Raw genomic sequence first — 72,089 nt, forward strand, 5'->3', positions numbered from 1 at the left:
ATCCAGGAGGTCTGCAATGCATCAGGATAGGCCACCCCTCACACTTTTATTAGATTTTACAGCCTGGACATTCCATCGACTCCTGGCACCCTTGTGCTCTCGTCCTAAGTGTGCCTGTGCACAGCTTCACACTAGGACAGGCAAGGCTCGTTGTGGCATAGTGGGTACTCGTTCCCCCAAAGTGTCGTTCGACGCAGTTCGATGTTCCCTCGAAGGGGAACGTCTCGGGTTACGACTGTAACCCTTGTTCCCCGAGAAGGGGAACGAGAACTGCGTCTCGTCGCCACACCTCCCCCTGCCTGGGAGCGCTTCCTTCATCACATAAGCTATCTCTGTTGTGTGCCGGTGTCCTTTTTATAGCTTCCATTACGTCATGACGCAACACCAATCAAGATTGGCTCAGTTTCATTCATACTTCAGAGGCGCTACGCTGAGGGGCTTCCCCCAAAGTGTCGTTCGACGCATTTCTCGTTCCCCTTCTCGGGGAACAAGGGTTACAGTCGTAACCCGAGACGTTATTGGCATACACTTGTAATTTGTATTGTATAAATATATTTGGAAAAATAATTAAATTTAATTAGTGGCATTGGCAAATGTCCTTTTCTTAAAATCAATGTTAATTCCTGTATCGTTTGATTTTGAAATTGTTGGTGTTGGATTGTGTCACTGGGAGTAAAAATCATATGTTTTTAATGAACTGACTTGTAAAATATCTTTGGCTTGCATGTGATAATTGATACTAGATATTTGGCACAAACAGCATACATGGCCTCAGACATCCAATATTTGTGTTTACTGCCCAGGGCCCGGTTCCCCAAAACGTTCTTATCGCTAAGAGGTCTTAACCTATTCCTTAACCTCTCTCCAACCGTTATGGCACGATTCCCAACACATTTGTTCCAGATTCCTGTTGACCTTCCCGAGTCAAGTCAGGTGCCCGTTGACATTCCAGAGTTGAGTCAGTTTCCGGTTGACCCTCCAGAGTCGAGTCAGATGGTCATGGACCTTCCTGAGTCAGGGTTAGTTCCAGTTGACCCTCCAGAGTCGAGTCAGGTTCCAGTTGACCCTCCAGAGTCGAGTCAGGTTCCAGTGGACCCTCCAGAGTCGAGTCAGGTTCCAGTGGACCCTCCAGAGTCAGGGCTAGTCACCGATGACCCTCCAGAGTCAGGGCCAGTCACCGATGACCTTTCAGAGTCAGGGCCAGTCACTGCTGACCCTCCAGAGCCAGGGCCAGTCACTGCTGACCCTCCAGAGCCAGGGCCAGTCACAGCTGACCTTCCAGAGTCAGGGCTAGTCACCGGGGGCCTTCCAGAGACAAGGCGGGTCACCGTTGAACTTTCCGAGTCAAGTCAAGTCACTGGGTGGCCTTCTACTCCACCCTGTTGGACTCCGGCATCGACCACAGGGGCGTGGTGGTCATTTGCTCCGCCCTGGGGGACTCCGACGTCGACCACGAGGACGTGGTGGTCATCTGCTCCGCCCTGGGGGACTCTGGCGTCGACCACGAGGACGTGGTGGTCCTCTGCTCCGCCCTGGGGGGCTTCCGCTCTGACCACACGGACATGGTGGTCTTCTGCTCCGCCCTGGGGGGGCTTCATATTACTTTTTGTTTTGTGTCTTCACTCCTGTTCCTTTTCCCCTCTGTTAGTCTGGCCCTCCGTCTCTCCCACTGAGCATCCACCTGTCCACCTCCCTCCTGGTCTCTGTTTTGTCTATCGTGGAGCATCTGGAAGTCGCTCCATAGAGGGGGGGTTCTGTCACAGTGTCTGGGTTGTGTTCCCTGGGTGTCCACTAGGTGTCCTCCGTTCCCACGGTGTCTGTCATATTATCACTTCCTGTTCCCTTATTTGGTCACCTTCCTCCTTGTTTTAGTTAATTGATTGTTCCCCATCTGTCTCCAGTTTCCCCATTATCCTTCTGTGTATTTATACCCGGTCTGTCTGAGTCTTTGTCACGGAGTCCTTGTCGTATGTATGATACCTCCCAGAGTCTGCTCTTCCCGTGTGTTTTTGTTTTGTTTTATGTTTTTGGATGTTCTGGTTTTGACCCTGCCTGGACTGTTTATGCTTTTTGGATTGCCCTCAATAAACCTTTTTACCTGCATTTGGATCTCTTCCGTGTTCCTTGTATCACCGTACGTGACAATATCTCGCTTGGCATTGAACTTTGAGCTTTAGAATTTTACAGATATTATTTATACTCTAACAACAACATTACACACTAACTAAAGTTTAAAACATGGGATCACGAAGAACGGGACCTTTAACCAACAAGTCTCCACTACTTCCAAAGAGCCTCAAACTTTTAAATTTTTAGTACTTTAATTTGACTCTGCCAACTGCCTCTCCAACAGTGAGATGTTTACAAGGCAATCTGAGGAAAACTGCATATGCATCAAATCAATGTCTTCCCTATGGGAGAAAGAAATAATAATAATAATAATAATATAACAAAAAAATTAAGATATCTTTAGAGGCTTAAGTGCTCGTCTTGATTACTGTGCAGATATTTTTTTGGATGAGCTTCCAGGCTCCAGCAATATGAGCTGGAGTGTGAAGCGACATGGTAGCACTCTGCTCTCACTGAATAAAAGCAAGACACTCTCTCTAAGGCAACAGCACTTTGGCAGGAGTCTCATTTTCTCGTCTCTGATAATATTTGTTTTAAGTTTAGTCTCTCCCTCTCTTCATAATGACAACATTTGTGACAATACAAACTCAGCACTTGAGCCAAGCTGTTTTTGTGTGCAATGGGGAAGAGCCAGCTTTATTTCAGCAACAGCATGGATAGAATTTTAATGCACTGACTGAATTAAGAACCTTTCCTCTTCTGAACCAATATAGCTAGGTCTAAAAATGAGAGTGTTCTCTTAGACAGGTTAATATGCGCCTACTCAAAACTGCCTGTAGGAAGAGACTGCAATAAAAGGTGATTTACCCCCCCCCCCCCCCCCATTCAGATAAGTAAAAAAAAAACTCCCTGCTTACAGTTTCCCTTTCAAAGGTTTATTTTATTTTATTCTCTACAGAGACACAATCAGAGTGATACGCCACAAATGCTCTTCCATTTACCTGTATCAAGACTTGAGTAAATTAATAATCTGTTTTGTTAATGGAAGGGGAAAGATAAATAAAAAAAGAGAAAGTCTTTAAAGAAGGTCTTTACAGGAGAGCCGCAATTTTTCAAATTACGGTATTAAAGCCATAGTTCATCAAAAAAGAAAATTTGCTGAAAATGTACTCATACATGCAGGCTATTCAATATGTAGATCTGTTTTTTTTTTTTAATAAATAAATAAATAAATATTTCAAATTGCTTCTGGATAAAATCATCTTTCCATATTGCTTTCTCCAGTGAAAAAAAGTAGTCTAATCTGAATCAGGATATATTCACAGATCAAGTACCATTTACAAATCAGTTAAAAAACATTCTAAAAATGTGTTGATTTTGATGTAAGAGAACAGCTAGGGATGGATTTTTTTTTCATTGTAGGAAGTGTTATCATGCATTATGGAGTCTATTTTGTCTATTTTTAACCTATTTTGTCCAGAAGCGAAAGTTTGGAGTTAAAAATGCCTCTCATTTTCTCATTCTCATTCTGACAGCACCCATTCAGTGCAGAGGATGATGAGCATGTGATGTAATGCTACATTTCTCCAAATCTGATCCAATAAGGAAACAAAATCATCTACATCTTGCATGGCCTAAGGGTGTTTAAATTTTCGGCAAAATTTCATATTTGGGTGATCTGTTCCTTTACTAATTTTAAACAATTGCAGTGGTATAGTTCATAATTTATTCATTTTTGCAAGAAATCTAACCCAGGATTGTTTTAGAGGGAGACTGGGGCTAGTTGTCACAGTTTTAACGTTGAACTTTTAACTTTTTCTGTATAGACACACATCTTAAATACATTAATATTACTGCCCAGAAAGAAAGATATAGTTCTGTAGTAGTCTTTGAAAGCACATACAGTATAAGCTAGTATTATACAAATCTTAATATGCTTTCATTGATAATGAGATTACAGAGATGGCAGTTTTTTTCTTCAAGAAAGGGATTTAATCTTAAATATGAATGTGTAATATTAACACAGTATATTAGCCATCCTGTAATGTCATTAACGATTAAGAGACATTGATTAAGGCAGAGAATGATTGCCGTATTTAGAGCGTTCAATTATCCTTTCAGGAACCTATCTTTAACCCACCCACACTAATCAAAAGCTCTGAGCTGGCATCAGCAAACAAGAACCAAAAATGTTTGGCAACTGTTTTGTTTGACGTCCGCCTTGTCTTTGAAGTTTATGAAGTATGAAACAAAATTCATGGTCTGTGGGTGTTGTGGTGTGCGTGTCTGCACAGTGGAAATGAGCGTGTGTCAGTGTGTCATTAATACTCTGGCCTCAGTCGACAAACTCAATCAGGTTTACAGCACCTAAGTGGGCAAGGAGCTAATAGAGGTTAGCTGCTACATATGGAACAGGGAAGAACACGTTCATAACCACAGTACATGACGCAAAAGAACATGCACCTCCAAGACACCGCCACTTCTACTCAAACACACACACATGCTCCCAATTCTAAAATAATTAATGTTAAATGGGTGAAATATCTCATTTATGTGACAGATATAAAAAATTATCCACACCCTGTATTGCTACCTACTTTTGTAAACACCTTAGCATTGAAACATGAAAGCAACTGGCTTTCTGATGAAAATTATTTTGATTATCAGTGAGTGGGATGCACAATTTCATAATAATTGCACACACACAATTTGATGTTTGGCATAATGCTTAATTTTTCTGTTTTAAAATGGCAACATTGGTATTGCATTGTTTAACTGATTAATTTAGATTTGTTTTTTTTGTTTTTTTTTATTATTAGTTTATGTTGTGTTTTGAGATGCTACGTCAAATTAATCTTTTATGAGGATTAGCAACAGTAAAAACTCTTGCTTAATTTGTTAAATAATATAATAAAATTATTTTCAAATAAAGAACTATAATTCTAATCATAAGGTAAGAACATAAGTTGAACTGTCCATTGTCAGGCTTTATTCTGCAATACTAAACATGGTAGTTTTTATGAAATGTTCAGTGAAGGCCTATTTAAATTAATTACCACACCTCAGTTTGTCCCCATTTTACATATAGTGTGTGAGGTAAGCCAGTTTATTATTGTTAAACCAATATTGTATATTGTTTAGCAAAGCAATGCAAGTAAGCATGCCAGTCAAGCCTGAAAAGCAATCTCAATATATTGTAAAACTTTGTTGACCGTGGATATATTACATATAACGAACAACACTCTGTATCAGTTCAAATGCATGAATGCTCACTATAAATTTAAACACATGCTGTTTTCAAGATGAATATTAAAATATAACACACACACACACACACACCAACACTGGGCTGTAGAATGTGGGGGGTAAAGATTGCTCATACATTGTACATACCACTAATGTCATGTATTTATCTTGAGGCCCAAAGAGAAAACTAATGATGCCAATTAGAACAATTGAACATTGTTAGAAATTCCATCCCCACTACTTTTATTAAGAAATGCAAGTTACATGTGCTGTTATGGAGACCTCTCCTCTCAGATAAGTGTTTTGGGATCAGGGAAATAGATAGCTGCGTTAGATCCCATGTTCTAAAATGTAGACAGACCAAAAGTTATACAGACCTACACAAATGCATACATTTATCATACTTAATGAGATTTGATAATTAAATTTAGCCACACAAAGCTTACAAATTATTTTTATTAGTCCATCTGGAATTTCCATTTTCTTTTAGTTTTAATTTTCCTTTAATTTTAAGTTTGTACATAAGTAAAACAAGCTGGTGATTTTTGACTACTGATACCAGCCATATTCTAGTAAATTATATTTACACTTGTAATGGGAGAAATGGGTGTATTCGTTGTCTTCCAGGAGCTTCCTGCCTTCAGCTCCCCCATTCCCCTGAGTGCTTCAGCACCACTGAAAGAGCTTCTAAAAGAGTTTGTGTTGTGTTTGTGTCTTTTTAAAGATGTCATTCCGCCCATGTGTTTATGGGTGCGGTCGATATATGAGTCCTAGTGATGGTCACGATCGCTGTGTCACTTGTCTGGGCTGGACGACTGGTTCCTGGGGGCTGCTCGTGCCAGCACCCGCCACTGGTTCCTTTCTTCCCGGAGGTGTACCAGGAAGTGACCTGTTCATGGAAGGCACCTTTAACTGCCCGAAACTGGTGCTTCCTCTGCCTTCACTGCCATCGATGGCAGAGCGACCGAGGGGTATGCTGGGATTCCCCCAGTGAAGCGTTCTGTTGCGATGCAATTGTGTCCTCAGAGCACCTCCACATGGCATGGTGGTCCCAAGCTTCCCTCTAAGGCCTGTATGTTCTCATCCAGGTTTGTGGCCAAGGCTTACAGAACTGCGGGTCAGGATGCTTCTGCCCTGCATGCCATGGCCACCCTTCAGGTCTACCAGGGCAAGGTGCTCAAAGAGCTGCACAGGGGCAGTGCTGACCCAGAGGATTTTCAGGAGGCGCGCACTGCTACCGAACTCGCTCTCCATGCGACAAATGTTACTGTGCGCTCCTTGGACTAGGTGATGTCTACTTTGGTGGTCCAGGAGTGCCACATATGGCTAAACCTGGCAGACATGAGGGAGTCTGATCGGACTGAGCTCCTCAACTCCCCAGTCTCCTAAGCTGGCCTCTTCGGCGACGCAGTGGAGAATTTTTCCCAGCAGTTTTCTGCCACCCAGAAGCAGTCTGAGGCCATCAAGCATACTTTGCCCACCTCAGCCTGCTCATCGCCGAGGGCGCTCCAATGTAGTCTCCTCTATTTCTGCTCGGCCACAGCAGCAGCCTTCACCCCACCCGCAACAAGGAGAATCTCTGCCCCCAAACCTGCCAAGAGCGGCAAGGAGAATCTCTGCCCCCAAACCTGCCAAGAGCGGACCAAGCAGCGTTCCTGAGACGGGCAACCCAGAGTTGGGAATGTTAGCTTGTCAGGAGATGGTAGCAGGACCACTCCTTTCCCCAGAGGCAGGCTAGGGTAGAAACATTTCTTCTTTTGATAAAATAGCTGTTTCCTTTACCTCCATGTCCCATATTTATATAGCGCTTTAAACAAAATACATTGCGTCAAAGCAACTGAACAACATTCATTAGGAAAACAGTGTGTCAATAATGCAAAATGATTTCAGTGATGTCATCTCTGTTCAGTTAAATAGTGTCTGTGCATTTATTTGCAATCAAGTCAATGATATCGCTGTAGATGAAGTGTCACAGATGACAGATGGCAATATGCTTCCTCGCCGCTCTCGTTCCCCTCTTCCCTTGCCAGTTTCCATGCAGAGCTGGCTCTAGAATGCGTTGCCTTCTCATGCCCTGTTTGCCTCCCAGAATCAGACGAGTGCTTGCACTCCGCCCCCGCTAAGGGTTGCTATGCCTCCCATGGCAGGGCTGTCTGTTCCGCCTCGCTGCCCCTCTGTGGGTAAGCCTGTAGTTCCCTTGCCGGATCAGGTTCTGGGAGCCTGGCTAACAGTCACTGCTGAATTGCCTGACTCAATTCAAGGGCAAGAGAGTGGTTCCACTGAAACTATTGTAGAGGCTCCTGGGGCATATGGCATCCTCAGCGGCAGTCATACCACTCGGGTTGCTTCATATGAGACCGCTTCAATACTGGTTTCATGACCGAGTCCCGAGATGGGCATGGCAACAAGGCATGCTCTGAGTGACCGTCACTCCGGCCTGCCTCCGAACCCTGAGTGATGTACACACGCGAGAGATCACTTCCAGCGCTTTCCGGCACTTGTGCAGAATAAGCCAGAACGCAGCACACGTCACACACCAGGAAGCACGCACATCCTCAGATCACTTGGACGTGTTTGTGTATAAGAGGTAAAAACTATATAAATACTGTTCGTTTTTTCACACAAACTGCTCGTTTTGTGTCTTAGACCATCAGTGTGTACTTACGATGGGGAATTGTTTAATTTGGACTTCTCTGTGCATGCTCTTTGAGGTGGTGACCATAGACCTCCATTATATAAGTGACAGACAAGAACGGTTTGACCTAAAAATATCAAAATTTAAACTACTGCGGAAACAAAGACACCTACATCTTGGATGTCCTTGAGGTAAGCTAAAACATACCAAAATTTTGTTTCAAAGTGAACTATCCCTTTAAGCGACTGACTCTGAGGCGATCGCTAATTTGTGTACAGTTTATAAAGCTAAATTTTATAGCCCTGCTAAAAAAGCCTAGCGACACCCGTGCTTCTTGTGTACATTTCGGAGAACCAGGAAAAATATTTAAATCGATTGCTCAGGCATTTAAGAGGCACCCAAATTTGCTTTCTTATTCGTTTCGATGCATACCGGTTCCATAGGTCCATATTGGCACCAGGTTTTGGTACCCAATCCTAGTTAGGTATAGGCCCTCACTCGTGCTGGCCTCACACAGGTCTCTGGAAGACAGCCATGTGTTGTTTTGTAAGGGACCCCATTCGTCAGTCTCTTTCTGACGTAACATTGAACGTGACCGACTGAAAGGGAACGTCAAGGTTCCCTTTGCCACATCACTATTACGCTGAACGGCCGGGTCACTGGGCTCGGCTCCTCAGTGAAGCCTTGAATGCGAGTTGCTTGCACTGCTTCTTGTATACCCACACAGTGGGCCGGAGGTGGCGATGCAAATCCCGCAGACCAAGGTACACTGTGTACCATTGGCTCGTTTTGTTACCACTCGAAGGTGATTGGGCTCTTTCTGACATAATGTCTCTGTTCCCTCCTTCAGGGAACAAGGGTTACATATGTAACCTAGACATTTTTTATAATATTTAAAAAAACTTGTCCTGTTTTAGTTTGTCAAGTTTTAGTTGACTTAATGTCTGAGAATTTATAGTCTAGTTTTAGTCAGTGAAAATGCACATTTTCATCATATTTTTGTATTACTGTGTAATTGTTAAAATTATATATATATATATATATATGAAAGGGAGGAGAACAGAAGGCCTGCAGCACTACAGGTTGTGGTGTGATAGAGGGAACCTTAGGAACATATCCCGCTCGAGGGTATATGAACACTTGGTCATGCCAGGTGCAAAATCAAGATTGGTAGGGGCCACTGAGAGGGCCTGTAAATCTTCTACTCTCCTCAGAGAGGTAATGGCCAACAGAAAGGCGGTATTAAGAGTCAGATGTCTGTCTGAGATATCTTGAATCGGTTTGAATTGAGATTTGCAAAGAGCCTCTAACACCACAACCAAGTCCCACGGGGGAATACGGGACCATACTGGAGGTCTCAACCTCAGCGCACCGCGGAGGAAACATGTAACTAAGGGGTGTCTTCCCAAAGACTGGCCATCGAGAAGGGCATGGTAGGCCGCAATGGCCGCCACGTAAACCTTCAGCGTGGAGTGGGTCAACTCTGCAGAGAGCCTGGCCTGTAGAAACTCCAGAACTGTACCAACTGGGCAGTTTGCTGGGTCTAGCTGGCGGTCTCTGCACCATGAGGTGAAGAGTTTCCACCTCAGGGCATACAGTTTCCTCGTTGAGGGAGCTCTGGATTGGAGGAGGGTCTCAATAACCTCGGTTGAGAGACCAGCTGCTAATAGTTGTACCCCCTCAGGGGCCACACCCACAGCTTCCACAACTCCGGGCGAGGGTGAATTATCGTGCCCTGCGCCTGTGAGAGTAGGTCTGTACTTATCGGTATCTCCCATGGAGAACCGTCGAGGAGCGAAACCAGGTCTGCGAACCATACTTGGCCCGGCCAGAACGGGGCTAATAATAACAGACGGACCCTGTCCCGGCGTACTCTCGCCAGAACTCCCGGGAGCAGAGCAATAAAGGTGTACAGACGAAGCCTCAGCCAGGTGTGTACCATAGTGTCCAGTCCCAGAGGAGCTGGATGAACTAGAGAGAACCAAAGGGGACATTGTGATCTCTCTTGAGTCGCAAAAAGGTCTACTTGAGCCCTGCCAAAAACTCTCCATATCTGCTTCACCACCTCGGGGTACTTGAGCCACCACTGTAGGGGTCTCATGTACAGCAGGCCAAGAGGTATCACATTGGACGCAGCTGCCATCAGACCCAACAGTCTTTGAAATTGTTTGACATTGAGTGACTGGCCTTCTCTGACTCTCTCGACTGAGATGAGGATCGACTCGATACGAGCAGGGGACAATCGTGCCTGCATCGCGGTCGAATCCCATACTACGCCTAGATAGGTGGTTCTCTGAACCGGAGAAAGTACACTCTTCTTGGCGTTCAGTCTCAAACCCAGCTCCCCCATATGTGCGAGAACGACATCTCGATGGCGAGCCGCAACCTGCTCTGACTGAGCTAAGATCAACCAATCGTCGATATAGTTCAGAATGCGGATGCCCTGCATGCGCAGGGGAACCAGAGCCGCATCTACAAATTTTGTGAACGAAGGGAAATACTCGATATTGGTAGGCTTCGCCCCCGAAAGCGAACCTCAGAAACTTCCTGTGTTGTGGAAGGATGGATATGTGGAAGTATGCATCTTTGAGATCTATTGTGACAAACCAGTCCTCGGAGCTGATCTGAACTACAACATGCTTGATCGTGAGCATTTTGAACTTCAATCTCATAACTGAACGATTTAAGACCCTCAAGTCTATCATCGGACGCAACCCCCCATCCTTCTTTGGAACTATGAAATACCGACTGAATACGGTAGCCTTTTTCTACTGTATGCAGGACCCATTGAGATACATTTGGCAGTAGTTTCCACGCTGCTAAATAATCTACTAAGGGAATCAGTCTCTCGAGACTGACCTCTAGTGTAAGAGGCCCCCGAAGGGGTGGCGAGCATCTCAGCTCCGCTACGCACGCCGAAAATACTGAGGACATTGCTCGCTGGAGGCCGCTGCGCCCTGGAACTCTGGCAGGGTTGGCAGACCGGCCCCCAGAGGGCACTGAGGCGAGACGGGCACCGTGTAATGCGGTGTACGCCGCTCTACCCCAGTAGGGGCTGCCGTCTGCAGTCGTGACCGAAACGTGTCAGGACTTCTTAACGCAGGGCCTCCCAGCCTGAAGTACGGCCCTCAGATCCGCCTTAGGCTGGGAAAACCCTGGTTCAGAGCGTTGCTTCAGCCTCCGGTCCTGACGCGGGGGAGTGCGGGCGGCAACGCTCTGACGATAGACTGAGAGGGCTGCTCCCGCCCAGTAGCCCCTCCAGTATATATACAACCCCAAATCAGAAAAAGTTGGGACAGTATGGAAAACGCAAATAAAAAAAGAAAGTAGTGATTTCTAAATTGACTTTGAATTGTATTTCATTGCAGACAATATGAACACAAAATATTTCATGTTTTGTCCGGTCAACTTCATGTCATTTGTAAATATGCATCCTTTCCTGTCATTCAGACCTGCAACAAATTTCAAAAAAAGTTGGGACAGGAGCAATTTAGGGCTAGTAATGAGGTAAAATGGTTAAATAATGATGTGATTTGAAACAGGTGATGTCAACAGGTGATTGTAATTATGATTTGGTACAAAAGCAGCATCCAAGTAAGGTCTAATCCTTTTGGAGCAAAGATGGTCCGAGGATCGCCAGTTTGCCAACAAATACGTGATAACATTATTGAAATGTTTAAAAACAATGTTCCTCAAAGAAAGATAGGAAGAGATTTGGATATGTCACATTCAACAGTGCATAACATAATTAAAAGATTCAAGGAATCTGGAGGAATTTCAGTGCGTAAAAGACAAGGGCACAAGCCTAAGCTGAACAACCGTGATCTCCGATCCCTCAGGCGGCACTGCATCAAGAATTGTCACTCATCTATAAGCAATATCACCACATGGGCTCAGGACTACTTTGGCAAACCTTTGTCACGTACCACAATACGTAGTTACATCCACAAATGCCAGTTAAAACTGTACTGTACCAAAAGGAAGCCCTATGTTAACAGTGTCCAGAAGCGCCGTCGACTTCTCTAGGCTCGGAGGCATCTGGGAGTGACCATCACACAGTGGAAACGTGTACTGTGGTCAGATGAATCAGTATTTCAGGTATTTTTTGGGAGGAATGGACGCCGTGTGCTCCGGACCAAAGAAGAAAAGGATCATCCAGACTGTTACCAGCAACTAGTCCAAAAGCCAGGGTCTGTCATGGTATGGGGTTGTGTCAGTGCCCTTGGCAAAGGTAACTTGCACTTCTGTCAGCACCTAGAAAGGACCTCTACATCCCTGAAAGACAGCGGAGACCAGGACAACTAGAGCCCCAGATACAGATCCCCTGTAAATACATTGTCTCAGAGGAGCACCAGGACAAGCCCACAGGAAACAGATGATTCTTCTGCACAATCTGACTTTGCTGCAACCTGGAATTGAACTACTGGTTTCGTCTGGTCAGAGGAGAACTGGCCCCCCAACTGAGCCTGGTTTCTCCCAAGGTTTTTTCTCCATTCTGTCACCGATGGAGTTTCGGTTCCTTGCCGTTGTCGCCTCTGGCTTGCTTAGTTGGGGTCACTTCATCTACAGCGATATTGTTGACTTGATTGCAAATAAATGCACAGACACCATTTAACTGAACAGAGATGACATCACTGAATTCAATGATGAACTGCCTTTAACTATCATTTTTGCATTATTGACACTGTTTTCCTAATGAATGTTGTTCAGTTGCTTTGACGCAATGTATTTTGTTTAAAGTGCTATATAAATAAAGGTGACTTTGACTTCTGTGAAGGCACCATTAATGCTGAAAAGCAGAGGTGGAAAGTAACGAATTACATTTACTCGCGTTACTGTAATTGAGTAGCTTTTTTGTGTACTTCTACTTTTTTAAGTATTTTTTTTAATCTGTAATTTTACTTTTACTTAAGTATATTTTGTTTGAAGTATTGTACTTCGCTACATTTTAAAACACATTAATTACTGAGTAAAAAAAAAATCGCTCCCTGGAAGCTATGTCAGTAAATAATGGGCAGGAGGGCAAACTGACGCTAAAATCACAAGAAAGATGCAGACGGACAAAACAGGCGTTAGTGGTGCAGACACCGCTGAAAACGAAACCCCGTCATATTCTGAAGTTGAACTCGAAGGAAATGAAGTGAACCCCTGCCCATATTTATACTCTATTATGCTGTGTATGCTGTGCTTGCCTAGGGAGACCAAACTAGCAGCTTATAAAATCTCGACAAGACATCAACCCCACGTAAGCATATAGAGGTGAGCTAAATAATTGCGTCATTGCATTGGTGGTTAAAATGATGCTTTGACATTTTAGCAAGAGGTTTTGCACAAATTAGCCAAAAAGACTGGTGCGGAGTGTGCAATATATATCGTCTGCGATAATATCATAATTGTTGTTTTAATGATGTACGCGCGCATTTAGAGTGTTCTTTCACTGTGTGATTCAGTCTGTTGAAATGCATTTAGAATGAAATCAATCAAAATCATTTAGAATCAAAATCACACAAAGAATGCTGCCTTTTCCTCTAAAAATCATAATCACACACACACACACACACACACACACACACACACACACACACACACACACACACACACACACACACATATGGTGGTGTTAGCGCAGTGGATAAGACGCATGCCTGTGGTGTGGGAGACCCGGGTTCGAATCCACTGTGAAACGCCAGTGTGTCCCTGAGCAAGACACTTAACCCCTAGTTGCTCCAGAGGCGTGCGACCTCTGACATATATAGCAATTGTAAGTCGCTTTGGATAAAAGCGTCAGCTAAATGAATAAATGTAAATGTAAATGTAAATATAGATCAGTGGGGATTTCTTTAAGACTGCAATGGAAGCTCAGCTTCCCCTCTAATGTACAAAAAAAAAAAACCAACGGTCAAATATGTACTATTATGTATTGTGTTAATCAGCTACATGTCGGCTGATTCGATTTTCTTCTCATACATTCCCGTAGCGTCACAGTGCATTTCCCTGTTGAAGCCGAGCGTCCTTTGACTTCAATGGGGCTGCTTTGAACAGTTTTTTTCAGTGCTCCGAATCTAGACGGTCATTGGATAAATGCTGCGATTATGTCCCGCCCACGGACGCTCAGCGTCTCTGGAGGTGAATGAAGACTGGGCTTCCGCGTGATGATTGGAGGATCTGTCGATCTCCTTTTGACTGACAGCGGTCTGCACCATAAGAAGTCGGAGAAGCTGTTTCACGCTCAGTCCCATGATCGCGGATTTCTCAAGTGTATTTGAAAGACAAACTGCGGCAATATTTCTTGATATTTGTAAAATGCAGAACCACCACAAAATTGAAATGGTAACTAAGACAGATTGAAAATGTGCGCGCGCGCGCACACACACACACACACACACACACACACACACACACACACACACACACTATAGCCATCTAGTGGTTAAAGTGATTTATTACAATTTTTAAACTGAATTTCCCCAAAAATGGGCAAAAATCTTACATTAAACCTTATAAAATTATCCATGGTATCCCCATGTATGAAAGTTAGAAATCTGGGTCTTTTATGAAGTGAATTTTACCTGAAATGCTTTTTTCTTTTTTTGTAAAAAAAAAAGCCTATTTAAATAAATATTTATTTATTTATAGAAATGTAAAAGATTTAAATCCTCCAAAAACTGTACAAAGTTTAGTAAAAACATAAATGAACAGAGTAAAATTATATTTGTAAAAAATTTAAATATTTTACTATTACAAAATGAAATGTTATTGTCTGGGGTCAAAAAGACCCCGAGTGTCACTACAAATGAAGACCATCAGAGGGTTATAATGTAGGCCGAAAATGAGCTTCCCCTCTTTGAAAGACCAGCAGCCGCCACTGATATATATATATATATATATATATATATATATATATATATATATATATATATATATATATATATATATATATATATATATATATTTATATTTATATATATATATATATATATATATATTTTTTTTTTTTTACAACAGGACAGTAAACTAAGAGACTTGCGTTTTAGACACCATATTGCCGGTTTTTGCTCTATTTCTACAACAAAAATTTATTCCAAACACAGCCACCAAAGCAAAATTTTGCATCTCTGAGCAACATGACAGTGTTTCGTTTCTGAATGAATCAACCGTTTAAATGATTTGGTTCAATCGCAATGACTCACTTATTAATAGTGACTTGCTGACACATACTGGCCATTTTAATTTCACATTTAAAGTATCTTTAGATTTTTTTTTTTTTTATAATTAAGTTTTTATAATTTCAAATGAGTATTCAACATTTTATGTCTGGAATATCAAAACATTATTCATGCATTTGTAACTGCAGGTTAAAGGCATTCTTGTCCTGCACTAAACAGTGTGTAAATACATCTAAATGCCACGTCCGATGAAGCTTTTGCATTTCCTCTGTATTGAAAAGATGAGTTTGTTGATACTGATTTGCCAGATAACAGCCCAAATGTTTTATTATTCTAAATAACTGATTCCTTTAATTAAAAACAACTAGTTTGAGATTAATAGACCTATCCCAGGGGTGTCAAACTCAGTTCCTGGAGGGCCGTAGCCCTGCAGAGTTTAGTTCTAACCCTGCTCCAGCACACATATCATGTAGTTTTCAAATAAACCTAAATGATTAGATTAGCTGGATCAGGTGTGTTTAATTAGGGTTATATCTAAACTGTGCAGGACTGTGGCCCTCCGGGAACTGAGTTTGACACCCTTGGCCTGTCCCATTTTTGACTCCCTCCCACTGTTAAAATGTAACTAAGTAATTTTTACTCTGAGTAAATTTTAAATGAGCTACTTTTTACTTTTACTTGAGTTGATTTTTTAGACTGGTACTTTTACTTGTACTTAAGTAAAATTTCATTAATGTAATGGTACTTTTACTTGAGTAGAATATTTTTGTACTCTTTCCACCTCTGCTGAAAAGTATAATATGCTGCCTTCAAGAAGACATCTTTTCCAGGGACGTCCATGCATATTTCAACAAGACAATGCAAAACCACATTCTGCACACATTACAAAGTCCTGGCTGCGGAGGAAGAGGGTACGGGTACTTGACTGGCCTGCCTGCGGTCACAACCTGTCTCCAATAGAGAATGTGTGGCGCATTTTGAAGTGCAAAATGCGACAACGAAGACCCCGTACTGTTGCCCACCTTAAGACTTGTTTGCAGGAAGAATGGGACAAAATTACACCTGAAACACTTCATCACTTGGTGTCTTCAGTCCCTAAACGTCTTTTAAGTGTTGTGAAAAGGAATGGCAACATTACAAAGTGGTAAATGCTTTACTGTCCCAACTTTTTTTGAAATGTGTTGCAGGTCTGAATGACAGGAAAGGATGCATATTTACAAATGACATGAAGTTGACCAGACAAAACATGAAAATTTTGTGTTCATATTGTCTGCAATGAAATACAAGTCAAAGTAAATTTAGAAATCACTTCTTTTTTTTTATTTGAGTTTTCCATACTGTCCCAAATTTTTCTGACTTGGGGTTGTAATTTCTCAGAGTGAGATAAATGTCATTATATTCTTCAGAATTTAATGCAAACAAACAATCAGATGAGTAAACACGGTCTGACTTGTTGGTGTAATTCATATCTAACTTTTCATAGTCAGATAGATACTGAATTTAATTACTCAGAATTAATGCAGTTAACCAATCAGACCAGTAAATCAGACGGTTTTGGTAAGATTCAAATCAAAACTGAAAATGATGTAATACACGCGTTGCCTCGGCAACACGCGAGCCGCTTAGTCACACAAACAATATTAATCTCCTCGGAGATAAGTAGCTGCAGCTGCGAGTTCACAGAGGGCGAAGGAACCGCCGTGCATGCTTCCAAACCTCGAGAATGAACTCTAAATCTAGGGAATACAGGTGGAGATAGGCAGAGCCGTCTTCGCCCCGTCCTTAGATATGCGAGAAGCACAGTCAGCCCCCTTATTTTTTCCCGAGAGCTGACTGCGTTAGCTGCGCTCCTTATTAATGCTGCTCATTATACAGTTAGGCATAATATGCTTGTGAAACTGGCTTCAAACCCGGAGATCGGGCAGATCTGGCAGGTGAGGTAGGAGATAGGGACACGTCCGTCTCCATACCCTCCAGCAGATCTTATATGCGAACCCAGAGAGTGCAGGCGCCGCTCCGCCTCGGCGAAAGCGGGACCGACACCGCGAGGAACGCTGGCGAAGACTCCCCTTCGAGAGAGTCCTCCGGGATCGAAGCGTCCACACTGGCTTGTACCAGTGCAGGCAGTCGGCTCCCTCAAGAGCCGAAACAGCGTGCCTCGATCCCAGGCAGACCGCGCACAGACCGTGTATTCCCACCCGTGATGAACACACAATCTGAAACGCGATCTGGATTCACCTTTCAGATGTCTCGTCTTAGCTTTGCTCTTTGACTATTGCTTACTCTTTGAGGAGCTAATAGTGACAAACACTTTATAGCTTTCTGGTCGCATACAGTCACCCCGCATGTTTCTTTTACTCACAAACTGACAGTTTAACCATTTCATTTCTGTTTGTGTGTGTCTGTGAGCATACTCTCAATAATGATCATGTATGTGTTTTAGTATCAGCCATACATTTCGGGTTGGACTAAGCCCTAAACATAGAAAGTTGAAGGCATTAAAGCCCTTGAACCCCTGTAAGTGCTGCTAATACTAATAATTTAGGCATACTATTATTTCCCCATATATATATATATATAGAACACTTATATCTTCTTTATCCTGTTGTGTCCCCTTCATTGAACTCTCAGAGGTTACTCTGTTACTCTTCTGCCATACTTCGAAGTGCAGTCTTTGTCTGCCACATAGAGTCTCTCTATTCCTGTCTTTATTCCTTTAGTTTAACCCAAATAGAGCAGCATCAAAGTGAAGGAGGACACATCCATCTGATGTTTATGGTCTGACATAAATGAGTTCAACTTTAACAGGATTACCCTGCAAAAAGTGCCATGAGAAAGGAAAATGGTGTGCTTTAATGGTGAGATTCTAACCTTATTAACCTGACTACAGACAAAGTCCTCATCTTTGACTAGAGTGGGATGTCAGGGACTACAAAGTTTCTGAGTCTGAGTTAAGAAAGATGCTGTATGTATGAACTTCCTCTTGTTTGCAAAGAAGAAACCATGGGCCATTGTGTCGTTCGAAAGTGAGAAGACAGAATGTTGAGTATCAGCCTAGGGTTTGAGGCACAGGCTGTGCTGCCACACTAATGAAAGACAAGCAACCGCTGTGACTCTTTGAAGGTGTGTGAGGCCAAAGTGTGTAAATAAATAAAAACACACCCGTGGGTTTAGTATTCACTGGCAGTTTGAGGGCACGCGAGTCTATGTAATACATTATCTATCGACACATTTTTAATCCCATTTGTAAATTGGCAGCATTTGAAGTGCTATTGTTGAGAAGATTAAAAGGTATCACGTTGACAAAACCTACGGCAAGAAACCAGACTTGCCAGACATTAATAATACATGGCAAGGCTTTTGTTTTTGTGTGTTTGAAGAGCATGTAAATGTAATTTTGGACCAGTAAACACACTAATCTTTTATCCTGAGCTGATGAAAACAAGCTATCACTTTTCACTAAAGTGTCTAAAGTGTCTGTTGACAGTCTAATTCAGTGCTTCTCAATTTTTCAGGCCGACTACCACCTTTGATCAAATCCAGTGTGATCTCATTAGTATTCAAAGGTATTTGTGGAGAAGAGTGGTTTGCATTGCACCTGCTGCCTTATTATACTCACGCTGAGATCAGCGGCAGTTGGATGCATTAATTGAATGCCAATGTGCATTGGCTTGTTTAGTTTACACTCAAAGTAAATTGGTCTATTGAATCGATATCCCAATTTTTCGGTCACCGACGTGATGTCTCCTTTCCCTCCTTCAGGGAACGAGGGTTACTATATGTAACAGAGATGTTTTGTATAGCAGTTTTACACTACATAATATTTCAAGAAAGCTTGAATAATTCAGAGAGGGGGGGGGGGGGGGGTTCCAACTTCTTTTTGGTTTTCAAGGATGTTATTAAATGAGATTCTCCTAATCAAAGGTATAGATCTGGGTGGCCAATATAGAAACCATTGGAACTGACACAGATTTCACAGCGTATTGTTCCAGACTTTACTAGTGTCATGTCTAAATCTATTTATTGAGCATATATGCTGCATCTGAAACTCTGAGCTATTAACTGAGTACTTTATTGAACTCAACATGTTAACTTGTGTGTCAAATTGATAACTATCCCCTCAAATAAATAGTGGATAGAGGAAAATGATTCACAACAATGACAGTGCTTTGATCCATTAAGATGTCATTTGCAAATCTGTTGATCATTGCAGGATTGCTACATTGATTTTTTTTTTTTTCAAACCAGGTAGAAGCTTTGTTGTAGTCCTTCAAGAGCTGCTGTTATTGTAAGTCTCACATGAGAGACATAGAAACAGACAGACTCACACACTTATGCCCATGGAATAGTTCTTTATCCACCACACACTTTTTACTATAATACACAATTCACAAAATAATTTAGTAATGTAGTCCTTACAAGAGTGGTCGGTCTTGACATGTGACACTGGAAAAGTAACTTTAATTCTCATTAGAGAGGAACAAGGTCACTTATGTCACTTTATATGGCTGATACAACCAGAGGTCTTCCTACGTTTGGATTTACTCCTGGCAAATGTCATTTTGCTTCCTTCTTATAATGGTGAAATAGCCTACATGTTAATGGATTAGGAACTTGTGTTGTATAATTTAGTCAGAGTCTCATTCTTCTAACCATTGATTCCTGAGGTTGTTTTTTGTGTGTAAACATGCATTAAGGAACAATGTGCAGTCATTATCACAAAAGAAGCCCTGACAGGATGATCAGGACCCGTCACAAAGTGAAAAGCTTGTGCATCACCACAGAGGCGTTTATTATAGTGAATTTACCACATTGAAAGTGAATTATGAAGCCTAAAAACTTTTAAACATGGTAAAGTTAGTTCCTTTATACTGTTTTATTGCTTATATATACTGTACCCTGTTTATTTTCATGTTTATTTTCTCATCATCGTTTATGAAAAACTGCTACCATGATCAAGCAAGTAGTGCTGAATTTCATGAATAAGACAGCATCTATATTAGCAGAGATAGCGGTCAGTAAATTAGTGATGGGAAGTTCGGATCATTTTACCGACTCGGACTTTTGAGTCTCGTTCAGCAAAATGAACGAATCTTTTTTCGAGTCATTTCGTTCATTTCGTTCATTTTAGCAAAATGTAATGAAAATGTAATGTGTTACTTCCCCAACACATCTAGTACTTACGCAAACGTTGATCCCACTAAAAACAATACAAAACTAAAATGCTATAAGATACAGAAAAAAAAATTCCTTCTTTACCTGGGTCTTCAGTCTGTGATTAGCTCACTTCACCTCTTATCTGACAAGAGTCCTCGGGTTTAAGTCATTCCTTAATCACGTGACAGCCACATACGCAAAACTAACGTAGTCTTGAGTCGGAAAGAGAATTGATTAGTTCATCTCATGAGTCTTTCGGGTTTCGGGTCAAGTTTGACTCGTTCCTTAATCACGTGACAGCCACATACGCAAAACTAACGCAGTCTTGAGCCGGAAAGAGAATTGATTAGTTCATCTCATGAGTCTTTCGGGTCTCGGGTCGAGTTTGACTCGTTCCTTAATCACGTGACAGACCCATACGCTATTTCTGTCACTGTGTTTTTGTTACTGTTTGTTGAGGATCTGTGGTTTGTTATCATTTTATAAATAAATAAAACCCTGTTATAAATAAAATATTGATTAATTTGTCTTTTTGACTGTCTATCGGTAAATAAACACTAGGCTATATAATAATATAATAATTCAAGCTTACAATAAAAAGTATTTATACTAGTTTGTTCATTTTTACTCCAATTTTGAGTTTGCTAGTATAATAATTGCTTTTCCTAGGCAGACTTGACATATTGGTGTAATATATGTATAAGAAGATTGCTCAAAAAAGGACATAATGACATATACATTAAAAGCAAATAAAATTTTGAATTTGAATTATTAATGTTAGTTTAAAACATTAAGGTTATGATAACTTCAGCTTTAACAGTTTTAACCCAGCTCAGAGTGAGGAGGATACTTCAGATCCTGGTGCTACTGCCAGTGCAGGGGCCATGTTTTGGGAAGACTTTGACGAGAGGGTAGCAAGCTTGAGGCCTTCTGCTACCTCTTCTAAGACCTCAGATGCTATAAAGGTGCAGGCCTACCTTGCAGAGCCACTCTTACCCCGCACATCAGACCCTCTGGCCTGGTGGAGGAGATGTTCACCAGTATACAAAAGCCTTTCTGAAGTCACAAAGACAAGACTTTGCATTGTGGCCACATCTGTGTCACACACCTGGACTTATTTTGTGTGTTTTTTCCCCTGTGACCCAGTTTCTGTCTTCCGTGTGTGGTTTTGATTAGTTCCCAGGTGTGTCTAGTCATTTCCCCATATGTTCCATGTCCCTGTTAATTTAGTCATGCCATCCACCTGTGTTTCCCCAATTATCCCTTCTATAAAAGCCTTGTCCTTTCAGTTCTGTTTTGTCGGGTCTACTCGTCTAAATGTCAACTTGTCTACTTGTCACCTGTTACTTGCCACTTGCCTCTTGCCACCTGTTATTTACGACTTACCTTGTTTATGTTTTATTTAATAAATCCTTGTTTTGTTTATCCCTCGGCTCCGTGTTCCTTCCAGCAGCATAAGCCGTGAGAGAAGACCCGACCTGAAAAAGTTAAAAACTGCGTGTTTTCCCTCCGTTTTGTTTTCCGTTTTTTTTTCACAGTCTTTTTTCTTTCCGTAGTGTTTCATGGATCCCCTCTATCGCCCCGAATACCTCCTCCTCCTGCTGGAGCAGGAGGGACTGTCTCTCGAGGACCATACCAGACGGTTTCTCTGGATAGCTAATGCCACCAGCTACCCGGACCACGCGCTCTGCACCTTTTATCACGCCAGCCTGAACTCCAGGTGCAGAGCGTTGTCGCCCGAAGATGGTCCTCGGGAGGATTTCGCCGCCTTTATAGAGTGGAATCTGGTGAGAAATGGGTCACCTCTCACGGTCGGCCCAATGGAGGATCTCGCCAGGTCCACTCTGGACCCAGAGCCCAGCCTACAATCTCCCCGCGGTACGAGGCATAAGCCCGAGCCCACCGATGACGGAGAGCCAGAGAGCAACCCGTCAGACCAGGTGCGAGAGCCGGCGACACTGCCCACCACGAGGGAGCAAAATATGGAGCGCCAAATGGGTCAAAATGAGGGGGGTTCCAATTCACCTATGCCAGATCCTCTGTTAAGCCCAGGAAGGGCTCCTGTTCCCCCGTTAAGCCCAGGACGGGCTCCTGTTCCCCCGTTAAGCCCAGGACGGGCTCCTGTTCCCCCGTTAAGCCCAGGACGGGCTCCTGATCCCCCGTTAAGCCCAGGACGGGCCCCTGATCCCCCGTTAAGCCCAGGACGGGCCCCTGATCCCCCGTTAAGTCCAGGACGGGCCCTTGATCCCCCGTTAAGCCCAGGACGGGCTCCTGATCCCCCGTTAAGCCCAGGACGGGCTCCTGATCCCCCGTTAAGCCCAGGACGGGCTCCTGATCCCCCGTTAAGCCCAGGACGGGCTCCTGTTCCTCCTGTAAGCCCAGGACGGGCTCCTGATCCTCTGTTAAGCCCAGGAAGGGCTCCTGATTCCCCGTTAAGCCCAGGACGGGCTCCTGTTCCCCCGTTAAGCCCAGGACGGGCTCCTGTTCCTCCTGTAAGCCCAGGACGGGCTCCTGATCCTCTGTTAAGCCCAGGAAGGGCTCCTGATTCCCCGTTAAGCCCAGGACGGGCTCCTGTTCCCCCGTTAAGCCCAGGACGGGCTCCTGATCCTCCTTTAAGCCCAGGACGGGCTCCTGATCCTCCGTTAAGCCCAGGAAGGGCTCCAGCCCCAGAGCTTACTCCAATGCCTGCTCCTCCAAAATTCCCACCCTCCCACCCACTCCTGCTTCCTCCTCCGCTGTCGTCTGGCTGCCCCTCTGCTCGCCCTCAGCCTACCATCATTGTGGTGCGAGCTCAGCGGGACCGCCATCCTCCAGCGACGCCTTGGTCGGCGTCTCCCTCACCTCCAGCCTCTGAGGCCTGGACTCCGCCTCGGCCCGTTGACCCGTCGGCTCCACCATGGCTCCTAGCTCCTTCCTCTCCGCCGTGGCCCGGCAGTCCGCAGGCTCTGCCTGGCTCCCTCGTCCCTCCGGCTCCGCCTTGGTCTGGCGTCGTCCATCCTATGCCTCGGGACTCCACTCCTCCGGCTGCGCCTCATCCCTCTGTCCCTCCGGCTCCGTCAGGCTCCTTCATCCCCTCGGCTACACCTCAGTCCTCGGTCACTCTGGCCTCACCGCGGCCTTCCGGATCCACATCGCCGCGTCAGTCACCAGAGCCATCTGTTCCGCCTAGGACCTCCGGCTCCTCCCCGTCACCCTGGCTCTTCGGCTCTCCGCCTCGGGCTCCTCCTCCACTTGCTCCGTTGCCGTGGGTCGAGTCCCTGGAGTCAGTGACCATTCCTCCTCCATGGCTCCTTCCACCGTCGGCCCCACCTTGGGCCGTTATGGCTGTGGCCTGGGTCCTGCTGGGTACCTCCTGCTTCACATCCTTCCTGTCTCCTCCCTGGCTCCTCCCTCCGTCATCTCCTCCCTGGCTCCTTCCTCTGTAGTCCCTGTCTGCTGGCCCCCTCCTGGGAGGCTGTCCTCCACCGGAACCTCCTCCCAAGTTCCCACCCTCGCCTCCCTTTGTTGTTTCTACGGTGCGAGGACGCACCTACCGGGAGGGGGGAGTACTGTCACACACCTGGACTTATTTTGTGTGTTTTTTCCCCTGTGACCCAGTTTCTGTCTTCCGTGTGTGGTTTTGATTAGTTCCCAGGTGTGTCTAGTCATTTCCCCATGTGTTCCATGTCCCTGTTAATTTAGTCATGCCATCCACCTGTGTTTCCCCAATTATCCCTTCTATAAAAGCCTTGTCCTTTCAGTTCTGTTTTGTCGGGTCTACTCGTCTAAATGTCAACTTGTCTACTTGTCACCTGTTACTTGCCTCTTGCCACCTGTTATTTACGACTTACCTTGTTTATGTTTTATTTAATAAATCCTTGTTTTGTTTATCCCTCGGCTCCGTGTTCCTTCCAGCAGCATAAGCCGTGACAATCTGTGCCATCTGAAAGAATTTTTTCTAAAACTGGGCAGATTATCTCAGATAGAAGAAACAGACTCAGCTCATCCAAGGTCAGGGAGCTTGTTTTTTTTTTATGCAAACATGCCTTAAAGCAAGTCCTAAAAATATAGCCACAGTGTGTTATTTATTTTAAAGCTTATTTATTTTTATTTATTTAGAAAAAGACTAGCTTGTTGTGCAATTTTTTTGTTGTTGTTGTGATTTTAAAGGTAATTTGTTATTGTTATAAGGCTCCATAGCTTTAGTATCTCTTAATTTTCATTTTTATTTAAATGGTTTAAAATTATTTGGGGAATAGTTATACTCTTTGATATAAAGTTTTTATTTTGGCACAAAAGTGTTATTTATTTTAAAATGTATTCATTTTAAATTATTATATAAAAAAAGCAAAGCTTGTTGTGCAATATTTAGTTTTTCTTTTTTTTTCTTTTTTTATATTGTACTTTTAAAGTTCATTTGTTAAGGTTATTAGACCCTGTGGCTTTATTATCTTTTAGTTTTATCTTTATTATACTTTTTTATTATTTTGATTTATTTTGGAATAGTTGTCCTCTTTGTTACAAAGCTTTAATGGCACAAAAATAAACAATAAACAACAATTCAAAAGTATGTACACAGTGTTTTTTAATGTTTATAAAGTGTCATATGTTACAAAAGTATGGTTTATACAGACAATCTGATTTAATAATTACTCTAGCCAATGTTGTCACATCACGGGACAAAAGAACGAACAACCCGAAGAACCGAGAGATTAACTAATCAATTCTCTCTCCGACTCAATACTGCATTCTTTTACTGTCTATGGTTTTAGCGTACGGGGCTGTCACGTGATTAAGGAATGACTCGACCCGACCCGAAGACTCATGAGATGAACTAATCAATTCTCTTTCCGGCTCATATTGCATTGGTTTTAGCGTATGTGGCTGTCACGTGATTAAGGAACGAGTCAAAAACCCGATAGACCCGAACTATGAACTAATCAATTCTCTTTCCGGCTCATATTGCATTGGTTTTAGCGTATGTGGCTGTCACGTGATTAAGGAACGAGTCAAAAACCCGAAAGACCCGAACTATGAACTAATCAATTCTCTTTCCGGCTCAGACTGCATTGGGTTAGCGTATAGGGCTGTCACGTGATTAAGGAACGAGTCAAAAACCCGATAGACCCGAACTATGAACTAATCAATTCTCTTTCCGGCTCAAGACTCCATTGACTGACAGGTGAATCCATAGACATGTATGGTGAATCACTACTACTGGAACAGAACCTATAGAATAATGCGCATGCGCGACTGAACGAATCACTCCCCGAGACGACTCGTTCTTCCCGAGTCACATTAAAGATTCGTTCAAAATGAACGAATCGTTCAAGAACGACACATCACTACAGTAAATAAGATAATTTTTTTTTGCAGTGAAACACTGCCCACAAATATATTTTCTGTATCTTTGAAACAGCAAGAGAGAGAGAGAGATAGAGAGAAAGAAACAAAGACACAGTGAGGGACTGCAGCAAATGGCTAAAGCTGTAAGAGATAGAAAGATAGGCAAGATGAGGGTGAGAGAGGATGATTTGAGGAAGATCCTGGGTGCAGAGCAGGGGCTCAGGAATGGGTCCTTTAAAAGAGCCTTTGATGAATGAAGCGGAATGATTTCTGGGGACCAAGGTTGGCCCCTCCAGGGTAAAAGAGGTGTTGGGGCACCGTCACCTTGTAATCTGTTTCATATCTCCTGTTAGTTGTACTGCAAGAACACTACACAGACTTTTTTCTTTCTCAAGGCCTCAGAGCAGTTTCGTAACACCTGATATTCTCTCTCTCTCTCTCTCTCTCTCTCTCTCTCGCTTGCTCGCTCTCTTTCCATCCATGTTTTTCCCTTGTCTTGTGCCTTTCCGCTTAGAGAAGCGGCAAAGCCATGCTATAAAACGTAAGCATCTGTCCCATGTCATCTAAAAGGAGCAAGGGATCAAAATCAATATATATAGAAAATGTGAGTATAAAAGAAGATACTGTAAATGCATCGCGTGAAGGCATATAATGAATAGCAGTCAAAAATAGCACCTTTACTTTACCAAGTAAACAAAGAAAAAATAGAACTGCATTTTCTCGACTGCTTTTTGCTCTTCATCAGCCCTCAGTTTCTTGTCCTTATTGATCTGTTTGGTCAGCTGACTGGAATTATGTGAACAGTGACTGTAGCTCTCCTGACCTCTGATCTCTAAGCCCCATGTCAATACATCCTCTACAGTGCCTATTATTTTCAAGCTTCCTTCTTGAAGCTGAAACACATCAGAGACAAACAATATGTGTGATCTTCCGGAGCAATCACCTTATGTGTTAAAAAATCACATTATTTCTGCTTTACTGCTGGAGGTCACAACCAACCTCTGTGATACATCCTCCTCTGCATAACTGACCCCTTTGATCACATGACCTCTTCAATCATCAGTTTTCTTTGTTGTTTTGTAAAGTGCATGATACTTTAATCTTAAAATCAATGTGTTTTTTTCACCATTTCCTTCTCTTGTCAGTCAGGCTTCACACTTGGGGCGTCTTAACTTCTGCAAGTAGGGTGAAATGCTTTATTTCATTAATTTAAGCGAATAAACACAGGCCGTTGATGGTACTACTGACTTTTTGTTCTATGAATATTTAGCTGCCAGATATTTGCAGTGAATAAGTCTCACGATTTGTAGTGCATTATTATGAACGAGTCCATGCATTTCTGAGAGAGAGAGAGAAAAAGAGAGAGAGAGAGAGAGAGAGAGAGAATTTGCAGTCAAAGGTCTGGAGCTCAACTTCACTTCATTAATGCAAAACACCGCAATATGAAAGCAGATTTACACACTGTCGACCGAAAACAAAAACAACAATGATGAACTGCTATTTCCTCTTAGGATGGGCCGCTTTAATGCCTCTCTAAAGGAAGAAAGTGAGTCTTTTTCTGCCTGGAGTTGTGGTGATGAATACTCAATGAGCCAACAGGTGCCATGTACATGGTTTGAAGTGCTGTAAAAGGGAAACTTGTGCTTTAAAGTGACGGCGGGTTTGATTTCACCCTGCAACATGCCGCTCTGTTGATTCTCTGCTATTGTAGTTTATTTCCTGGGACTGAGCAAGATAGAGATTGATGGATTCCCTAATGAGGGAATGAAATGAACAACTGTCTTCTTGGATATGAATCCCATTCTTTTAAAAACATACTTTTTTTTTTAAATTGCAATTAGCTTAGCAAGGAATGCAATAAATATCTCTTAGGCTGCTGTCATTGTTTGCAATCAGTTTTGTAATTTAGTTTTTAATGACATTTGCATTCAGTGATTTCTAGATTTTTTTTCTTTTTCTTTTGGTTGATGCATTTAGTTTAAAGAATCATTAGTGTTGTTACATTTTTACTCCTGTGAATATTTATCCGGGATTACTCTTGGAAGTCACTTTCTGTAATGACAAAAAACCTTGAAGCCTTGGCAACAAAAGCATTTCTGCTTCTGCACAGGAAGCAAAATGTAGTTGATTTAACACAACATACTCCTATGTCGGAATATAATGTCACATTGAATGGGAACATTTGTCACAACAAAGATTGGATTTGAAGAAACCCTATACACAAAACATTGCTTTTGGCTAACAGTGCAATTAATTAATTGCATGAATACAACATTTTAAAACAAATGTGACAGCTTCCAAAAAAAAAATAAAAAAAATAAATAAATAAATCCTCTAGTCCTCTGAACAAATTTCAATGTTTTTCATTGTATAGTTAGTTGGAGATATACAGTACTGTACAAAAGGAGTAAATAAAAAAAAAAAAAAAAAACTTTTTGAGTGTTTTTTTTCTTATGCTCACTAAAGTTGCATTTATTTGACCAAAAACACAGTAAAACATTAACATTGTGAAATATTATCACAGTTAAATAATAGCTGTTTTCTATTTCAATATATTTTGAAATTGAATTCATTTATGAGTTGCAAAGCTGAATTTTCAGCATCATTACTTCAGTCTTCAGTGTTAAATAATCCTTCAGAAATCATTCTAATATGCTGAATTGCTGCTCAAGAGCCATTTCTTGTTATTATCAATGTTGAAAACATTTGCAATGCTTAATAGATGTTTAGTTGTTGGTTGTCAATCAGCACTGTTCTCTTGGAAGCTACACCGAGGTGGTGATTCACTTCCGAGTAGTTCAGCACCTTGGACAGCAACCCATAACACACTACATAAAGAGTTCAGCAACCGGAACACCGTGTTTGCAATGCTGAACCCAGGAATGTGACACAACTGCAGCTCCACATACATCACAGAGCAGAGCATATATATATATGCTGTTGGTGTGTCTCAATGGAATTGTCTTTTCATAAAATGTATTTTTATATTTAAATTATATTATTATTCAATATTATTTTATAATGTGCATGTTATTATGATTAATTATTAACATAATAGTTATATTATTAAATTAATAATAATAATTAATAATAATAATAATAATAATAATAATAATAATAATAATAATAATAGATTAATTAATTAATTCATTCATTCCATACAATTAAATACTCTTTATGGTGCATTCATTGGCGGAAGTTGGTGTGTATCAGTAGAGGCTGTGAGGTTGTATTTATCCTGCTTGTATAAGAGAAGCTCTTACCATCAACACTAACATCATGCTCCACTGGCATTTTCCAAAAGAGTCATTCAAGGCCCGATCAGACTGCTCCCTCTCCTAAATCCACATTTAAGCAGCTCTATATATATTACAGTAGTAACAGTCCTATAATCTCTCTAAGATTCACTCCTTCTTTTTGCTTGGTCAAGCACTAGGAGGCCACAGCGAGGGGCTGGAAAGGTCTGGATCAGTCAGCCTCTCTGGCAATGCGATATTCATGGTTTCCATTAAACCACAGAGAGGATTGTGGGTGTATAGTTTAGTCAGCAGGATTTAACTCTTGCATAAGACACAACAGACATGCATTCCTGTTAAAAAGACATGAGACTTCTGGTTTTTCAAAACTAGGTTATGTAGCTAACATTTGAAGGATTTATTGTTTACTCTAGCAATTCTTTTTTTCAACAGTTAAGTCTAAATTATATCTGATCTATTTATATCTATTTATATTATTGCTTCAAGAGATAGTTCACCCAAAATTGTAAATTATGTCATCATTTGCTCACCCTCAAGCTGTTCCAGACCTCCATGAATATCTTTCTTCTACTGAACAACCAATGCAACAAGATATTGGACAGTATCTGCTAAATATTTTCATGCAGAAGCTATCCATTTAATCAACTATCATCAACCAACCTCTGTGATACATCTCTCCTCTGCAGTCCTTGCTGAACTCTGCCCTCTGACACCCCCCACCCACACACCATACACACAGACTCCTCACCCCTCTTCATCACCACATCTGACTGATTTATTTATTTATTTACAACAAGCAAAAAAACAGTAAGCTTGTTATTACTTGCACTACTGTCTGTTCATCCAGAAACACTGAGTAATCCATTTGCACACTGTAATATTTTCTATGCACTTTACTGTCCATTGCAATAGTGTAAATTATGTTCATATGTTCATAGTTCTGCCTATAGTGTACATACATGTTTACATAATCCATCTGTTTAGTATATTCATAGTACACCTATCTGTATATCATGCTGATAGTATTTAAAATCTGTAAATTATGTTCATAATACTTATTTGTATAGTTATTGTACATATTGCAGACCTTGTATATTCTGTATTTACTGCTAATTGCACTTCTGGTTAGATTTTGTTGCCTTGAACCTTACATGTGCAGTGACAATAAAGTTGAATCTAATCAAATCTTATCTAATCTAATCTAATCTAATCTAATTTTATCTAATCTAATCTAATAATCAAAAATGGGAAAAAAGACGGGAGCTGGTTGCTGAAACCACACCCACCTAGATTGACGGCGGTGACAGCAGCGGCAATCCACCTGTCACTCAAGTTGCCGTGCCCTTAATAATGCAGAACTGTAAGGCTTAATGCAATTTAAACGTTATAAAAAATAAAAATAAAAATAAAAATAAAAAATCTCCCCCCTCACAGCTGTCATGAAGGGCAAAATTAGCTATATAGAGCAAAATAAATTTTTTAACTAGGCTTTAAACATGTTTTTTTTTTCTTTTTTTTCTACTTTAAAGTTGGGCATTTTAACATGGGAAGTCTATGGGATTGACTCGCTTTTGCAGTCAGCCTCTAGCGGCCAGCTGACGAGTTGCAGTTTAAGTCATTTCCGTATTGGCTTCACAAGAGAGAGCGGGAGGTTGCAGAATCGTGGCAATATGACATATCAATTTGAGCTGGATTAAGACCCAGAGAATATTGAACTAGAGGGTCGCGCAGAACCTTTGCATGCACAGTTATTAAAAGACATATTAAAGTGGTAACGTTATTGTTGTTGTTGCATTGTTTTTTTTTTTTTGGCTAAATCATCTTTTAGATAGGATGTTAACAACCACTTAAAAATAACTGCATTTATTATTTACAGATAAGTGCATATGTATTATTATTAGTATTTTTATTTTTATTGTTATTTAATTATATTATAATAACATCAATTGCAGTGAAACTGCTATACATTTTTCTGAAGACAGTCGGTTTCCTTCAGAATAATCACATACATAATAATTTAGGTGCATGTGTAATAAGTAGCAAAAAAATTCAGGCTACAGCAGCACTTCATCATTGTCTTGCCTGATGCACTCAACCAAAAGTTATAACCATGAGCTTGCCCCTCCCCACCCTCCAACGATTCGAATTTCCGTAGGCGGGAATTTTTTATAATTTCCTAATGAGCCACTTTGTGATATCACAAAACCCAGGAAATAAGCAATGTAGTCCAAACTAGTCATTCGTTGTACTTATAGAAAAGGGGTTTTATTTATTTATTATTATTTTTCTTTTATTTTTTTTTATTTTTTTACGAAATGTCTCCCTTTTTTATGCCCAAAAATACGCACTACACACTGACTAAAATTCAAAAAGTGAAAAAGCATTATAGGACCCTATTAAAATGTACTCATCCTTCTGGACATCCAAGATTAGATTAGTTTGTTGAACAGCCTATGAAGTGAAAAGCTGCAAGTTTGTACAGTAAGAAACACATTCTTCATGAAGACTTTGTCACTAGAGGAACTTTTATTATGGATTACATATTTTTATTTTGGCCAGAAGTGATGGCTGAACACACAGCTGGCTTCATACAATGGTAACTGATGGACTGGAGTTGTATGGATTACTTGTGGATTATTGTGATGTTTTTATCAGCTGTTTGGACTCTCAAAATGATAGCACCCATTCACTGCAGTGCAGAGGATCCATTGGTGAGCAAGTGATATAATGCTAAATTTCTCCAAATCTGTTTCCATGAAGAAGCAAACTCAATCTTGAATGCGGGTGAGTAAATTTTCAGCATATTTTCATTTTCAAGTGAACTACTCCTTTAACTGTGTTAAAATGTAATCACGTCAAACATATGCAATTGATCTCACATAATTCTATGAGCCTTTGTAATTTCTCGAAATTTGTATGCATAAAAAGGTTTTTGTATGCATAGAAATTTTCTGCAAATAATATCGCATTGAATTGGTCTGCAGCTCTGGCTGAAATATAAATCTGTTAATAAATGCAAAGCTGTGGAGTTGATACTGAAACTTATCTTAATAATGCTAGATGAACACGGATATAAAAAACCTACTGGGATTAAAATAAATGGAATGAAGCCAGACAGATATGGATATGATATGGAGAAGCTAGTGGAATAAGCACCATGTCTCATATTATTTTTAGTTTGTGGAGTCTAACAAAGGATTATTACACCCTGCTGAAGCTTAAAAAGACAAGTTTCATTTAGATGGTTTCAACCAAAATAGTCACAAACTAGAACAAATTATGTATTTTAAAATTGTCTTCACCAAGAGTAAAGAGCATCAGGATTTTATTTACACTGTGCAAATAGAGATAACTAATATCCACACAATATATGTACAATTCCTACTAAGTGCTATTTTGTCTTTTATGTGTCTTTGCATGTGTTTTAAATTATAAATGTAATTTTCTACTACATACAGTGCCATCCATAAGTATTGAAACAGTAATGACAAAATAGCTTTCTCTGCTGTGGAGTCAAGACATTTGCAAATATGATTAAAAGATGAATATGCAACAAAACTACAGAATGTCACATTTTATTATTAGGTCTTTCGGCACTTACGTGTTTCACCAAATAAAAAGGACAGCACTTTTAGAGTTCATCCCACTATTGGATGTGAGCATACGTATTGGGACAGTTGAATTTAAGGCAGATGTAAAAGATTAAAAGCTAATATTTAGTTGCAGGTCCCTTGCATGCAATCAGAGCAGTGGGTCTGCAACCCATAGACATCACCAGAACACCAGACTCTTGGTCTTATGCTTTGAAATGCTTTCCCCAGCCTTTAATGCAGCCAATTCCAACTGTTGCTTGTTTTGGGGAGTTTCTGTCTTTAGTCTCCTCTTCAGCCAGTGAAATTAATGTTCAATCAGATTTAAATCTGGAGATTGATTTGGGCAATGTAGGACCTTACATTTCTTTGTCCTGATAAAGTCCTTGACTTAACTGGCAGGTTGTTTTGGGTCATTGTCCTGATCTAATATGAAGTGCTTTCTAATGAGTTTGGTGGCATTTTCTTGAAAATTGGTAGCCAAGATGATTTTGTACCCTAACAAATTAATTCTGCTACTGTCATCATACATTAAGTCATCATTAAAATGAAGAAGTCCTGTTCTAGAGACAGCCATGCATGCCCATGACATGACTCCACCTCCACCAAGCTTTACAAATGAAGTTGTATGCTTAGGATCATTTGCAGTTCCCTTTTTTTCTCCACACTTTTTCTTTCCAATCACTTAGATAAAGGTTAATCTTTGTCTCATCGTTCCATCAACCCAGTTCCAAAACTCTACTGGCTCACATTTGTGAAGAATATTGCCTTTCTATGTTTGGTGCTGATCAGAGGTTTGCATCTTGCTGTGTAGCTTCTGTAATTCTGTGTCAAATTCTCCTGCAGACTGTAGATTGACAGAGCATCACCCCAGCTTTCTGGAGGTGGTTGGTGATTTTACAGATATGTATTTTAGGGTTCATTTTCACAGCTTTTATAATTTGTCTGTCATCAATTATTGTTGTTTTTCTCAGCCGATCAGGTCGTCGTTGGTTGCTGATGTCGCCAGTAGTTTCCAAACTCTAGATTTCTACATGCCCTTTGTTTTTTCTATAGTTTTAATTAACTTCCTCTTTTCTTTTAGCATCCAAATTTCTTACTTTTCTTTCAGAGTCGGCTTCCTTGTCTTCATCCTGGTTATGCAAGTAACATAAAACAGGCATTTAATTTGGAAAACTATTCGCAAACTATTCGAAACTAAAACTATTCGAAACTACACACACACACACACACGTGTGTGTGTGTGTGTGTGTGTGTGTAGTTTCCCAAATTAAATGCCTTTTTTATGTTACTTGCATATAAAATATACAAGACAATTCCCCTTTCAAATTATGAAGCAAATTTCCATTATACTGTATGCAGCAGATCTGAATAGTCTAAAAACAGACCCGGTTTCATCAAGCAATGTTTCTGTGTTTCATTTCTTCACAGTTTTGACTCCACAAGGACGGCATTAGTTCAAAACATTTGTGCAAAAACATTATTATTAGTCTTTGTAAAATTGAATGTTGATTGAAGTTAAGATGCATTACATGCATTTGTCAGCACAAGTTGCTCTGATGTTATTTACAGAAAGCAGGTGGAAGATTTGAAAGCTTTGCACTGATTGAATAATTCCATGCTTTTTCAGATATAGATGCAGTCATGCTCTGCCTATCCTGAACACACACACTCAAAAATCCCCTCTGACAATACTGATTGTTAAATGATTGGTGTGTCCAACCAAATAGTTCCTGTGTTGAATCTGAAATGAAATTGAATTTCGGGCTCCAGTGAGATGGCAGCGGTAAAAAAAAAAAAAAAAAAAAAGCCCAAATTATTATTTTTTTTTTTCATGTCGCAGTCAAAAGTACAGCACATTTTGGCATTGCTCTGTTATGTTAGTTCCTCTTCCTCTCGTAGAATTTCCCTCTTTCTGGAAGCAGTTTTATGAGCTAGATCGTTAATTTTCCCTATTTAAAATGTTCTGTACAGGGCAGTTTCAAAGAAAAAGCTACTTTTATTCAATACGTGCATGATGACTTACTTTTGGTTAAAGCCTCCCCTTACTTTTATTATTATAAAACATTGCTTTTGAAGACACTTCTGTGTTTTGCTTCACTGAAATTTACTTATAATAAATTATACTATCTATTTCTTCAGCTGTAAATTATTTTTAGTCTTGTTTAATTTAAATGTAAATTATATAATATCTAAATGACTTTATGCTTTTGTGAGCTGAATCGTTCAACAAACTGAACTAGAACACATGAGATTTCAATAGAAAACCAATCTTAATAAAACTTAATGGACAATATGTTACAATGGCTTTGTGGATATAGCTTTACTATAATATTTTAGAACATGTCAGGGACTGTGTCATGATGTGATTATCCTATGTGAATTTGTTAATTGAAATGAATTGTTTCAAGGAAACTATCTGTGGAAATTATTTTCTAGCAGACTGGACTGAATAATGTTTAAATGAGTGTTATATGCTTTATTGTTTCACATTGCACTCTAAGTACTGGTGTTTCGATTAATTTCACTTTGCTCATTTTCCTCCCCGAGTCTGTGTTACATGACCTGTCAGTTTTCTACTTAAGCCTGAAGAATTTAATCCATGTGGCGTGACTCTACAGCCACAGATCTCCCCCAAGCTTAAACTCCCAGAAACTCTGAACATGTTTACTTGGGCAACTTTAAATAACCTTCAAGCGTTGTCTTATTAAGATCTATGTTTAATGCGGCAGGAGGACGGATTAGCATGATGCTTCTGCACTAAGCGCTTTAAAAAGTGTGTTTGCAGAGAGTATGATTTCACAAGTGACTTTGAAAACAGTACATGGACTTATTTGTCTCCATCTGACTTCGCTGATCTCATATTAACACACACTTATAAGTAAATGTCACTCCTGGTTCTACTCAGCTCATTTTGGAGGATGGTGCTACTTTATCCAAGACAAAATTTTAGGGATAAAATGAAAATATTATTATTTACTCACCCATCATTTGAAACCATAAGGCTTTCTGTCCTCTGTTAAGGTCAAAATCTTATATTTTGCAACAAAAGTCTGATCTGATCTGATTTACACATATAATCAAACAAAAGCCATACGAGAAGTAATGAACTTTAGTTTTAAGTTAGACTTTAATTTATTTTTATCACATGGCTAATTGAAATAACTGATCCTGATTGCGCAAGCAAACTGCTTATCTGAGTATTTAAAGCCAGTGCTACTTTCAGTTTCTCGTTTCACACCACAAACTCGCTCTGTCTTCTTACTAATGTTACTGCCACCATGTAATGTCTCAGTTACTGATTCAATTAAAAACGAAATCAGATAACTTCAACATTAATAGTACTGTGTTATTGTCTTGTTGCCAGGTTGATAGTTCTGTACATTTAATGAATTTTAAGATAATAAACAGGTATGATTTTAAAGCAGTTTAAAACCAGATCAGTATTTCATGCACACATAAATAATTTGGTAAGGGAAGACAAGCTCAAATGTGTGCTGCTCTTGAACTGCTTTTCTTTAAATGAGGATTTAAGTGTATTGCAAGTGAGCTAATGATAATGTCCATTCAGATGGTTGTTATTGCCAAATAAAGGCCTTCAGTGTGAAGCAAAACCCTTTGGTGAAATTTGGTGGAGCAGGATAAAAGTCACAATTGAGACTGTCCTAATTTATAGATGAGTGTCTCATAAAATTCATAAAATCATGATTCAATGAAAAAATGAATAAATAAATAACTCAATCTGAAAGGATTTTCATAAATATCCCATGATATGCAAGGTCACTCTTGCTTATTTAAAAAATAAAATATTCTGACATGAGATATTAATTGACAGTAAAGCCCCATTTCCCATGTTCAAATGTGTCACTTACCATTATAGGTTCTCCTAGCTTCAGCCTTGAGTACAGAGAGGGAAAACACTTTGTCACAAATGAGATAAGCTCCTTTTAGGTTTAATGCTATGCCAATGAAGAAAAAAAGTCCACTAATTGATAAATGGGAGCAGAGCTGCAGGAAGTAGGCTACTCGTGGCCACTGGCTGAAATAGACCGGGATGAAGCTTTTTCATCGTGAAATATTAATAGGCCTATTTCTCCCCTGACCCCCATTTTGTTTTATGGCAGACGCTGAAAACCACAAAAAGCCATCACCATGGCATAAGCCATCGCATCCATGAGACGCTTTCACATTTGGCCTGCGTTGTCTGAGCTCATCAGTTGTCCAAAGTGTCTTACTTCAAAGTTAGAGTGGCCGTATTACATAAATGGCTATCAATATTGCATGAACGTTCTGATTTAGAGGTTTTGGAGGAATGATTCTTCAGTCAAACCTTTTGATATAAAAATCATAGTGCCTCCAGGGCAGGGGCCTTGATTCGGGAGCGCTGGGGGTCAGTTTGCTAGCGAGGTGGGTTTGACTGTTTTATCTCCCTTCATATCTCTGCAAGATGGCCCAGGGCCATCATCATCTGTTCCACACTTTTTAAATCTTTATTTAATCTGATGAAACGATGCTCCAGAGTGGGCCAGTCAATGCCACATGAAGCTCAGCTGCATCTAAAAACCATAAACAACTGCATCTAATAAACAAAGCGCCATCCCAGGGTAATTCAGTTATATATTCTAAGAGAGGCCTGGCTGGTAAACAAGAAACAAAATCATAAAAAAGACAAGAAGCTACTGTTCAACTGTAAAAGCGTTCAAGAGTCCAGAAATTTGATGCGATCAAAATAACCGCTTTGTATTTGAGCTTTAGGGACGGTGAAATGATGATGCAGAGGATTTTTTATTCAGCTGAGACTATGATTAATTGAACACATGCTTGTTTTGAAATAGCAAATACCAGCGAGAGTGACTTCATTTTCAGTTTAACGGTTGTGACGTTCTTCATGATAAGAATATGCAAACAATCAGAATAAAACACTCTAAAGGAAATGACAAAAGATACATAGCACCTGCTATAAGGAGTGAAAAGAACAATGAATTCAACAAGCCTGTTTTCGTTACTATGGCCAGGCTAAACAAACAATGCCAATGTCGTAGTCCAATGCACTATGTGTTTGTAAAGTGAATATTTATATCCCTTTATATAGTCTATATATATGATAATTTATGATAGTTTTATGATGTTGAAATGGCTTAGTATTGAAAATCTTAGTATTGTCAGTCTTTAAAAAAATGCTATATATATATATATATATATATATATATATATATATATACTGTACACACACATATATATATATATATATATATTTATATATATATATATATATATATATATATATATATATACTGTACATATATACTGTACATATATATGTATATATATTGCAACTTAATTATTCCACACTAATAATGAAAAAAAAAATAATAAAATAAAATAATTGACAGCTCAGAAGTTAATTAAGGGCAAAGAAGTAAAGTACAGCAACACTTTGTATTAATTAGACGTCTCAGCTTTTTTCTTTCTTTCTTTCATTCTTTGGTTCTTTCTTACTTTCTTTCTTTCTTTCATTCTTTGGTTCTTTCTTTCTTTCTTTCTTTCTTTCTTTCTTTCTTTCTTTCTTACTTAGCCCTAAAGCTGTTTTCTTGTCACAGACAGTAAATCACAGAGACTCCAAACAAAGTAGAATGATTTCCAAGTCCACCCTCCACTCAGGCTCATGTGTCACACATCCAGTTGACACTATGTGGCGCTATAATAATCATTCCTTTCCTTTATATATTAGATGTGAGTGTGGTAAATGAACAGCAAGTTTTTCATTTTTCTTTCATCATCATTTAACCACAGCCAAGGTATTTAACATAATAAACATCTTATATCAATCTCTTTCTTAACCCATATCTTTTCCTTCATCTGCTAGAAGGGCGGTCAGTGTATCAGCTGAATACGTCTCTCAAGTGTCCCATGGCTCCTCCACTTGCCCTGTCTCACCCACAGGCCTGAGAACAGCTGTTCATGATGATACTTGAGCTATGGCAGAAGCCCCACTGTACGAGTAGAGCTCCCTTTCTCTGGTTCAGCCAGGACTGAGATTATTGCAGTCGGCTGCGACGGCTAACTATGCTATCATTCCCCTGCAGCTGCTCCCTATCTGTCCAAACAAACCCAACCAACTCTAGACCCATGGGGAGGAAGAGTCGCTCCATTTTCAACTTCTGTCTCTTTTTTTCTCCAACCTCTGGAATTCACTTTACAGCAGGGAGACATAAGCTAAAGACGATCAAGCAAAATGGTTTACTACTAAATACTTGCTCTAAAAGTAGCCAACACTAACAAATCAGCTCTAAACTTGTAAAATGAAAAGAAAATGTCAATTGAAAAAGATATGCTGTGTATATATATATATATATATATATATATATATATATATATATATATATATATATATATATTATATTATATTATATTGTGCATCAAATCAGCATATCATTAATTTCTGAAGGATCCATGGCAAAATATATAAAAAAATAAAATAAACATTTACAAATCGCAAAGCTGAAATTATATTACTGTTAGTTTATAATAACATATTTTATAATATAATTAATCCAAAGGGATTCATCTGGTGAAGACTCATGCGATTCGTGTAACCAAGAGTCAAGACATTAGATTTTGTGCAGTGCACAGGAAATATAGTACAGACATAGTAAAAAAAAAAAAAAAATCTGTTATTTTTAGTGCCTCTTTTTTTTTATTGTGGCCTGCCTAAGGCACACCTGTGCTATAACCATGCTGTCTAATCAGCATCGTAATATGCCACATCTGTGATGTGGATGGATTATCTCTGCAAAGGAGAAGTGCTCATTAACACAGATTTAGACAGATTTGTGAACAATATTTGAGACAAATAGGCCTTTTATGTAGCCTACATTGAAAAAGTCTTATACCTTTGAGTTCAGCTGATGAAAAATGGTGGCAAAAACAAAAGTGTTGCGTTTATAATTTTGTTCAATCTAATTCAACTTGTTATTTACAAATTATTGATTGTGTGCATACTGTAAATTTCACATATTCACCAGCAGACACATATTTCCCCTTCAGTTGTTTTTTCAGCTTTTTCTCTCTCTCTTTCGATTGTGTTGGACCCGAATTCAGTCCTTCCTCCCAAACCACATTAGCTCTCACCGAAGACACAAACACATGGCTGTGTGACAAAACACCTGGAGAAAACCCACGAACATGGGGATAAATCGATATGCGTCCATGCAGAACAATGACATAATTTATCTATCAATCCATATGCCGTTATTAATTGCCAATAGGGATATTTCAGCTCTGCAGATTCCCGAAAGGCTGCAGACAGAGCATTTGCACATTTGTGTAATATTCATTAATGCTTTTCCAATGTAAAAGCCTTGTTTATCATGGAAGTAAAGCTTTTTTCATATCTAGAGAGAGGGAGGGACATAACTCAGTTTTACTATGTCATTAGCTCCTCCATGCATTGATTTCCACATGATGGAGAAGATCTGGGCTCTCTGAGGTAATCAAGGCACCAATCTAATGACTGGTATTAATCAAGTAAAGCTGATTGGCTTTTACCATCACATTCAAAATTTCTTTGTCTGTCAATGGATCGTGACATTTCATTATTCTTATGTATCCAAAATTGTGTTTTGTAGCAACTGGATCTCAATATTACAACACATCTCTGGGCTGTTTTATAGTATCATTAATTTAAACTGAATTGTTTATGTCCAGCTCCACGAGAGACCATATTTATACGCATTCAAATATTGTAGTACAATTTTGAGGATAATGCACATTATGTATTACACAATAACTGATTATATGTGATTTTTTAAACCTAACTATTTGGGACATTTTTTTATGTTTTAAAATATATAATACAAATTTGTCTATGGAAATGTAAATATGGAACATTTAAACAAACAAACATTTGGAAAACATCATGTCAAAACTTATTTCACTTGTTTTGTTCTTTAATGAATTAACATTGTTGATTTAATCAGTTAAGAAAAAAATATTTTCTTCATAACACACTGGTGTTACGATGTTACCAGCAGACTAGATAAAATAAGGAATATAACTAATTTCAAACCACATTTTTCAATGAGTGTTCAAATGAGTGTTGAATTTTTTTTTTATTATTATTATTATTATTTATTATTATTATTATTATTTAATGTAATTTGGTTCATATACAGATGTGTCTTCTTGACTGTTATGTAACACATGCAGTGCTAGAGGTTTAGATTACTTACAAATTGTAGTCCAGGGTTATTCAAATCCTGCCCTGGAGGGCCAATGTGGTGCAGAGTTTGGCTCCAACCCTGATCAAAGTCACCTGCCTGTGATGTTCTAATGATCCCAAAAACATTGATTAGCATGCTCAGGTGTGTTTGACTAGGGTTGGAGCCAAACTCTGCACCGCATTGGCCCTCCAGGGCAGGATTTGAATAACCCTGTTGTAGTCTATTGCTGATTACACATTACAATTATTAACAATCTATTGTATTGCATATATATTAGGCAATGTATATTTGATTACTTTTAGAATACTTTTGACATTATTATATATTCCATTCTTTGCTGTCAACATCATGCAGTGTATTACATATTACATTATGCCAGGGATTCATGAATCAACTACAAGAGGTTTGTGAATTGATGAAAAGCTGGAAGACTTTCCAAATGTATAAAAGCAGTTCATTTTTAAGATAGAGAGATAAAAATAAGAATCAAATTTTGAATAATTTAATGTCATTGTGTCAAAATATTATTATACAATCGACAAAAAAAATACTGTAATCTGATTATGAGCATTTTAAAATGTAACTGACCGACGTGTTAAACAACCACCAATCACAGTTAGTTTCCTTCAGCGTCAAGTTCCGGGGCATGGAAATGTTGCCACAATAACAGACCAGTGTGTAAAACTCTCGGACGCATTTTAAAAATTCTATGCTGTGAACTTTATATATTCAACATACTTTTGAATATCCAGCATTTAGTTCACCCTGATAAGCACTCGTCATCACAGTAAACATATTTTTTTTCTGAGCGGAACGTTAAAGAATGCAACACACGTCTTCCAGAAATCCTGTATAATTCAATCAAATCGGATGATGACTTTGACACTCCTAAAATGTGTCTACTTTTGTGTCCCATATGCATCAGACGTTTAGCCAACAGTCCATGGGCATGACGTCTGAGGCTGAGACTATGTGTATGCGTATACTAGTATAATCTATACGTATATTATGTGTAACTGTTTCCTACCCAGCACAGAACATGATTATGAAAATAGTGTTGTAGCATCTTATTTGCTAAATATGTGCTATATTGATGTATACTCTTTACCTGAGCTGTATGCAGTGCCCTTCAAAATGAATAAACTATATTCTTCCTCTACACTTTGGAATCCGCTTGTCTAAAACTTTGACAAAATTATCTTGCTTCCTTGTAAGCACTGGTATTTCCTTTGGGAAATATATATATATATATATATATATATATATATATATATATATATATATATATATATATATATATATATATATTCATGGTGTATTCATTTGGTTTTGCAGAAACTCACTTTGAAAATGCTAGGAGGTAATGGTGGCCTACATCAATGTTCTTATGGTCATGAGGAGCATTTGATTGCACATGTGCTGTTATAGCCATTATATAATTAAACACTTTATCAGCTATTTAAACTAGGGTTGGACACTATTTGATGTTATATATTATAAGGTGTCTTCATTCATGGTTTGTCGTGAGATGCGAAGAGTAGTGATTCTGAATGCCAAAATTAATGACACGGAAAAACATTGCAACAAAGAGCAATCCATTATTTCCCATGTTGCTTATCATTTTCAGCATAAAATATTATTTACCCTTTTCATATTCCACGAATGCCCTGACAAATTTATTAAACCATACATTTGTCACGAGTAAAGCTCAGAAAATAGCTTTTCCATTTATAATACGGAAATTTTATAGTCTTGTTGACAAAGTCGGTGCTAAAAAGAGCTACTGATCTGAGCAGTGAATTTCACTCATGAATGATCATTATTCCCTGTGTTTGTTATGCAGCAATAGCCGGCTGGGGTGAGAATTTTGCAGATATGATGTATCACTCATAGCGGCTGAGGCACTGGAGACCCGACTACTGCGCTTCGAAGTCTCGATGTGTGGAAGTGTGGCGGATCTTTTGAGGACTTAATGAGATATAAAAGAGGGAAGATGGGGAAGTTTGGGGCTTGAGAAACTGAAAAAAGGGTGATAGATTCTGCATCATTCTTGTGCCCAATTATCCATGCAGCAGTAATATTTGAGTGGTTATCTGTTCCAATGGATCAAAGACTAATGAGGCAAAAACATGCACAAACATATAAACTTCAGTTCCACCAATGGGATTGTGAGACAGGAGTTATCATTTTTAGGCCAAAGGTTTTCATAGTTTTTAGCTTAATAAAGGACAAATATGTGAACAGCATCTAAATTACACACATTTATATTAATGGAAAGACTTCAGAAAGTGAAGATGTGGCAGCTGTGCTAAAGTAGCTGGATCCAGTATTGATTCCAAGATGGCGCCGCACATGGCTGCTTCAGTGCTTGGCTCTCCAGTGTTTGTACTGTTTTTGTTCGTTTTCCCTGTTTTTTGTTTAACAAACACGATCAGTTTCACCAGGGATGAACTGCTGAACATTCGGCAGAACACACCACATGATATTTTTCCGGATTTCTATTATACAGACGTTTTACTGAACATTGTTATCGGAGGAGCAGCGGCGCTGATCAAGCGCTTCAAGACGCGCAGACGGGGAAAGCGAGCGGGAGCGCTCGTCAGACTCAGGAAGCGCGGATTTCGAACGCCGTTGCCTAGCATCCATCTCGCAAATCTCCGCTCTCTACCCAACAAAACGAACGAACTCCTTCTGCTCTCTCGGACAAATAAGGATTTCTCTCACTCTGCTGCTCTGTGTTTCACGGAAACCTGGCTGAATGACGCCATACCGGACAGCGCACTCCATCTGCCGGGCTTTCAGCTGTTCAGAGCGGACCGCGAAGCAGAATCAACGGGGAAATCGCGCGGCGGCGGGACATGCTTTTACATCAATGAACGGTGGTGTACAGATGTAACTGTGTTAAAGAAGATGTGCTGTCCTGATCTAGAAACGCAGTTTATTAACTGCAAGCCGTTCTATTCGCCGCGGGAGTTTCACTCGTTCATTCTGGTTAGTGTTTACATCCCTCCTCAAGCGCAAGTAAGTCTGGCTTTACAGAAACTCGCTGATCAGATCACAGACACAGAACAACAACACCCGGACTCTGTTTTAATCATTCTTGGGGACTTTAATAAAGCCAATCTCTCCCGTGAACTGCCAAAATACAGACAGCATGTTACCTGTCCCACCAGAGACAGTAATATACTGGATCACTGTTACACCACAATAAAGGATGCATATCACTCTGTTCCACGAGCAGCTTTGGGACGTTCTGATCACTGTCTGGTTCATCTTATACCGACCTACAAGCAGAAACTTAAATCTGCTAAACCTGTAGTAAAGACTGTGAAGAGATGGACCAGCGATACAGAGCAGGATTTACAATCTTGTTTTGACATCACAGACTGGAGCGTTTTTGAAGCTGCTACCACCGATCTGGACGAACTCACAGAGACCGTAACATCCTATATTAGTTTCTGTGAGGATATATGCATTCCTACCAGGACTTATTTAACATTCAACAATGATAAGCCATGGTTTACAGTAAAACTCAGACACCTTCGTCAGGCCAAAGAGGATGCCTACAGAAATGGGGACAGGGTCTTGTACAATCAGGCCAGGAACACACTGAACAAAGAGATTAGAGCGGCTAAAAAGACCTACGCTAAAAAGTTGGAAGACCAGTTTACTTCCAACGACTCTACTTCAGTTTGGAGAGGACTGAGAGCCATCACAAACTACAAGACACCATCCCCTTGCACTGAGGCTAATCAACGACTTGCTAACGACCTGAATGAGTTTTATTGTAGATTTGAAACCCCCAACACCCACTCTGACCATCTCCCTACACAACCATTAACACCTCCTGCAATCCCCCTCTCCATACCTCCTGCTCTTCAAATCTGTGAAGATGATGTGCGCCAGGTCTTCAAGAAAAACAAAAGAAGAAAAGCACCAGGCCCAGATGGCGTTACACCAGCCTGTCTGAAAACCTGTGCTGACCAGCTGGCCCCCATCTTTTCACAGATCTTCAACAGATCTCTGGAGTTGTGTGAAGTGCCTTCCTGCTTCAAACGCTCAACCATAATCCCCATTCCAAAGAAACCCAAGATAACAGGACTTAACGACTACAGACCTGTGGCTCTAACATCTGTCGTCATGAAGTCGTTTGAAAAACTGGTTCTGGCTTATCTGAAGGACATCACTGGACCCTTACTGGACCCCCTGCAGTTTGCGTACCGAGCAAACAGGTCCGTGGATGATGCAATCAACATGGCATTGCACTTCATCCTGCAACATCTGGACAAAACAGGGACTTATGTGAGTATCCTGTTTGTGGACTTTAGTTCGGCTTTCAACACCATCATCCCAACAACCCTCCAGACCAAACTGACCCAGCTCTCTGTCCCTAGCTCTATCTGTCAGTGGATCACCAGCTTTCTGACAGATAGGCAACAGTTAGTGAGACTGGGGAAATTCATGTCAAACAGCTGCTCCACCAACACTGGTGCCCCTCAGGGATGTGTTCTCTCCCCTCTGCTCTTCTCCCTGTACACCAACGACTGCACCTCTAAAGACCCCTCTGTCAAGCTCCTGAAGTTTGCAGACGACACTACAGTCATCGGCCTCATCCAGGACGGTGACGAGTCTGCTTACAGACAGGAGGTTGAGCAGCTGGCTGTTTGGTGCAGTCTTAACAACCTGGAGCTGAACACGCTCAAAACAGTGGAGATGACTGTGGACTTTAGGAGAAACCCCCCTGCACTTTCCCCACTCACCATCATGAACAGCACTGTGACTGCAGTGGAGTCATTCAGATTCCTGGGAACCACCATCTCTCAGGACCTGAAGTGGGACAATCACATTGGCTCCATTGTGAAAAAAGCCCAACAAAGGTTGTACTTCCTTCGCCAGCTGAGGAAGTTTAACCTGCCACAGGAGCTGCTGAAACAGTTCTACTCAGCCGTCATTGAGTCAGTCCTGTGTACTTCAATTACTGTCTGGTTTGGTTCAGCTACAAAATCAGATATCAGAAGACTACAGAGAACTGTTCGGACTGCTGAAAGGATTATTGGTGCTCCCCTGCCCACCCTCCAAGAACTGTACACATCCAGAGTGAGGAAAAGGACTCAGAAAATCACTCTGGATCCCTCACATCCAAGTCACCCCATCTTTGAACTTTTGCCATCTGGCCGGCGCCTCAGAGCCGCAAATACAAGAACAGCAAGGCACAAGAATAGTTTCTTCCCCCAGGCAATCTACCTCATGAACAGTTAAATGTTTCCCACTTAAACTTATGCAAAAATGTGCAATATCCTTATATTTATTTGTTACCCCTCCATCCTAGAACATTCCCGCATCTCACTCAATCCTATTCCAATATCATTTATAGCACAATTGTTTATACACTTATTTATTTGCCAATTTGTAAATCTCCTGTAATTTCTTTTTTTTTTTTTTTTTTTTTTTTTTTTTGTCTGTGTGTTGTTGTCTCTGTTTACTGGAAGCTTATGTCACTAAAACAAATTCCTTGTATGCGCAAGCATACTTGGCAATAAAGCTCTTTCTGATTGGTTTTAAAAGGGAATGAACAAATTCTGATTTACCAGACTACAAACAAATTACAATATATCACCACAGCTCTAAAATATTAGCACTTGGAATTAACTCCAAAGATGGAAGTTTAAATAAATATAATTATTAATAATATTTATTAATAGAGCACATTATATGAAAGCTTGTTTCCACCACATAATAAAACACACACACATATATATTTATATATATATATATATATATATATATATTTGTTGATTTTTTTCCTCAACATTTATGAGTTTATATTTAAAATCTGTGACTTTATATCTATCAAAATTTTTCTCAGAATTGCGAGAAGAAAAAAAGTCTAAATTGTAAGATAAATTGCCATTAACTCTCCTGGTGAAATCCTGACTTTCTTCTCTGAATCATATTCACAATATATAAAGTCACAGTTGCGAGACATGAAGTCAGAATTGCATGAAATAATGTCATACAATCAAAATGCTAATAATTACAACAACATTTTCTGATAAAATTTGGAAGCAATACCGGAAAAATTGAGATTCTGAACTTTTTTTCTCACTAACACTTATGAAACATTGTAGTAAAATTAAAAAAAAAATCCATTCCTGTGAGGTTAAGACATGACACATTTTCAAGATGGAAACCTCTAACACCAACCGTCTGTGGATGACTCAAGACCAGATCTGTGTCTGATCTATCACAGGTCACCATTCATCAGTCTCTGGAAGTGAATATCTACAGTCTCTCACATCTAAAGGTCATCAAAAGAAACATGTAGCTGTAGGAAAGAGGCTGAATTAGGAGGTTTGTGAATTTTTTGGCACTTGAAATAATCAGGTCAAAGTCTAGTACAACTGTTCTGTGCTCACACTTGAGAGAAACTCTGCTACATTATTCAAATATGACCTTACATTTTTTTTTATCTCGCTCACTCTTCTTCTCTCAGTCTCATAAGTATTTCTGATGAACAGCCTACTTTTTCTTTTTAACTGAAGGTAGTAACATTTTATTTCCTTTAATCAAATTGAAACGCTACCAAAATAAATACAAAAAGAGTGTTTTGTATATTGACCTTTTACATATTTTTAAATCTTTGAATATGCAAATCAGTCATCATCTTACAAAGCATGCACAGATTAGCATATTATATCAAAGGTTTTACATACACCACATAAAATGCAACACACCAAATATATATAGATTTTCTTTCAAAGAAGTCCTTCTTCTCTCTCCTAGCTAATGTAAAAATGGTGGTTACATTATTTAACTCTAATTTACTTACGAGAAAAATACGACATCTAAGCATATTTTTTACATGTTGCACAAAAACTGAAAATGAAGTTTTGGGGCAAAAGAGATAAATTACATTCTCACACTCTGGCCATTGATGTGCATCACTGAAGGTTTCTTTCTAACCCTAGAACCAATAAATCTAGGCCATAAAAGAGATAATCAGATGGCCCAGAGATGCTCATATCAGTGCAGGGGGAGAGATTTGATTGAAGTGCATTTGAAGGACGCTTTGCATGTACTCTGAGAGAAAAGGAGGACACTGGACTAAGGATCAGTATATTGCCTGACCTTTGCCTGCCGTGTGCAGTGTCCCTGTGATAAAAATTTACAGATTTCCTTGCAATAAGGTGTGTAACTCAGCAGTAATAGAGGTCAGGGACTGCTTCCTCCAAGAGATGTACCACAGGTCAGCTCTGCAATTCTGATGAAATGACCTGTGTCTAGCGGCACCTGTGAGCTGACTGTATCTGTTAAGCTCGCTGAGGTGTGTCTTTATCCAATAGGCTTAGAAGAGACAAACATAGACATGAGCAGATAACACAATCTGCCAGATTTTGGTTTGGAGAAAATATTTGTGTTCCTGTCTTATTCATAAAGGTTGAATGTACATGGAATCTTATTCACTCCTCTGCATATTCAATTGGCGTCTGTAAATATCATCTTTAAAAAGTAAATAATATACATAAATTGTTCTATTTAAACAAAGTTGTCTAATGGTATCAGAAAACTTGGAATATGTAGCAGTGCTGAGGTCCTATGGACTCAGTGAGCTTTTTGAACTTTATTCATCAGGACTCAAAATTGAGTGCTATAGACCAGAATGATGATGTAAAAGAAACCACGTGATGTAAAAGAAATGTGACTCATCTGATCATGCCACCTTCTTCCATTGCCCTCTGGTACAGTTCTGATGCTCACGTGCCCACTGCCGGCGCTTTCTTTGACTGTTCTGGGCTGTGCAGCCCCATATGTAACAAACTGCGATGAGCTGTGTATTCTGACACCTTTCCATCAGGACCATCATTAATTTCTTGAGCAGTTTGAGCTATAGTAGCTTGTATGTTAGATCGGACCACATGGGACAGCCTTCACTCCCCACACGTGCATCAATGAGCCTTGGCCACCCATGACCCTATTGGAACACCCCAAAAGAGCTGCATTTTTGGAAATTCTCTGACCTAGTCCTCTAGCCATCACAATTTAGCCCTTGTCAAATCCCTACACTTGTTCATATCCGATTAGAATAATAAACTGCTCAATTCCGAGAGCAATACAGTTTACAATACAGATGTTGTCTTACATGACACATTTTGCTGTTGCAATGTATTATAATAAGGGATAGTAATATCACATCTTATGAGGCAGCGGCAAAAAGGTAGGAAGCTGCATGCATGGCTTTATTCCATGTTGCCATCTCCGCCGGTCTCAAAACTCAAATAGGTGGGTAGACTAACAGTATATTGTCATTTTCTGCTTGACTAGCAACAACACAACATTGTTTCTGCAATGACTTTTAGCATGTGTTCTACAAACAACGTCTGAAGTGTTTACTTTTTACGTGGCGAGAAAACGTGAAAAAGCTATGCAAAATCTGATATGAGTGGTCAGACTAAAACACATTTCCAGAAATTTTCAAACCACATAAGAATGAAGCTTGAAAAACAAAATAATAATAATAAAAAAATAAACAAATAAAATAAAGGAGTCTGTTGCCATTCATCTAAATATGAGCAGATTTCAATCTGATTTGCACAAAAATCTGATTTGGGCTGACACTCTGGATGAGGCTAAAGGGTTCCTATTAGGGTTCTTTATAGGCAAGCACCACTAATATCATTAATTTTTGAAGTACTAAATGAATGCTGAAAGTTCAGCAGTGCCATCACAAGAATAAATTACATTTTGAAATATATTAAAATGGAAGATGTTTATTTTAAATAATATATACAGTAAATAATATATACAAGTATTGGAACAGTAAAGACAAAATTGTTCTGTTTGCTGTGGAGTCAATAAATCTGTAAGTATGATTAAAAGATGAATATGAGAAAAAGTTACAGAATGTCACATTTTATTATTGGGTGATGACAAAGATGTTTTACCAGCTAAGAAGATCAGCACTTTTAGAGTTTCATCTCCCTATCTGGTGTGAGCAGTTGCCTCAAAGGCCTTTCTAAGTGTTCAGCTGTGTCCTGTTCCATTAATTCTTCAGATATTAAAAGCAGGGAATCTGTCTTATCAGTTATATCCATTGCTTCTGCGTTTTAAGTCTTGCATTTGATGATGACCCACACAAACCAGGATGAAGACAAGGAAGCCGACTCTGAAAGAAAAGCAAACAATTTGGATGCTAAAAGAAAAGAGGAAGTCAATTAAAACTATAGAAAAAACAAAGGGCATGTAGAAATCAAGAGTTTGGAAACTACCGGCAATATCAGCAATCGACGACAACCTGATCGGCTGAGAAAAACAACAATAGTTGATGACAGACAAATCATAAAAGCTGTGAAAATGAACTCTAAAATACATGTCTGTAAAATCACCAACTACCTTCAGAAAGCTGGGGTGATGCTCTGTCAATCTACAGTCTGCAGGAGAATTTGACACAGAATTACAGAAGCTACACAGCAAGATGCAAACCTCTGATCAGCACCAAACATAGAAAGCCAATATTCTTCACAAATGTGAGCCAGTAGAGTTTTGGAACTGGGTTGATGGACCGATGAGCCAAAGATTAACCTTTATCTTAGTGATTGGAAAGAAAAAGTGTGGAGAAAAAAAGGGAACTGCAAATGATCCTAAGCATACAACCTCATCTGTAAAGATTGGTGGAGGTGGAGTCATGTCATGGGCATGCATGGCTGTCTCTAGAACAGGACTTCTTCATTTTAATGATGACTTAATGTATGTTGGCAGTAGCAAACATACTGGCCTCTGTTACACTCACCCCCCTAAACCTCACTCCCATCCGGGTCACAGCACCACTGTAACCACTCTCTCCCAGGTCCTCACCGCCACACCTCGCACTTGCTCCGAGTAGGCCTCAAACTCGGTCTCCAGCATGGGAGGCAGACGCACTAACAAGGAGGCTAACTGATTGCAGCCACTAGCATCTGTCGCTAGTGCGTCTCTTGACATCGGGGAGTGAGGTTTACCTGCACAGCTCCAAAACACTCTGGCCTCCGTTACAAAAGCACTACATATTAGATCAGGACAATGACCAAAAACAACCTTCCAGTTCAGTCAAGGACTTTATAAGGTCAAATAAATTTAAAGTCTTAGATTGCCCAAATCAATCTCTAGATTTAAATCAGATTGAACATTAATTTCACTGGCTGAAGAGGAGTCTAAAGACAGAAACTCCCCAAAACAAGCAACAGTTGGAATTGGCTGCATTAAAGGCTTGGGAAAAGCATTTCAAAGCATAAGACCAAGAGTCTGGTGTTCTGGTGATGTCTATGATTCACTGCTCTGGTTGCATGCAAGGGATCTGCAATGTGAAATTCTGTAGTTTTGTAGCATATTCATCTTTTAATCATATTTCCAAATGTCTTGACTCCACAGCAAATAAAGCAATTCTGTCTTTACTGTTCCAATACTTATGGAGGGCACTGCATATATACATGTATATCTGTGTGTGTGTGTGTGTGTGTGTGTGTGTGTGCCCGCGTAGATGTATACTTTGTGAGCTTAAGAGGCTTCTTTAAATAAAATTCATTAATCTTACCAATCCCAAACATTTAAACTGTAGTATGTATGTTGTTGGTATATACATACTCTTGTAGATTACAGTATATGTATGGATGCATAGAAGAGCATTGTAAACAGAGCAAACAGCCTGCATAGCTGCGTGAACGCAGGGTTAACATGCATCCATCGGCCAGTGTCTGTATCAGCCTCCTCTGCATTAGAAGCATGTTTGTTTTTCTCCCCCCTCCTACTCTCTCTTTCCATCTTTCAGTCTCTCGTTTCGCTCGTAGCATCTCAGTTTTCCAATCTTGGCTGGTTGTTTTGGAAGAGAGCTGTGATGAATGTGGCTCGGGTCAGGTTGACCTCAGAGATAACCCCTGTTTCTCGTGCCGAAAATTCATCAGCGCCTCATGTGGAGGCCCACGGGGCCCGTGATTCAGCACTCAAGGTGAGTGTTTGTCATGAGGCTTTGGAAAGACAGGACAGGCAGAGAGGAGAAAACGAGAGCAGCTCATGCAGGTTTCATGCTGCAAAGTCCCCACTGAGTATTTCTGTATCCTCCAGGGACAACAGAAATCTCCCATCTGGACTTTTTCTTCTCCAATTTTCTACTCTCCTACTTTGCTTCTTTTTCTTTTATTTTCTTTTATTTTCTTTTCTTTTCTTTATTCAGTCTTTTATTTCTTTCTGCCTGTTTTTTCTTTTTTCTCTTCAAGGCCATTGTGGTCTTAATGATGTCTTAAATCTCAGATTGTTGTGTAAAAGATCTGCTGCTCACAGGGTCATCCAACATTTAACACACCATAAGCTTTGACTGCACCATCTGTAATTAAATTCAATGCTAGCAAGCTTGGCCAAAAGGTGTGTGGACACCCCTTCTAATTAGCCAGTTTTCTATTAATGCTACACCATAAAATGACATTCTCGAAGATTCTGTGCTTTTAGCCTTGTTGAAACAGTTTAAAGAAGGCTCTTTTTTTCTTGCAGCTTGACTGTAACTGTGCACAAAATGAGGTCCAAACTGATATGGTTTACTAAGTCTACAATATATATATATTACACTATTTAAAAAAATAAAAATAAAATAAAAATAAATAAATAAATACATAAACAAACAAATAAAAAAATAAAAAATACATACATACATACAGTACATACATACATACATTTGTGATATCCGGTTCACGAACGAATCATTCAATGTAACCAGATCTTTTTGAACGAGCTCACCAAATCGAAATGAATCGTTTTAAACGGTTCGCATCTCCAATACGCATTAATCCACAAATGACTTAAGCTGTTAACTTTTTTAATGTGGCTGACACTCCCTCTGAGTTCAAACAAACCAATATCCCGGAGTAATTCATTTACTCAAACAGTACACTGACTGAACTGCTGTGAAGAGAGAACTGAAGATGAACACATCTTAGACATGTCACAGACAGCCGTCTAACGTCCCAGGGGCAACTCCCATGGAAATGGTAGAGTTGGTACTTAGTGCTCGCCATGATTCTGGCCTGCACTCCCCTCAGCATGGCGGCGTGGGTATACTGTTCCCCAAAGCGGCCCCTAGAGGACGCAGTTCGAAGTTCCCTCGAAAGGGAACTGTCTCAGGTTACGTATGTAACCATAGTTCCCTGAGTAGGGAACGAGACACTGCGTCCTCTAGCTCCCTGCCATGCTTCGGACGCAAGCTTCAGACGAAGAAGATAATGACGTGCTCTCCCAGTGCTTATTTATAGTCGCGCCGGTAGTGACGTCGGAGGCTGTCGCCGGCCAACAAGTTGGCGTTTTTTCAATGTATGCTTCAGACACGGGTCACGACGAGGTGTTCCCCCCAAAGCGGCCCCTAGAGGACGCAGTGTCTCATTCCCTACTCAGGGAACTATGGTTACATACGTAACCTGAGACAGTTTTGTCTGTAATACTAGGTACTTGTACTATATTGACTGGGTTAAATAGAATGGCATTACTAAAAAGAGACTAAAATGCACTTTTCATTGACTAAATCTAGACTAAATGTTATCAGTTTTCGTTGACTAAAACTTGACTAGACTAAAAAGTGTATGAACGTGACTTAAAACTATTAAAAACTAAAATGACAGCTTCACACAAAGACTAGACTAAAATTTGAACAGGCCGCTAAAAACAACACTAGTATTCAATAGCACCGTTGTGTTAACTTGGAAAAGTTGACAATTTTATTCATCAAAATGTTTAACAAGATGTGTTCATCTTTATTTATGAATATAAACAGGTGCATTCTGTTGGGAACAAAAAAAAAAAAGATCTAACAAGGCGAATAATGTTTCAAAGCTAAAGTATTCCTTTAATATGTCATAAATAATGCAAAAACTAAGTCATTATTTGTATTTTTTTAACATCTCCTCTCCTCTCTGTGTGATTGTCTCCCACACTCATGTTGTTCTTTTTAAACTTTATAATTGTTTCTTGCAGGTTATGGGAGGTTTGTGCACAGAATGAAATACATAGGGTTTGGGTTAATCTCTTTCTTTCTTTCTTTCTTTCTTTTAGATAGATAGATAGATAGATAGATAGATAGATAGATAGATAGATAGATAGATAGATAGATAGATAGATAGATAGGGTTAGAAAGATAGGGTTGGGGTCTATAGAGAGCCTATCCATTTATTCAGTCCTAACTGTGCGGTGTCTTGGTTTAAGCATGCTGACTGCATGCAGTGTATTGTAGTAACTTCCATGGTTCAGAAGCGGTACTGCGAGCATCATGGAGTGACAGCAGGGACACAGTGTGGGCACTCTAGCTTTGATAGCAGCTGCGTCCATGCTGTTTCTCCTCTCTTACAGAGAACATTGTGAAGAAGAAGAGAAAAAGAGAAAAAACGGGAAGGGAAGCTGTCCACTGTATATATCTTTGTTGTGGTGACAGAAGAAGTTATGTTTACTCAGATAATGTCACAAACAGGACAGCATGCAGGACATGCTGAACCTTGGTAACCCGGCACTTCAGAAAAACATACAAGGAGTGAACAAATTTCTCAGTGCTAAAAGCACTAGAAACATTTTTTATTTTATTTTTTCTTGAGAAACCATTTAGTTTAAAAGCACAAAATGTATTTATTTATTGAAAAAAAGAAGAAGAAGAAGAAGAAGACAGTGAACAAAGAGACAATGGCTTCCAAACACTTGTTTGATGATTGTGTTTGCTCAAACAAGGTGCCTGCTTTTATGTATATTCACCGCCTCAAATGACAAGAATTTAAATGGAATTTTTTTCACTTATTAGTTTTGCTCCATTGCATCGGAATAGATGTCATTCCACCTGGTTCAATCCACACTTTTGATGGATGGGCTTGTGCAATAAAGAATTAGTTTTAGGGCACCTTAGAGCATTTACACAAAGCCAGGGTAAGAAAATATAATTTATATCTCCTCGTAGGGGGAGGAGAGTCAGTAAATTTGACAGGTGAAGCGTGTCATTTTGCCTTGATTATACGCCTACTTCAATTCACAGGTGAACTTGAAATGTGTCATTTTTTCACCATTCATGTGAAGAAGGATGAACCGTGGGACTGAAAATTGTGTTTTTGAGTGACTATGACAATAAAACATAAAAAATCTATCCTGCTGTCATGAGGGAGAATACATGATAGCCAGGCCTTAACACGTTTAACTGATATTAAACTATTCAAGAAGCCCTCTCAACACTTCCAACCTGATTTTCACACAATATCCACAGATGCATACAGGGAAGTTAATGGAACCTCCTCCTTTTTCAGTCTTGGGTGCCTTCTCAAGGGATTTGTATTGGGAGCTTTGAATTCCTGTGTTAGGAGATTTGACTTTTCCAGATTTAGGTGATGATAGATAGATAGATAGATAGATAGATAGATAGATAGATAGATAGATAGATAGATAGATAGATAGATAGATAGATAGATGGTGGGATGAATAAGGACACAGATCAAAACTGACCTGCAGTGCACACATCCATGGAGGGTGTTTATAGAACATAAAATAATATCATAAGGTGCAAAGTGCTGTTCTCCGGGATTGATGAAGTGCTGAAATGCAGAGTAGGCCTGTGGCTTTCCAGTGTTGGAAGAGCAGTGCTGATCAGTCAATTTTCACTTGAATCTAAAGGAGCAGAGACAAAGAAAACACACATTATTAGCATTTCCTGCAGTGGAGAACTTGCTCACCCTTTCCTTCTCTTGCTCTGCTTATATTCTCTCTTCTTAATGAAGCACAATTGGGGCCGATTAGCATCTGCTTCTGGCTATTGATTGAATGATGAAAAGCAATTTTCGGGGTGACGCTGAAGCACACTCCTGAAGCTTGTCACCACCCCCCATAAGTGTCAACCTGGGCCTGGAACCAAATGGGAGAAGACAGGAGTGGCTGGGGTGTGATGTCGGACAGACCTGACCAACCTGCCCACATCCTTGACAAACCATCTGCATTTCCTGGAAGTCTTGAAGCACAGGGAACCAACAATTCATCCTTGCATTGAAACAATTGTATCCTTTGCCTGGGCCATCCACTGCAATGGAGCATGGTCAGTAACCAAGGTAAAGCTCCATCCCAACAAGCAGAACAACAATTCCACCTGCCAGTATCCTTTTGTTGGGTCCTAACCTAGGTTGAAATATATCAGGCTCTACCCAGACACTCTAGGTTCATCCACCTGAGGCATGGTGTAAGCATCGAAGATGGAGACTTTATTGAGTTTTTGAAATTCATTGCAGAAACGGAGAGTTCTATCAAGTTTTGGGACCATGATATGGGCTCCGTGATGCTTCAATGACCCCCAATTTCAACATCCGCTGGATTTCCTTCTCAATAACTTGCTGATGGACCTTGGGGACTCTGTAGGGCAGTTGCCAGACTATGGTTCCAGGGGGAGTGTGGATTTCATTTTGAATTAGGTCGGTCTGCCCAGGTAACTGTGAAAACACATGTCGGAACTGTCTGACCAGGGACTCAAGCTCTGTCCTCTGAGTACCTGACAGTTGTGGTCCCAAATCAATCATTGGTTTCTCAGTTTCTCTGTTTCTCCAAAAACAGCCAGATGTTCTTGAGGTGCTGTCCACTTTTTCAGCAGGTTGATATGGTAGATTTATTCAGCTTTCCTCCATTCAGGCTGACGGACTTTATAAGTCACCTGCCCAACCCGCTCAGTTATGGTGTAGGGCCCTTGCCAGGATGCCAGAAATTCATGGAACCAGGACGAGGACTTTTTCTCTTAGCTGGAACCCCCAAGCTTGAGTGGGCCATTTATAGAGGCGTTGTTGGGCTCGCTGAATAGAGGCTAGATGTTATTTTATTAAGGGCATAACCCGGTCAATCTTTTGTCTTATATCTCGAACATGCACTATCACTGTATGGTGTGGGGATGGTTGGCATTTCCAACTCAACTCAAAGGGTGTAAATCCTGTCAAAGCTTGAGGAACTTCACAGATTCCAAAAAGCACATACAGTACAGGATCATGAGGTCCCAGTCTCGTCCATCCTAAGCTAACACCTGCCATAACAGCTGCTTTAGAGTTTGGTTAAAAAGTTCAACTAGTCCATCCATTTGGGGATGGTAGACTGAAGTACGGAGTTGTTTGACATGCAGTAATTGGCACAGGTCGGCCACAAGCTTGGACATAAACAGGGTGCCCTGGTTGGTCAGGATCTGTGCAGGAATGCCTACCTGGCTGAACAAGAAAAAACTGTTCCTTGGCATTGTTTTTCGATATAGCCTTCCGAAGAGGTACCACTTGGGATGTCGGGTCGCCATTGGGTGTGAATGGACCAGTTCCAACACGATTTCAGTCTTGGACTTCAGAACTACCAACAAGTGCTTCTCCTCCCCTCGCTGCTGGACAACACAGTAAAACAGGTAATTTTTCACTATGAAGTGTGGGTAGGGGTGTGGTGCTGGATGTTGGGCTTCCCCTTCCACCTCCCTCACCTGTGACCAACAATTTCGTAGCCTATCATCCTCTCGCTGTTCCAGTCCAAACAACCCTCCTTTAGTGATCTGTTGGAAGAAATCGGCATACAGGTTAGGGGGTGAATTTTGTGACTTACCATCTCTCTCGCTGTCGGTGGCCTGCAGGACTGGTTGGCTTGCAGTCCGGTGGCTTCTTTGTTTTCGGCAGCCCCATTCTGACTAGCAGGTTGTATTGTGGTCAAACCCCGGGCCAATTTCTTCCGAGCAACACAGGAATTGGGAGGTCTTTTACCACACTTACTTCCACTGGCCAGGACTTTGATCCAGAAGAGATGGTGACAGTTTGGGCAGGCACATAACAAATGTCCCCGTGCACATAAGTGATTGGAATAGATAACTTGTTGCCAGGCCGAGGCTTGACGTTTTGAGTTCGTACCAGGCTCACTGAGCTGCCTGAATCCAGAATTGCTTTCACCAGCTTCCCTCCGACATGCACTTACCTTTCAGGGGCCTCCAGCAGTATCACTCGATTGACAATACAGCTGTCAAGCCATACTTTGGCTTTGGGTGGGTCCGTTGGGATGAGTTCATCATGAGGTGCAGAAGCCGCACGCCTGCTTATTGGTCTTGAGGTGCCCTCCAGTGAACGTCGTTCTGGGGCATTCCCCAAGGAAATGTGGCTGCTCTTTCTCCAGCTTCCCAAGCTTGGGCTACCCCCGCCAACTCCTCCGTCTCTATGAGCTCTGCAAGGGTTGCGGGATTCCTCATACTGACCACTTTCTGATGAACTCGAGGTAATGCAAGCAGTAGGCGTTCAACCACCACCCTTTCAGCTACCTGGCCCGCTGTAAGACTCCCAGAGAGAAGCCAAAGTTGAGCTAATCATGACAGCTGGGCAGCCTAAACTCTTGCTGGTGCTTGTTGTTGAAACAACCATTCATGGAAGCATTGGGCAGCACACACCAGGGAAATCCCCACTTGTACCAGGATTTACTGTTGTAAATCCACATATGACCTACTATGCAGTCCATGACACTGGAGTCGTCCTCCTGAATGGGATGAATGAGGACACAGACCAATACTGACTTGCAGTGCACATGTCCACAGAGGGTGTTTATTTAACATATATATTTAAATAATATAATAAGGTGGATACTGTGCAGCGGGATTGATGAAGAGCTGAAGGTGCAGAGTGGGTCTGTGGCTTTCCAGTGTTGGAAGAGCAGTGCTGATCGGTCAATCCTCCACTGAACCTAACGGAGCAGAGACAAAAGAGAACACACACTTTTAGAATATCCTGCAGTGGAGAACTAGACTACGCTTTCCTTCTCTTGCTCTGCTTACATTCTCTCTTCTTAACGAAGCACAGGTGGGGCCGATTAGCATCAGTTTCTAGTTGCTGATTGAATGATGAGAAGTAATTACAGGGTGACACTGAAGCACACTCCTGAAGCTCGTCACAATATATATATATATATATATATATATATATATATATATATATATACATATATATATATATTTTTTTTTCTTTTATGACATCTTTGGGTATTTTAGAATTCAGAGAAATCTCAATAATTAATATCTGAGTTGTGGTTCTGTGTAAATGCCATCAGTCAGATTGTAAAGACATGGTTTGGGGTTTTCAGATAAAACATTTTTTTCCTTTATAAAAAGGGTATATTTCTCTGGGTAATTCATTACTTGGATCAAACAATTATGAATATTAATAGTGATGGCAAGTCTGGTTTGTTTCTACTCTATTGTAATCTTTTTTGTAATGTCTGGTTTGTTTCTATTCTATTGTAATCTAACGTAATTTTTTTTTTTGAATAGTTATTTTCATGATGCACTTGGTTTCAAATAGCTTTACAGAATATAATGATGCTTATGTTTATAACATCTTAATATTTCCATGCCTTATAATTGCATTTAGAAGATTAGAACTGCCCGATAATATAGTTCACTCTTTGCACTGATATAAATAATTTGAATATATGTAAATAAAGTTGGATATACTTATATGTACTTATGTATCCACCTTTACATGTGCAATGTAGTTTGCATTTTGCAACTATAGATCTTGATATAAATACACAGATATTCAAAATATATATAATAATAATAATAATTCTGCTAATTCTCTGGGATGAGAATTTGTAGCATCAAAACTGTTATATGCCAGTAATATTACACGTAAACAAAGTATAAGATTGTAGGAACATGTATGGGGTCAGGATGTGCTGTTTTGGGCCAATCATGAAGTTCAAATTTTCTTACAGATATTATGTGATTTCTCCAGGCTGTTTACAGTAAGGGGCCTGATTGCAACATGCTGTGTATCTCTGTGCAACACACACATAGTGGCATTACAGAAAGAATTTGAAGTGCTTTTGTATCGTTTACCTGATTCATAGATCATTAAAAAGTTTTAGTCTGAGCGACATGACTCAATGTGTCAAGGCATCATACTACCACCATAGTTCTGAACTTCAATGTAGAAAGTAATTATTGCTTTTATACAGAGATAAATCGGCAGGGCTACTGAAGTTCTGCGAGGTTTAGGTATGGACGTGAGGTGTTCACATGTGTCTTCTGAAGCGTTAAAATGTGCATTAGGAGACTTTGCTATCACTCGACCTTGTCACCTCCATGAAAATGACTCTCATATGGCTTTCTAATGATGCTGTGCGTTAGCCATAAAATGGAAATAACTAATGCATTATTCAGGCTGAAATTACGTCTAGGTAATCATTTGAACTTAGCAATTACCGAGAGAGTGTGTCAGCTCCTCTGTGGTGATTACTGCAAAAATCACTTCATGAGTGAATCCAAGACTTCATCATTCAAATAGTTCTGCAAGTTCAACTCTTTCAGTCACAGGTAAAGGCTTATGAGACACTATCAACAAATAGTTATGTAGGATATGCTCTCCTTACTTTAATGTAAATGATTGGCAGTTCTATTCTGTAGAATAGCAGGATCTTCCCAGTGAGCTATTAGGTTAAGAAGCATATAACTTCTGTCTGATTCTTAAGATGTGGGGCAAGAGATGTCCCAATTTATTATTATTATTTTTTGCTATATATTTAAAATCCAACTGTATATAACATTTGTATTTGCATTAATTTATTTGCTCATCTATGTTGTAAATTCTGCTGTTTGTCAGGAGAGTCAACAACATTTGCAGTGTTCAATGTAAGTGATTAAAGACACTGAGGGTTGAAGACACTGCATTCAATTTTATCTTTAGACATTAAATTAAGATTTCAAATTCAATATTGATTTTAGAACTGTTTAAATTATGTACTGTATGTAACGGAAGTACTTTATAAGTAACTGTAATTATATTACCTAAAAATGAGCAGTAATCCCTTACTTTACTTTTTCAGTGGTTAAGTAATTTAATTACAGTAACACATTACTCAATAACGTGTTACACCCAACACTGCACACAATATCTGGAGAGTTTTATATTTTAACTAATTATTCTTGCATTTTTATGATCACAATGTCAACTCTTCAGGCCACCACCAAGTTCTCAATTGAAGTAAATAATAGATATTTCAATATGTAACATCCTTGACATATTATAATTATTATTTTTTTTTTATGTGTGTGTGTGTGTGCTTGACATTATTATTTTACTTTTGAATGTTGATTCTTGAATTACACACAAAAAAAATGTTAGAACATGAAGGAAGCCAGAGTTTGAAAGAGAACACACGTTTTGCACCATACTCCAATTATTTATTAAGTTTGATTAAAAGCTTTTATTTTGTCAGTCTTGTATCCTGTTTTGTCTCATTTCTCAAGAATCAGTGTGCTCTCAGCGATACACTGATGTTTGTAAACTGATCTGTGTGTTCACCCCTCTGGGTAACTGTCTGCAGAGCTCTAAAGACAACACTTCATGAAAGCTCATTTGAGCCTGTCTCTCTCTTTCCCAACGTACCGCTGTCAGAAGACATCACATCAACACCATTGTGACTGTGCTATCATTGATGGTTAAGGTAATTAACCCTGGAATTAAAACTGTCAGATCAAACAGGAGACTGCCTCCCTTTGCAATCCCACTCTCTCCATTTCTATTTTCACAACTTAACTTCTCGTGAGATGAATTGATGCAAAAAGGTTTTTTTTTTTTTTTTTACAAATTGTAGACCCAAGGAAAATTAAACTGGCATCAGCTCATCCAGCAGTGACAGAAAATATGCCATATTATCATAACTACATTGCAGTGATGAAGCAAACATATTATTATTGTACAGCTTGGGTTGAAAGTATGTCAATTCCCCAGTTTCAGGTCAAAATAAAGCCTTTAAGCAACATCATCCAAACTAGGCACAGTTCTGACTTGTTGCACTATATCTTTGACATAATGACAAATGTACAGCTATTACATTAATCTTAATGCCATTTGAAGTACATTTAACACTTAAGAGCCTTCAAATAGGAAATTGGACACAGATCTGTAACATAATAAAAATACTTGAATATTATATTATATAACTTCTGTTACACTTTATTTCAATAACAGTCTACTTCTATGGGTAACACTATCGATTTGGGAATGCATATTGACTACTAACTAGTAAGTAAGGTAGTTTTTGTAATTATGTTTAGGTACTGGGTAGGGTTAGGGGGTTTAGAATATGGTCATACAGATTAACATGTGCACTATAAGCACTAATAAACAGCCAATATGCTAGTAATATGCATGCTAATAAGCAACTACATAATAATGAATATTATACCTTAATCTAAATCTGTTACATAACTTTACAACTATATGTCAGCTAACTCTAATTACAGTAGTGGACTGTTAGGATAGTGTTAGGTTTCAAAGTTACTCGTCGGTAGAATTTGTGTTGAGGAACCAACCAGTTTGCACCTACGCTTAAGACAGCTAGTTGACATTACAGAAAATTTACTAATAAGAATAAGAATATCTAAAGTTGATTATAAAAATAACGTGTTACCAGATCTTAACTGCTACTTTTGAAATTATACCAATGGAGAAAAAGGCTTTCAATTTGAATACTGGTTTATGTACAGTTAGGGGTGTGTCTATGTGGTCTACCCTAGGTGCCCCCTGACCAGATGTCTTGCAACAGGCTTGTTTTTAGAAAAATTCTAACTGCATCTGGCAGTGGTGGATCCTGTCATTTGCAGCTAGGGTCACTTTATTTTATTCTTTATACTTATATTTTAGGTGGTTTCTATAGTGTGACAAATATCGACAGCGAATAATGTTACGTGATCGTAATGCGCATGGACGAATCTCTCCACTCGCAAGTGGATTTCCTTCACTCACACAAAACTGGACACGTGCTTTTAAATATAGATTGTCATTTTATGAATTGGCTCTGCTCTCACTCAGAAATTACGTGTACACGCTCTAACGTTGTCTTCACATCAATGAAAGACAGATGAGCTTTTTTTTTTTGTAATTCAGGTGAAGAATAGGCTTATCTCACTAAATGGAAGCAAGCTGAGTATAGTCAGCCTTCTCTAGTTATTTATTTAATTAATAGCCTATTTATTTGAGTTAAGGGCTTAAACTGTAAATATCCATTTATAAAATTATTTTATTTAGTGTATTTTTTATCTATTTTGTTGTTTTTCTATTTTTTTTTTTTGCAAAGCGTATCAACCACATTCAACCAGAAATAAGAAGGTGCTTCTGAAATTAGTAAAGTTGCTCTGGGCTTAATGCACATTTTCACATATTTTGTCCCGTGTGTTGCTATGGTTACCACTATGTCAATCACTGCTACTCTGAGAGCAAATCGTCATTCCAGAAAATATGTGAGTGGCCAGAAAACAAAGTTCTACACTTTAAATGGATTATAGACTTAAAAGCTTGCAAAGAGTGCAAGTGCATAACCACTAAAAAGCTATCACTCTTTGTTTAGTGAATGTATATACAATATATTATACAACACAAACATCTGTCTCACCCAAATCTTTGCATGGTATAGATTTAAAAGTTTGGAAACACTTTAGAATAGGGAACACTTATTCACTATCAACTACAACGTTTCCCTCTAAAAATTGCTGCTCATTAATAGTTAGTAAGGTAGTTGTTAAATTGAATTACTATGTAGGATTAGGGATGTAGAATAAGGTCATGTAGAATAAGGCATTAATATATGCTTAATTTGTACTAATAAATGGCTAATATTCTAGTAATATGCATGCTAATAAGCAACTTGTTAAGCGACCCAAAAAGTAAGTGTTACCAAGTTTTAGAGGCACACAATGCCAATACAGCCCTCATAATTAGTTTATTTTTTTATTATTTATATTTTGTTCTATTTATTTTTTAAGACATTTTCAACATAAAACATTGACTACAAAATGCCATATGATTCTTTCTTTCTGAATTCATTCTTTTCACGGCGAATCAAGTGTCAGTAACAAAAACTTTTGTTCCATAGGATTATCAAATGAATTTTGGCAACCACTGAACGTTTTCATGACTTCTTTCATGATCTCTGGTCATCAGGTGTGATTCCTAATTTTTGGAACACCAATTAGTGTGACTCAGTCACAAAGTGTCAGCTTCTTTATGAAGCAGTGGATTTCTTTTCTCTGACCCATTCTGACTCATAATGAAGCTTCTAGAAGAAGGGAGCTGCCCTCTCAGCAACATAATCTGTCATTACCAAATGTGTGGCTTCAGCAGGGAGAGCCCAGTTATAGGTCAAGTGCCGCTGACCCACAAAAATGGCTTTCTCCCATATTGTATTATCATAGGAGCTTGAGAAGACACAGGCTATTTTAGATGAGAATGCCACCGAGTGCAGTCCTTAGAGTGGATAGAAAAGCAAATAAACAAGGTCAGGAGTCAGCTACATTGTGCCAGATGACATCTTTGGACGCCAGATGTCATATTTTGGCCTTTGAGTATTGTGAATTTGAACTCTTATCCCCTACTATGTGTTGTGACATCATACGATAGGCACATTTATATAACTATAACACGCTTTTGTTTCATGTAATATCTTCATTACCACAAAACTATTTATTTATTTTTAGAACTTTCATGCAGCGTTGCCACAAATCTTTTTGCATGCTCAAGCCCTTTTGTTGGGGTGAATTGCCTTGCTCAAGGCCACAGTTGTGATGACTTCATGGTGCCTGAACTATCAACTCTTAGCCACTTAGGCCTTAAGCATTACACCCAACCACCTACTAAAGAGTTTTCATTCTTAAAATATCTTGATTCCAGTTTTTAGAGGATATTCTAATAATAATAATAATAATAATAGTATAGAAAATTAATATACAATTTGTTATATTGTAGTTTACTGTACTGTTATCGTTTATATGTTTATATTTTGTTGACATTCTTTTTTTTTATTGTGATGATTTTTTATCATTGTTAATAATAATAATAATAATAATAATAATAATAATAATAATAATACTTTATCATTTGTATTATTTTTATTAATGTATGCATTATTTTTACATTGCATTAATTACTGCCTTTAAAAAGCAGTCAAATACTTCTAGTAAACTTCAGATACTTCATTATATTATAGTAGATCTCTGAACAGGTGCATTCTTCTAGTACCTTTATCTAATCTGCAGTGTCATGACCTAATAGCTTCTTCTTGTTGCTATGAAAACACGCTGAAAAGCACACTCTTCAAGTCAAAATGTCTCAGACAAGAGCATCAAGTTTTCCAAACAAACACTAGGAACAACATGCCACACTATTCAAACTATTCAGTGAGCTAGCAGAAAGCATGAGGGCCTGTCACATCTCTCCCACAGCAGAGACTTGCCTGTGGCTTCATTTTCTCTCATTTCAGCCCTAGGCCTCTGCATCCAGATCGATATTGTCCATTGCACCATGGTCCAGCTAAGGCATCCCCCTCCTCTAAGCAGCGCGTAAGCCATGCACACTTCATCCCCTATCTGTCACCAGATAATCTCCCTGTTTTGTTTTTCTTGGGTCTGTCGAAAAGCAGTGCCGTGATCTGCCGGCGTATCTCAGCCCTATGCTACTGAATCTATCAACCTTTAAAAGTTAACAAGTTGTCTAGGGAAATGCCATTTGTTACTGGTCCAATAAGAAATGTCAGTGTCTAATAAAACGGTGATGGTTGATACACATGTCAATAGTGGCAGAGACTGTCCAATACGCGCTCTCTTGGGTGCCGAGGAGGAAGCGATCTTAAAACAGCAGCAACCTGAAATGGCAGCTCTCCGCCAGCCCTGCAGGAAATGAACATTGTCAGGAAATAAATCTTCCTATTAAGGAAACGCACCATTCCTCGAACCAAACTAAGACCATGTTGACGAGGCCCCTTACCACAAATGGTGCAGACAATCAGAAGCATCTTTCCCCCCAGCGCTCTCGTGTGAGTGCGGATCGCTCTCACAAGTATTCATCAACAAGCATTTCAATTTCCAGAGAAGCTCAATGGCCAATCGTACATCCGCTGAGGCTGATGGTAATGAGTGCAATGTTTCTGCCTGTCTAGCGTATTCTCCCCTCTCTCTGCAACAACAATTACTTCTTCAATCACATTCATTTGGGCCCCATAATTGACTAGTATAATTTACAGCACTGTGTGTTCCTGTTATGAAAACCTGATTGGTTTTAGTGCAATAAGAGTCGCAGGGCTCATTTAGAGATCCACAGAGACCACATGTGTAGCGTTACTGCTGAATGAGGTAAAACAGAACAAATGTGTTGCGAATATGCTATTAAAATCAATTACCGGGAATCTAAAAAAGAGATCCGTTTACAGCTTCACCCTTGTTGTCTCAAATTATTTTTGGAGGAACTATGGGGTTAAATAGCCTGAGAACTTTCACCTTCTATTTCACTATTGTGATTCAAAGGGATAGTTCACTCAAACATGACACTTCTGTCATTATGTTTTAATTCTGAAAGATTTTATCTCTTCCTCTAAAGGTAAAATGAGAAGTTTAACATTCATGTGTGCTTTCCTCTGGTGAAAGACTTTTTAAATCTCATTGACTCTTTTAATCTTGTGCAATCTGTAAATGCTCCTACACATGAGCATGGACACACACTGGATCTAGTTTTGTCATATGGCATTTCTGTATGTTATGTGGATGTTTGTGATGCTGACTTTTGAAGTTTCTCAGTTACCATGGGGGAATTTACATCTTCGTCTGCCCCTCTTAAATGTGGGATACCTCAAGGGTCCATCTTGGGACCCATTTTGTTTTCTTTATATATACTTCCAATTGGTGCTATTTTTCAAAAACACAAAATATAATTTCACTGCTACGCAGATGATACACAGATATATATGCCTGTAAAAAAGGAAGATACTCATTCATTAGGGCCTCTTTTAACATTTCTGAATGATTTGAAAACTTGGCCGACTGCAAATTTTCTGCATCTAAATGAAGGTAAAACTGAGATTGTTGTGTTTGCACCCTCTAATGTGTCTGAGTCTCCCTGGGTTGATTTAGGTTCTTTATCTATTTATTGTAAATCCATGGTGAAAAACTTGGGGGTAATTTTTGATAACTCACTAAAATTTGACAAACAAGTAAACACTGTTGTGCGATCAAGCTTCTTTCAATTAGGAACCCTGACAAAAGTCAAGTCATTTTTGTCATTTGAGGATCTAGAGAGAGTAATGCATGCTTTTGTGACCTCACGTTTAGAATACTGTAATGCTTTGTAAGCAGGAGTTAATCAGTCAACTTTGAGACGTTTGCAAATTGTTCAAAATGCCGCAGTTAGATTGCTGACAGGATCTCGGAAGCGGAGCCATATCACTCCGATTTTGTTTTCTTTACATTGGTTGCCTATCCGCTATATAATTGATTTTAAGATTTTGTTGTTTGTTTTTAAATCTCTAAATGATCTGGCACCACCTTATCTTTCAGATCTATGGCAGATATACTCTCCATCAAGATCACTTAGGTCCTTTGACCTGAAAATGTTAATTGTCCCAAGGTCTAGACGCAAACTTTGGGGTGATCGTTATTTTTCTGTGTTGACACCGAAACTCTGGAATAGTCTGCCTTCGCATATTAGAACTGCCTCCACAGTGGTATCTTTTAAATCTTTCTTAAAAACTCATCTTTTTTCTCTGGCTTTCCTGTCTAAATCAAATAGCTGAGTAAGTTTATTGTTTGTTTTATGAGAGTAGCTAGATATCTGTATAGTATGGTGTAAATGTTTTGCACATTTGCTTTTGTATGTTTTCAAATTGTACAGCACATTGGTCAACTACCTGTTGTTTTTAATTGTGCTTTATTAATAAATTGCCTTACCTTACCTTACCTTCATGCAATGTATAATGTAGCTGTATGTGAATGTAAACGATCTGCAAAGTTGTAAATCTGAAAGTACACAGTAAATAAAGTTATTGTCTCCCAAAAGAAAGAATCGACTCTAAGCAGCCTAAACGAGCTGTCAGTAATTCAAATTCCATTTTTGTGACAGTTACACGTCACAGGGTAAAATGTTTGCTAATCCCCGCCTATATGTTCTACGTTGGCCGGCTGCGAACAACTCGTCCCCACCCACAAAAAACTTTGTTGTTTGTTCGTGTGGTTAACATCATGTCAAGAAGATGCTGCGGTCTGTGTTGTGAAAGTAAATGTTTTATTTTCACTTCCAAAAGATTAGGCTGCAATTGAATCATTTGTTAAAAAAATATATTTTTTCCCACTTTACCACAGCAGTACAGCCCCAGTCTTTTGTATGTGTTCCCAAAATATTACTGTCGAATGCTTCTCTAACATCAGGGAGTTTAATGCGGAATTCACAAAATGCTTGCTCTTGATAGAGGGGCTCAGTACCAAGTTAATTTGGACCAGCTGGCTCCAATGAATCACAACCTGTAAGTATTATATATAATATATGTTTATATATTTTATAGCATTCACAATTCAAAATTCTGGCAATGGATGTATATTTTCCGACACGCTGTATGTGGTAGATCAATCACAACAGATTGGGCCGTCTGAACAATCAGATCAGAGTAGGCTCACAGAGAGGAGGTGTTTAGAGAGGAACAAGCGTTATGTCACTTGCCACACTACAAGCTGCATTAATCGATGATTGTCGCTTCAGTCAAATGATCTGATAAATGGCACTACGGACCGAATTATATAGCGGTCGGCGCCGCCCCTTTTGGTGGGCTGAAGAGCCATTGGTTTGTGCAGCTACACAAACATGAACAAATCAAGCTTCAGCAGAAAGGAAAAAAGTAGCTTTCCCATACATAATGCTTGTTCCCTTATCTCAGGGAACTGAGGTTATGTTAAGTAGTGGTTTTGACCTTGCGTGCATGTAAACCTATTATGGGAGGGGAGGGGGTTCAGATGGTTTTCTGTTTTAACTCAGAAATTAATAGTCAATTCCACAAATAATGACAAAGAAACAAGCAATGATATAATGAATTAAACATGAAAATGCATGAAATACTGAAATAGTTCTCTTGCAAAACATACTCCAATAAAAAAAAAAAAAAAACATTTGTCACCAAAATGACGGGAACAAACAAGCACACATGTGCAACTTCGTTGCTGCCCCGGAAAAAGAAACTGCATCCACTGTTCCCTTAATTTTTAGGTTCTTTTGGAAGCTGAACAAAGCTATCTTATCCCTCACAACCAAAAACACACTTCTTTGGAGACATTCTTCTTGAGCAAGTCCTGTGCAGCACTGCCAACGACTCCTATAACCCAAATGAAGCATGTTGATGGGCTGCTCTTACTCTCCCTCTGGGGTGCGTTTCCCAAAACCATAGTTGCTAACCTGTATATATATATATATATACATATATATATATATATATATATATATACATATATATATATATATATATATATATATATGTATATATATATATATATATATATATATGTATATATATACATATATACATATATGTATATATATATATATATATATATATATATATATATATATATTAGATCATTAAATAAATATAAAACAAACTGCAGTGTATAGAATATACTTTAGTGTATAGACAGGAAAGTAGCATTGTTCTGTCTTCTAGTCTGGAATAGTCACAAAGTCATAGCTCATTGTGTCAGCTCAAGTATCAGCAGACAGCCACACCGGTCCTGGAAAGAGCTGGTGGAAAGTTGATTTCCCTAAAGACACTAATGGCAGTATATTATGTAAAGAGTGCAGCGCTTTTCGTTAAACATTCATTACGAGGACATTTCACCAACATGGAGGTTTGATGTTATCAAAGGGCTATAAACTTTATTAATCTCCTAAAATTTCATTACATTTAAGTATTTATTTTTATATTTAAAGATGTTACTAAATTATCAGTACTTATCAAAAGAGGGTCATGATTTTGTTTTGAACTTTCATCAAAAATTAAGTCAGGAAAAGAAAGAAATATAAAACTTCATCCGTGCGAATTAGTGTTCAGCCCGCTTAGTTAATTGCTTTGATTGATTCTCCCCCCACCTTTTTTCCCCTTCAGTTCTCCATCGTGGCTCCATCACTTTCTCTTTCTACCCTTTCAATCCGTTTGGGGTTGAGGTTCTTTTCAAGAATAGCTCCCCTGTTTCTCTTAGTCGTGAAATCACTGTCTTCCTGCTGGGACTTTGATTGAAACAGAATACACAGACATGGTCTTCCAGCACCACTGACCTCTGTACAGATATCTCAAGGTAACACACATACACACACACACATGTACACATACTGCATTCTATCTACCGGCCCTTACCATGGCACCAACTCAACTCTCCCTGTTACTGTTTTTGGAAGATGAATATTGATTGGGCAGCTGTTACAGCACTAGTCGCTGTCTTCCTCTCTCTGCCTCAGTGTCACGGGGGACGTGAGACATTGGCCCCTAATAATAGGCCAGTAAGAACACCTCTCTGCTCTGGAGACATGGAGCAAGTTTCATTCTGTCTTCTCCTCTGGAAGATTGGATCGTGGACCACTGAAGGGTTCTTTCAGCAGCTATCTCAGGATTGACATGAGATTCTCTGTGACAATGGAGCTTTCCATCTATCACTCCTGTTTTGCAGTGATGAGCCATAGTTATGCACCTAAAACCCTAAATAACAGAACTGTAGGAGGCTGTGTGCCACCTTCGTGAAATTAAAGATGTCAGGCTTGTTTCAAATGACCATTTAAAGCAACAGGCCACTTGAGACATGCATTACATGTTCTTCTTAGGCACAACATGAAGCTATTTTAGAACTTTAGAATCATTATAAAATCAATGTAGAATGTACTTCAGCAACACTATTTTGCTAAAAGACACCAATATTTAATCAAAGGTAATCAAAAGTTTAATCAAAAGCAAATTTTGTACATATAGCTATGTGCCATTTTCATTGAATTACATATGTTTGTCTTGTTTTAAGTGACAATTTAAAGCAACATGACACTTGAGACATGCATTACAGTGATTTTAACATGGTAAATGGTCTACTTAGGCACAACGTATCCACTGTAAATATATATATATATATATATATATATATAATTTTGGGCACTTTAGAAGTACTGAATACTGCTATCTGACATATTTTGCATGCAGAGAAATAAGTAGTCCCTGGCATTTGTGTGCCTTTTACTTAATACTAGGCTGATTTACCCGAGACCATCAAAATTGTTATATCACACACATTTGCCATTGAAGGATTTCTCAAGAACCCCCACATAAGCCATTTAATTTCCGTCTGTGGCTGACAACACTGCAAGAATACAATTATTTTATCTAAGTTGCTGTCTTATGACTGGATTCTTGAGCTTCTGCAATTTCGATGCATGAGCCAAAAATGAATAACAATTTTTAAAAGAAAGAAAAAAAAATGAAGAAGAAATCCTCCACACTTTTAAAAATGTTAATTTACATAAACATATAAGGAGCTTAAGTTTTTGGCCACTAAAGTCTTTATGTGATGCACAAATTTTTCCTATGTTATTTGTATTGAAATATGCACATTTTTAGGCATTAAAAATCTATCCACATTCACATTGAGTTCAAATGATATCAAAATCTCACTGTTGATAGGTTTTGCGTTATTGTAGTTTATCTCATTTCCCTTATATTCTTTGTTATGAATCTTTTACTTCTCATAAGTGAAACTGTTCTTTGAAGAATATTTTACATTATGTGCACCTTTAACAAAACCCATCACTCCACTCGGCTTACAGTAAATGGGGAGTTTTGCAAGTGCTTTTTAAGATGGTTTGTTAAAATTTCGAATTAATAAAATCTTAAGCAAGCAAGTGGCACCTTCTAAACAAATATTACCATTAGTTTTCTCTTAGAAGTGTCAGCAGGAAAGTGGTGAATGTACGATCTTAAGTGTGTTTTCTTTATTTAAAGAAGCACGTATTTTACAAAAGAGGCAAAGGGGTCTTTATTTTAGATCTTTTCCTCTTCATTATTTCTGTATCTCTCTCACCATGAAGCAAACTCAATTATCCAGATACGTTTTGCCCCTCTGATGAAGCTTCAAATTATGCCTTTTGCCTGTTTAATTTTTTATGCAAGCATTATATCTGGAGTTTAACTGCAAGTACCATTTTATTGAATATATCATTGAGAACTATATTTAAATCCGAAGTGGACAGTCATGAAATAGATTGTAGATTATATTTAATTGACAAATTACATAGCCATGATTAGTTTTTCTGCAAATTAGTCTTTGTAATGTGATCCTACATGCAAATGTACTGCCAACCAGCTATTTTCAGCTTGAATTTAGTTATCAAGCTTTAATTATTCATGATTTATAAAGTTAAAAGTCGAACCCACAGGCAAAAGCATATAGTCATTTTACCACAACTCTGTGATGCATCAGAAGTTAAATTAAAAACATAGTTATATTGTACTTTTTAGTAAATATACTGTAAATCAAATGATAAGTGAATGATATGATGAATATGAAGTTGAACAAACTGCATAATTGAACTGCACCAGTAATTACTGAGTAATTCATA

The sequence above is a fragment of the Carassius carassius genome, chromosome 10 (genome assembly GCF_963082965.1).
Source record: "Carassius carassius chromosome 10, fCarCar2.1, whole genome shotgun sequence".
Taxonomy (NCBI): domain Eukaryota; kingdom Metazoa; phylum Chordata; class Actinopteri; order Cypriniformes; family Cyprinidae; genus Carassius; species Carassius carassius.